At 46.5% G+C, this 71,652-nt stretch overlaps 1 protein-coding gene across 2 annotated transcripts; it reads right to left on the bottom strand.

Annotated features, from left to right (window-relative positions):
• Positions 1-45,749: 45,749 nt before the first annotated feature.
• LOC127060982 (uncharacterized) lies at positions 45,750-64,673 on the bottom strand. Of its 2 annotated transcripts, none has more exons than XR_007780336.1 (2): positions 58,432-64,673; positions 45,750-49,263 (listed from the first exon to the last, which is right to left on the bottom strand). XR_007780336.1 is itself a non-coding variant. In XM_050986446.1 (2 exons), exons 1-2 carry the CDS (start codon positions 51,440-51,442, stop codon positions 48,719-48,721), a joined length of 795 nt encoding a protein of 264 aa, XP_050842403.1. In that variant the 5' UTR covers positions 51,443-51,474; the 3' UTR covers positions 45,750-48,718. The 2 variants fall into 2 exon arrangements, 1 of the variants encoding a protein (XP_050842403.1); XM_050986446.1 differs by lacking the exon at positions 58,432-64,673 and adding an exon at positions 51,193-51,474.
• Between the last annotated feature and the right edge of the window lie 6,979 nt (positions 64,674-71,652).

Raw genomic sequence — 71,652 nt, 5'->3', positions numbered from 1 at the left:
TTGTAGTCCAGCTATCAACATTAGCACAAACAAGGCACCCCTCAACAGCTCGTTTTGCTAAAACAAAAAGACCCAAAGCAGCAAGCATCATGAGGCATGCTTCTGCCAGTCCTCAAGAGCCCAAATGACTCCCTTCATGGAGTTGTTTTAATATTTGTAGGGCCAAAGCTTTTGGTATCCACTGTTTCCTATTCCTTGTAAAGCACTTATCCCCTCTTTCTTCTACTCCACTATTCTTAATGATCTCCAATTCCTCTGGTGGAAAAGACAGTTTCTCTGGCAACCATTGAGCCACTGGAAGCAAAGTGCAGATCTTAGAGACTTCTGGTAAAAATGCTGCTTTCTAAGCCTCTTCATCTGCCAGTTGATTACCAGTTGTCTCCTCTGAGTACCCTGCCTGGTGTCCCTCAATGTGTATTATTGCCACTTCTTTTGCTAAATTCACTGTCAGAATAAATCAGGCGAGACTACATTTTCGTCATGTGGGAAACAGCCGAATCTTTATTCACATAACTTATTTTATACAGTTTTCACAGACCTCGTGTGCAACATGTATTGGCTGGTAGTTTTCTTACTACATTTATTGGTCAGAAGGTGATTTGTGTGTACATGCTAAGGTTCAGGTTGTTTACATTTTTCCTTTTGGGGGTTCTCATCGAACAGATCTAATGTTTATGCAGGTGCACATATTTTTCATCCAAGAAAAGGTTATGTTAACAAACTGTTCATACCAAGATTGTTTTTTCATGGGAACTTGCAAAGTACTAGCTGCACTTAGAAGAAATGACAGGCTAGCCATAGATTTAACAGAGCAGGCCTGATTTTATGAGGCCTTTCTTTTATAATTTTCCTACCTGTCTGCAACAATTCACCACCTCCAACAGGCGAGTATTTAAGTTTTCATAAGCCAATGATTTTCCTCTACAGGTTAACAAACCTTTTTCCTCCCACAGTTTTCCAAATGCATGTACCACCCCATATGCATACTTTGAATCTGTAAATATATTTACCACCTTTCCTTGACACAATTCAAAGGCTCTTATTAAGGGACACAATTCTGCAGTCTGTGCTGACCATGTGGATGGTAGCTTCCCCCGTTCTTTCAATCCCCTTCCTTTTACAATAGCAATAGGGGCTCATTGATGGATTATGATACCCCATCTGAGGAGGGGGCTGACAGCTAGTCTGTGAGGCAGAAAGAGCTGGTTGGAGAAGAAGTTGATAAGAGTCGCGTTTACCCCTGAAAGGAATTCTATCAAGGTTGTCGACATGGAAACTGAGAAGAAGAAAAGATAAACGAGGGGGGCCTGCAGTTGGACATTAGCTAAAAACAATGGTGTAGACCGCTTCGTGCCAATGAGCACTGTGTTGATTTGTTGCGACCAATGAATAAGTATAAACTTTCTGAAAAAGTATAAAGGACAGCATGATGTTAAAATAAACATATAGAAGCCTTCTGAAATACATGGTGTTCTTCTGTGTGTTTTGACCATCTCAACAGCGACACCCCTCAGCTGCCTCTCACATGAATGTTCCATGGATGTGGTCTGTGGGGTTGGAAGTGTCTCTTGGTTTACAAGACAGGTGTCTGCTAGGGAAGGCAGAAAAAACCTCCTGTGGAATGGAGAATGTAAACCCCTTCCCTTTGAATTATTAGAATTGTGAAATTAAGGGGCTCTCAGGAAAAATATGGGAATAGGAATAACAGCTCTTTACTAGTATGCATAATAAAGCAAACAAACAACAATTATTGCATTAACAACAAACAGAACCACAAACCCAGTAACAGCCTTTAAGCAGTGGCACATTCTGCTTTGGTGTAGTTATGGTCACAGCCAGCAGGGGCGCTGGCAGGCTTCCGGTGGACAGGTGTTGAAGTGTGTTTTATGTTTTATAATGGTTTTGTCTTTGTATCCCCTTATTTTCCCCAAATGGTTTACCCCAGATTGTATCCCCTCCCTCTGCCTGTGTAATCCCTTTCCTTTGCTGAGATCATCCCCAAATCCCCACCCTGGCTCTCTGTCAGTCACTCGGCATCCCATCCCCTCCATCTAGAATTTTCAGTCCAGGACGTCGAGTGATTAGCCAGAGGCTAGGAGTCAACCCCCTAAGTGTTACCCCATACACTGTCCTAAATGTCCATCCCCCAGGATACATACCCTAATTTTTTTTATTGGTTAGTAAAATGTTATCTACTTTAGGTTTCCACCTCCCTTTTAATGTAACCTTGGCACGTCTCCCGGGGCTCTCAGCAGAAGGCCCCCTGAGGTTGTAGGGGCTCCCGGGAGCTCCTGAAATAAACCTTGGATTAACCTCTGCTAAGAGTCGGCCCCTTAATCTTCCGGCCGTTGTTCTAGCGTCTCCTCTGCTGCAGGCGATCAGCCTATCTGCCTTCCGTACTCCCAGGGCACGGGACAGTGCCTCCTCCCCCCCACTCCCCCCCCCGCCGCCCCGCTGTTCACTGTCTCGGGGCTGGCCGGGGTTCCCTCAGTGGCATTCAGAGGGACTCAGTGGCATGCAGAGAGACCAGAACAGACAGGGCTGGTGCGGTGATCCCCATGTGTCTTCAGGGGGCACTCTGGCGCGGGCTCGGGGAGCAGGTGGCAATGGCAGCTTTTGTCCAAAGACGGGAAGGGATGGAAGACAGGCTTTGGTTTACGAACCCCTGGGGCAGCCCGCTCCGGTGCCCCTAGCAGTACTCTCAGAAAGCAGCAAGCTGGGCCGGCAGGATGTCTCGGCAGGAAGGTGGTGAAGGGCTCCCAGCAGGGCAGAGAGAGCTGAGCTCAGGATTTCAGGCACCCGAGCAGATGGTGACAGGTCTCTCCTTTGGTGAGGTAGGTGTCAACAAGGTCCCAGTTCAGTGGCTGTTCTCACGAGCAGAGTCTCACCCCACAGCAGACGAAGCAGCTCTGGGCCGGGCTACGGCAGCAGCAGTGGAACTCCCTTCCCCAAGAACAGTGGCTCTGACCATCCTTCTCTGAAACTGAGAGAGAGCTAGCAGCTGAGCCCAGCCCCTTCCCCCAGCCCAAATCCCCCCGGCATCTCTGCCGTCCATCCCTCATCCCCCCATCCTGTCCCGTCCCCCCCATCCCCCCATCCTGTCCCCTCCGCCCCTAGCACCCAGCAATTAGCTCCCATCAGCAACTCAATGGGAAGAAATTCCACAAGTGACAAGGAACAACAGAAAAGAAAACCCAACCCCCAACAAGGTGCCACAGCTGGGCCAGTTTGAGTAAGGGAGGATGGGTGTTCACTGCCTCTGACCAGAGGTTACACCCAAAACCTCCTCCCACCCACCTCATTTCGGGAGGGAGTCTGTGTAAACCTGGCTTTTGTGGGCTGTGGACTCCCCCATCCCAAATTCAGCCAGGGAAGAATCTCTATTGCATTTGGTTTTCTTGTGGATGCATTTCTCTCCCTCAGCCTTGGTTTTTTTTTTCCCTAGGCTGGGATGATTGAACAATAGTGTTATCTAGGTGGCTTAACTTGCAGTCCAAAGTTCCAATCAGGCATCTTCTCTGGTTGTAGCTTCTTTAAACAGTTTTTGTTACAATGGGGAAAACTCTTTTATATCAATGCTTGAGGCATAAACTATTTCAGTCTCACCTGTCTTTCAAACCAAGACAATGCCGAAGATACACATGTAGCATTGTGCATATACAGTTTTTATATGTTTAACAAATTAGTATATCTGACAAAAATCCCCAATTAGAGACATAAGTGGTGAGGCAATTCCCCCCCAGTTCAACCCTCTTTGAATTCACCCTGTAGTATATGATATAGATAATTCATGCTTTGTAAACTGTATAAAAATTATAAAGATCCAACCATGCCTCTGACCCCCATGGCCAGAAGCAGGGCTTTTCATTTCCAAAAGATTTCCCAGACTCGCCCAGATAAAATCATGACCATTAACAAATGAATGAGTCCTTCCTGGGTGATCATCGACCATTTCCCAGGAATGTCCAGAACATTCACGGAACAACACCTGGAAGAGATTACATAGAAGAACCGTCCTGGCTACAACTGAAAAGAGGACTATTTCGGGGAGCCCAGACAGCCATCCAAACCTATGGACTGACTTTTGTACGGGACTGAATCTGTATAGTTCCAGTTATACATATGTAGGAACTTACAGAAATCTTAGGTCATTTCTGCTTCAGGCAGAATAAACTGTATATAAGCTGGCTACCTGGAGCGGTTGGCGTGAAACTCTGGGGAGACGCTGAGGGGGGAAACATGCTGCAGAAGCTCACCTCCCCATATTGCCTTTGTTTGCTGAATACCACATGGCCCGGGCACAGGAACATTTTCCATTTCCTTTTGTCTGGAGACCACGAGGAGCGCCATCTTCAGGAAGTGGTTTTTTTCTTCCTGGTGGTGAATGCCCCTTTTTGGGTAGGGCACCCTCTTTTTGTATGCTTTTTTTGCTATTGATACTGTTGCTACTGTGATTTTACTAAATTGTGATTTAAACTCATAATCTCTTCTTATTGCCCTTCCAGTATCAGAAGGGGTGGGAGAAAGGGAGTGGCTTATTTAGAGTTTTGTTCCCTGCTAGTTGTTAAAACTAGCATACTCAAGAAATGGCAAAAAGGGTTGGAGGCACTTCCCATCAGAGACAGGAGGTGGAATATGCCCTTCCATTGGTAGCATTCAAACCCACACATGAACAGCTACCTCATTACTTCATTACCAATCTAGGGACAAGAGTGGGATCCCAGCCACAGGTCCGTGTCACACTTCAAGAGGAATGGCTGTGGGTATCCTTCCCAAATCATCAGAGCCATCCAGAGAAGTGCCAGAGAGCCCTTTGGCTCCATCCAGTCCCTGGGCAGGGCAGAAGTTGCACTGTCCTCCACAAGCGCTTTTCCAGCCCCTTCTCTAAGGAGTTTTCACAGCACTCAGAAATAGCCTGTGTTGATTTTTCACTGCTATGAGTGATGATCTGCAATTATCTAGTGCCAGGTAGTATTTACAGATGAATTAAGAAAACTATGGTTTAATTAAACCCCTTTACTCATCTCTTGTCTTTTTCCTTCCATAACCTGGATAACAAGTGAATAGAAAATAATTACTCTTTGTCCTTTATTATCGCTTATCTTGAACAGAGCCTTTTGCAAAGGATTCAGAGGGACTTACTGTCTTAATTTAAGACCATTTTACAGGGCAGAGACTCCAAAATGAGTAACCTCCCCTTTAGTTTTAACCACTCCCATTTCACAAATAAGAAGAGACAAATGTGAGGATATATAAGTGAAAAAAATGCAGTTTATTAAAAAGCAAAACAGCAACAAGCACTTGATGCAAAGGTGCTGTTACGATCCGCCCCTACGGACGGGTTTCGTAGAGGTTCTTTTAGATTGATTTCAGGGTGCAAAAAACCGACACGGTACAAGGGGGTTTGCAAATTAATCAACACAATGGACTTTATTGAAACAACCACAGTAAAAATGCGTTGGTGAGAAATTAGGGGGAACAAGGGAAGAATAAGGGAAAAAAAAGGGGGGTTATAGCTACCAAAACGTGAGAATGGCGGAGGTCCTTCGGTGTCCAGCCGAAGAGGTTCACCAGTTCACGTACGGGGAGATCTCAAAGATGCAGTCCATCTGGACTCCAATTATACCCTTTTCGATGAGGGGGAAGGGGATTATTTCAAAACCAAATCTGGTGTATAGAAAGAATGGTATTTGGAAAGGGGGTACACACAGTCCACCTTGTAACGGACGAAGGCCATTGTTTTCGTGGTCCAGTGCCCGTACCTGCAGTCATCCATCTTGCTTTGGTCAGCTCTCCTCCCCCCGTGCACCTCCCCCGGGCTGGGGGCTCCAGTCCTTGGAAAGTGTGAGGGAGGCCTTTTCTCACATGGGGATTTCTCGGGGTCTTCTCTGGTGGAGAGGCTTCTGTCATCTCAGCTTGTCTGTCACGGTGGTTGTAGATGAACGAGAGGGGTCTTCTGTGGGAGACCACCCAAAAGCTCAGGAAAAGTCCAGCCAGGCCAAGAGGTGGACAGTGTACAAGATTTTTGTTGTAAAAAGAACACAGTGCCTCCTTCGTCTCAATGTGCTCGGTGTAGCGTGCAGGGGACTGCACCTGTAGAAACAGCGACTTAGCAACGCTTTCGGGTCATGAAACCCCCTGGCTTGGTGTGTAACTTTCCACTGTGGCTAGGAAAGGGACAAAGGGGTCTTCTGAGCGGTCTCTCAATGACAGTTGTGAGGCAGATGAGGGATACTTCAGACAGACTCTCACAGGTGCCGAATACCATGGATTCCCTAGGAACAAAGAAAAAAAGATGGTGGAAAAGTCCCTCCTCACAAGATGGTGGCCGCCATAGAAGACTATGTGGACCAGAAGACAAAAACAATATGGTGGAGGAGCCCCACTCGACTCAACCTTCCCCTTGGAACAAAACAAACCCAGGGAAGGTAGGAGCTTACTAAGCAGTTCTGGTGGCAGAGGGGAAGTTCTGGTGTTGCCTGCGGAGCTCTGGCCCCGCAGTGTCAGCCTAACCGCTTCCTTTTGGCAGCCGTGACAGTGTCTATGTTTTGTCCATGTTGCCGCTTGCTGCCTTCTCCTGCCACCTGCTGGACTCGGTGTTGGTGCTTCTCAACCCCGTCAGTCCCGGCTTGGCATGGTGGGTGCAGAAAGGTATTGCGAAATTCACTCTGCAGCAGTTTAGGATTGCAAAATGCTTCTTCTCAAGCTGCTAATTGGAGACCTGCCGGAAGCAACATCCTAGAGAGCTCGAAGTGGAACAAGAGAGAGCTCTGTGTGTCTGTTCCCCATCTTTTAAAGGGACGTCAGACCCCTCCCTTCTGTGAACCGGGGGAAAACACTCCAGGTCCGTTTCCTGGGTTGCCGAGTTTTAAAGAGACAGTACAAAATATTGTGGATGACATAGAGAAAATATGTAACATAGTACACATTTTTTGGGTCACCTAGGTCACCTAAGACACACACACACACACCCCTTTCAGATGCAGGACTACTGAACAATATTGTCCAATTTAGCTTCACATGTTTTCAAACTTTTTTTAAATGATGATAGCATTCTGACAAAGCTTCTGTGAATACTATAAATGCTAATACTAAATCTAGAAACAAAACAACACACTTTTGGGACAATATTAATATAGGAAGTAATATGAAAGCTGGTCTTTAACTGGAGGCCTCCAGGGCCAAATATGGAAAAATGCCCACTTGACATGGGGCCAGTACAGTTTTATAAGTTTAGCAAATTAGCATAATTGACAAGAATCCCCAATTAGAAGCACAGATAATGAGGTAATTCCCCCTTCTGGACTTTGAAATAAACCAATCACTTGTTTTAAAGTTTTAAAAATTTAATACTAATAAAATTGTTATAAAAATAGTAATACAAATTAGAGCAATAAGGATTTGGACAATCAGAGTTAGGACAATAAAGGACAATAAAAGCAAAGAATACGAACTTTCGGATGCTTTCCTCAAAAAAAGCATGGCTCGCTAACAAAGGATTAACTCTTAAAAGCAATAGCCTGTTGCATATTCATACATCTCATACATGATTCAAAAACTCTTGTCAGACAAAGGGTGTTTTCTGGTTATGGTCAACTTCCCCCCTTCATCTTGTAAATCATGGTCAGACTCCATGGAGTCTGCAAGGAGACTAGTTCTTCATGATAAGGAGGCAATAATTCTTTCTTTTTGGAAGTTTAGTGTCTTGTTGCTGTTATCTCTGTGCAAAGAATTTATTGATTATTCTTGAGCTAGTTAAAAAGTATCTTACATGGCATAGTTTCTATTTTAACAGTATGTTATAACCTAAAACTATATTTAACACACTACTTAAGAGAATTAATACAGCATAACTTTCTAACATAACACATATAATATTCATTTTAATATTTGAAAAAAGCCAATCATAAAATACATATTTTTCACATGGACCAACCTTCTTCTGGAGCCCTACCCCTTTTGCTATTAGCTCTATTTTGTGTATGAGAAAGTGTCTTGGGAGAATGGCTCATCTTTGGTTCCCAGAAAAAGCAAGATTAGGATAGGGTCTTTGGAATGTGTTTTGTCTTTCTGTCTATCAGAATAGGAAAAATGCTGGAGTTAGATAAGAACTATATACCTATACAATAACAGCCTACAGAGCTACAAAAATATATGAAGAATATATAAAAACAAAAATAATTTTGGCATCACTATAACATATGGATTTTTTAGAGACAGGGAATAAAATATTCAGCATTTCTCTATCTTTACTAACAAATCACAGCAAGAAGGAAAAAGCAAGCATTTAATAGACTTATATTCTCAAAACTGAGACAGGAATATATATCCATGAGAAAAATTTCAGAAAACTTCAAAAAGATTCCACTTGGAGCATTAAAAAACTGACATAACCAAATGGGAGTTGCAGTGCAAATTTTATTTTTCTGCTTCTGAAGATGAACTGTTGTTTAAATTTTTATTAAAGGGACTAGACCCCTCTCAAAGGAATGGGCAACTTCTGAAGTAGTGTTACACAGCACACTGGAAAGGCTAGGGCTTGACATTAGACATTGCAATTGACATTGCAGCCGGGGCCATACCTGAGCCACAAGCAGCAATGCGGCCACTGCCATCTCAGCATGGCTAATGGCAAATTTTGCCTGCCTGGCTGCCTCTAGCCATCCACACCATGGGCAGAAAGGCAGGGCTGTGGCTGCAGGTTCTCCTTCCCAGCGCCGCCGCATGGCCATACGGCTGCCACAGCCACGTAGCTGCAGCCATCTTGGCATGGCTAGCAGCAAAATTTGCCTGCTTGGCCAATTTTAGCCAGCCATGCTACTGGCAGAAGGGCAGGGGCAGTGGCAGTGGCTTCTCATTTTCAGTGCCCCGCATGAAGAGAGATGTTGAATGGGGCCACAGTGGCCAGTGCCACCCGCATGGTGGCAGCAGGGGCCACATGGCCAGCGGTGAGGGGCATGGCGACTGATTCCCTGGCTCATAGCCTGGACAAGCTTAACTTCTCAGCACTGCAAAATCCTGCAGAAATCTTTGAACTAGTGGAGTCTGTTTGCAATAGTGCTTACGAGCAGCCATTTTTTTCCCCTCCTAGTTGGAGAAAAAGGAGGAGGTGGGGACATGTGGAGAAAACAACATGGCGACACCAAGGTCAGTCAAAAGAAAGAGGGCAAGGAGGTGCTCCAAGCGTCAGAGTTGAGATCTCTCTGCAAGTTGTGGTGAGGACTATAATACAACAGTCTCACTGTAATTCATGAAGTCCATGAGGGAATGCAGAAATCCACTTGCAGCCTGTGAGAAAAGGTGCTCACGCTGGAGGGGGTGGATGCCAGAGAAAGCTGTGATCCAGTAGGAGACCTGAACAGAGAAAGAGGGCCTTTGTGTCCAGAGATGGAGAAAGAGGGCCCTTGCTTCCAAACTACAGCAGCTTATCCTTAAAAGACTGCACCCAATGGACTAAAATGACCCATGCCATGCAGTTTTGGGAAGACTGTTTTGCCTGTGGGAGGGACTCACATTACAGCAGGTCAGATGGGACGGCTATTTGTGAAATTAGAACCACGCTGGAGAAGTTCACAGAGAACTGTCTCCTGTGAGTAGGACCCCATGGCACAGCAGAAAAAAGACACCTGTCCCTAAGCAAACTGAAGAAAGATTTTCAAGTGAAAAACTAACCCAAACCCTCACGCCCTGTCTTCCTGTGTTATCGGTGGGAAGGAAGGAGGGGCTGGGGAGAAAAAGGTGTTTTAAAAGCTTATTATATTCCTCATTATACTCTGCTGACTCTTTTAATAATAAATTTACTTTATCCCTTTAAGTTTGAGCCTGTTTTGCCCTTAGCGTGTTTTCTCCTAATCCTTAACTCATGAGCCCTTTGGGTTTTTCCCCCCTTTTCTGCTCAACTATAGCAGAGGAAAATGAATGAATGGTTTTTGTGGGTGCCTGGCTTTTGGCCAGTGTCAAACCACATTTCTTTACCACAAAACTAGTCTGTCATCCATTAGTCTTTTTACCTTTGCCATTGTTTTTATTAGCATTTCCCTTTGCCAGAAAAATGTTGCTACCCTCCACCCCTTCTTCAGAAATTAACTGTTCATTTACAGCAAAAAGACTCAGATTTGGCTTGTGGCAATAAATTAGATTTTCTGTGTCATTAATGTCTCCTCACAGAATGCTTCAGCTACCAGGTAACAGCTAAGGCCAGGAGAGGCAACTGTAATGCTCATATAGATTAAGATGTCTTCTTTATTCCCTTATACTTATTCACAACTGTTGGATTTTTCCATAATAATCCCAAATTTGTACATATTTTTCTTTGAACTTTGTCAAAAAAGGCAGCATTAGAGGAAAAGAGAATAAAAGACATAAGCCAATAATAAGTTTCATTAAAAAGTAAGAATAACTTAAAAAGCTGAGACAAGCTGGCAATAAAACTGTGTTCTGGACCATGCTATTTTAAAAGTCCTAAAAGAGCAAAAACTGTTAATTTGACAGCAAATCTTAGTGAATCTCAAAAATAAATAGATACACTAGGTACCAGTACACATTACTACTGTAGCAACTGCCAAAACACCTTGTATAGTTCTATTCTGGGACATTTTTATCAAGCACTTGAAATGAATAGCATTATTTCAACAGGCCGACTTCAATGCTCATATGGCTATATATAGAACAGATTTTGTCAAGCTTAATTTCTATACAAATTCAAGAATACTAAGAATTTTGAGTAAAAAATGGAACACACAAAAAAATCATATTCATGGTGGAAAATAAAAGCCTATTTTAAAAAATATGCTTGGTCAAGAAAGATCCACTGAGATTTGGGCACACAAGCATATTTTTGTAATTTTTGGCCTAAGGAATATATATTCAGATTGAAATATTCTAACTGAATGCACGTGAAACAGAAAGGTCATTGCAAAAATCTGTCTGGACAACTGGAAGCAATTCTATACTCCATCCATCCAGAGGTTAAATCATCTCTTTATGCAGGTGCTTAACAGCAAAGCATGCATGCAAATCTGTACTTAGTATTTAATGCCCACTCTTTATATAGAATACTAACATCTGTGATTTCTTCCAGTAGTCCTTTTCTTGCCATGTACCAGACAATTCAGAAGTCACATGTATTGAGAACAGCGAAAGTGACTTCCAAGTGCTTCCTGTTTCATCTGTATTTCAGCAGCTGGAGGGTGGTCCTACTTTGTGCACAAGTTTTGAATGTTTTAGATTTGATATTCTAAAATAATAAAATAATAATTCCAAAGTTGAAAGTGTTGCAGCAGCATTTTTTTAAAAAATTAATGAATTATCAAAAATTACCAAAACTGCATTACTGACACAAATCTGTCACTGCAATTTCTTTCACTAAGCATTGTCACCAACATGTTCTATGAAAAATCCTTTCCTTAGGATTTTTTCCTCCTGAGTTGCTGAGAGGCCTCAGGAAGAAAGTGTAAACAATTCTTATCTGCTGCTGTGGAATGCAACAGGTGGATCTGTGATTGGTCTCATCTGGTTGTTTCTAATTAATAGCCAATCACAGTCCAGCTGTCCAGACTGTCTCGGTCAGAGACAAACCTTTGTTATTCATTCCTTTTCTATTCTTAGCTAGCCTTCTGACGAAATCCTTTCTTCTATTCTTTTAGTATAGTTTTTAATATAATATATATCATAAAATAATAAATCAGCCTTCTGAACATGGAGTCAACTTTCTCATCTCTTCCCTCATCCTGGGACCCCTGTGAACATTGTCACAAAGCATTACTTGCATTAAAACACATTGGAATAACTCAGTGGCCTCTACCATTTGCTACATGGACTCCTTTCCTGATCTAAGCACTCCTGAATAATGGCAGCACATCTACAAGTCTCTGTTTTTCCAACCACTCATTCCTGAATGTTTCAAAATCTATGAACTGACATTGCATAACTGCTAATTAACCCTGTGTCATGGTTTAGGAATGATATTCCCTAATTAGGGCTCCCACTAAAATTAAAACTAGGAGCCACTCCCCTCCCCAGCTTGGCTTCCTGAGGTTTGGGGTTGGAATAGAGTGACCCTACTCCTGCTGGTCCCAAGCGACCCCTCTCCCACTGCTGCCATTTCTCAGTTCACCTCAAAAAGTAGCTGAAGGATTGCTGCTGCAGCTTTTCCAAAGCCAAGGAAGGGAAAAACTTCTTGCCTGGGCCGACAAAACCAAGCTAGCCAAGCAAAACCAGACTACACCACACCATGGAACACCTGGGAAATTAGGCTTTTAAAAAGCCTGACAAAGACCTCAAAGCTCCCCCTCCCCCTGCCACACCTTAAAGATACAGCAATCATTTATGGGCATAAAGTGGAGGATCATTGAATAGACTATCATCATAAATCACCCCAAGACATCAAAACAATTAAACACTCTCAAATTATCTAGTACCTTAATAATACTGATCAAGGTTTTTAACACTATGTAAACAAACTCAAGTATAATAGTTGTCCGTCCTTTTGAGACCCTTTAGAAAAATGGATTTTGTCAAATGTATTCATCTTCCTTCTTACATCCTATTTTGCAAATTTGCAATAGAATCCATATACCAGCCATTATTGTCAGAACTATGATAATTATGCCAATCAATTTTCTCCCAATCGTAGCAATGATAAATGAAGACACATGAATCCCTCTTGGCAGTTGCAGAGAGAAATCACTTTATTGCAAAAACCAGGCTTTTTATGCCATATTTCAGATGCTAAGTTCTTATCTATTTACATTCTTCTGAAAGACAACAAATATGCATTGGCTGCCTGCCACCGCAGGTATTGCTGTTCACATGTTCTTTTACCCAATCAGTCCTTTGATCATGCAATGTTCATGCGTATCCCCAACCAATCATAACCCAAAACACAAGTTACCACACACTGGTTATACAACTTTTTTCCTAGGTTATGTAACTTCTTTTTTGCTATCCTCTTAGCTGAATCTTTCCCAGAGTGCTTCCCAGTGAGCAAAAGTGAACAGAAGTGATCAGAGGCCTACAAGGCCCTTATTCTATAAGATTTTTCTTATCTCCCATACACAATCACATTTAAATTTGGAGTCTAGCACGTTATCTGATCAAATATATCTTCCCCTTGATATTTTTTGCATTTCATAAAAGATTCTGGTGTTCTTTCAAATTTCTTCCAAATCAGTCTGTGTTCTCAGAATCTGATCTACGTATACACAGCAACTGGTGTTGATACCTGTGCATATACCACCTTTGGGAGCCAAAGACAAATCCAAAGACATTTGATTTTTGTTTACCTTTGAGAGGCTGGTAACTTCTTGCTGCAAAGTGCTAATTGCATAATTTGTCTGGTTTTCTATTTGTCTGATGACTCTGGATATGTTCACTAGAGCCTTTTCCAATTCAGGCACTCCTAACCAAGGTAAGAATCTTCTCATAAACTTGTGGAATCCAGAGTATCTTTCAACTAAGGGATTTAAATTTAATTTGTGTCTTGTTATAAAAGATCGTAGGTGTTCTCAGGGGAATTCAGATTTTTTAATAATATCTATTTCTGGCACTACAGTTCCAATGGTGCATATTCCTTGCCATTTAGAGGGTAGAACTTTTCTGGCTTGATTTCCACAAACCCAATAATATCCCATATTGTCTAGAATAGGCCACCAGTGTGTGTCTAAAATGCCTATTCCTGTTACATCCAAATATGAGCAACTCTTGGGATAATCTCCTACCATTATTCTCTAGTTACACTCAGGTAACTCCATTTTTTGGTGTGAAACGACTCCTGGTCCCTTTAGGCATCTGTGAACACAGGAGGTTTCAATGACTGCTATTTCTACGGTCAGGATTCTTTGATCTATGGAGATTTTTGATATCTTTCGTTCCAGAAGGAGAATCACTCCAGCTGGAGGAAGACCATTGGAAACTATGTTTGCTTTTGGAATTCCCATAGTACAAATACTTTCATCTGAATGACTAGGAAACTGAGAACAAATCCAGCAGTTACTGCAATTTGTTATCAGTGTCACAGCCTGCATTAGCTTTAGGTGTGAATTTCTCTTCCAAGGGTGTCTTGGATTAAGACAATTTAAAGAGATGGGCATTCTAAAATGAGTAACTGCGGAATACCGCAAGTAACCTCCCTTTAATTCCAGCCAATCATTTTCCACCAATAGGAAATGAAATATGAGTAGGTATAAGTAAAAAAATAACTTCAGTAATAAACAGAACAGCAACAGGCAAAAAATAACAGTAAATAACTGCTTGATACAAAATTGCTAAATCTCATGAACCCCACATGAGACATGAACAAAGAGAGACCAGAAATGCTGAAAATAACCTTCCCAAGATGGCACCTGGCAGGGGCCGCTGTGTGGCTTGAAAGACTAAGGGACAAGATGGTATCAGATCCCTCCTGTGGTGGCAAGAGCTTACAGAGCAGTTCCAGCATCAGACAAAGTCTTGCTGGCTTGTCTGGGGTCAGTGCTTTCCTCTTGGCAAGAGACAGCAGGGTGGGCATGGCAAGGCAAAGGTGTTGGGCTGGGGCAACTCAGTGTTTTCTCTCCTCAGCTGGGCGCTGCTGATGAGCTACTGGCAACTCAGACTGGAACTGGGCCACTCCACTACTGTCGGTGCTATGCCTTGACTAATGACAGGCACCTGTGGAATTGGCCCTAAGGTAGCTCAAAACCTCTAACTGCAGCCTCTCTGAGACAAGGGAAAAAATGAAAAAGCCCAATAAGGGAGAAGTCTCTGCTTAAGCAAAAACCAAGCAGACAAGGAAGGAAAAAAGGGCACCAGCCGCTTGCTCCAGCAGACTTTAAGAGTGCCCATGGTAGCACCCACACCAGTTTTTCTCAGCTGCAGGGTCTTAAAGAGATAGTAACAAATTTGGGCACAGATAGATATGGACTACAATATCCTTTTGGGCAACCCACAACAAAGGGTCAGGTTCTATGTGTGTTATATTAGAGTGGCCTTAGGAAAAAAGACATTGCTATCTTTTCTCTCTTTTATAATTGTTAGTTGTAAGGTTTTGTTGCAATGGCTGACTAATCCAGGTGTAAACGGCCATGCTACAGTATTGAAACATTGGCCTGTAAACATAAAAAGGTAAACCATACCATGACTGGCATTTTAGAGTCTCTAATTCTGTTGCAACTTTAGCTACAGCAGATTTATTCATTACTGTGCCAACCAGTAGGGTTCCTCTGTGTCCAGAACTGGCTTTATTTGCTTATAGGAATCCAGGAGTCTCCACCTGTAGCCTTCACAGCCCTGTAAGTAGTCAACAATCCTTTCCACTGCTGCTTGAGCAGTTCCTTGTCTCATATCCGGATACACACCTAGTTTTCTATCTGATGAGGCTATTCTTGAACATCCAAGGTTTTTAAAGGAGCTAAAACAACAGAACTTATGAAATTATAAAGGTGTCTTTTCCATAGTGTTAAGGCAGCAGTTCTGTCTCTGGCCTCCAGTTGCAAACAAAGTGCTCACTACCACCAGACAGTGGCACTGTAGGAGCAGTTTGCGAAGCTTCATTGAGAAACTTGTTTTGTTGAGAGTATAAAACAAACTTGTACAAAGACAAGAGTAGTTTAGATTGTGGGGAATGTCCATCAGGAACTGATCCTGTGTTGGTGGCCATTAGAATCAATAGTAACCCAGGCCATCTGTCCTCAACTGTCAGTCAGAGTCATAGGTACAATCCCTATTTGGGGTAACTTTATCATGGCTGGTTGGCCCACCTTTAAGACTGAAAGGTCCTTGGATTTTTACAGGCTGACACTGTTGAATTTTTTTCTACTTGTTTAAAAGCATGGGTCAGAGTAATAATAATCCCTTTTCCCAGTCAGTGTATCTCTTTTCAGTATCTTTTATAGCCAGAACTGCCATCCATTTATGTGTAGATGCCTGTAGCTTAGCAGTAAGGTTTGCAATATTTTGTAAAGGTGCAGTGAGAGTGGTCCTGTGTTAGCATTGAGCCTTCAGTAATCACTTGGTAAATTCCAGTTCCTGTCTGTTGGTTTTTTTCTAACTAATCAGGAGAATTGTTAGCAGAATGCATCCTATATATAATACCTCTTCTATCTAAATTTTTAATTACTTCTAAACAGATTTTGGCAGTGTAACAGATAATACTTTTTACATTAAAGCCAGTTAAACAAATTTGAAAAAAATTTTAGAACTTAAGTTTAGTTCAGCATCTGTAGGAGTAATCAAAGAGATTTTGACATCCTGTGTCAGTTAAGAATTTTAAAGGCTGTCTCTTGGCTCCTACAGCCAAATAAACATAGGGCCATCCTTATCAGAAAACCACTGATATGCAAGAATGCACTGGGTGAAGAGGCCCATAGTTCACTCAGCACTTAAGGTTTTTTTTCCTGCTGTGTTGCTTTTTCTCTGTAAAAGGTTGGGGTTTTAATCTGACATTTCCCCCCCCCCCCCCGCCCCTCCCCGTGGCAGTAGGGGTTTGGAGATGTTTGGTCTCTCTCTGGCTGTGGCAGTGGGGATTTGAAGATGGTGTGTTTGGTCTCTGTCTGGAGTTGTTTGCCACCTGTCTTCCCATGGCAGTTATGATAATTCCAGATTTTCCCTGTCTATCCTCAAAAATCCTGCCCCTGTAGCTTGTCTGTCATAATTTGTTACACCCCTTTATCCAGAAAATTTGCTATCAGTTATGATATTTCCTTTTTGCCATTGGCATGTGACTTTCCCTCTCCATGTTATGCTTACATTTGTGCCCCCAGACCCCTCCTATCTAGCCATTGATTCGTTAGACAATCTTTTCCCGGGATTCCACCCCCCCTCCATAAAAGCCGCTGTTTTTCTCTGTTTCCTGCTCTTTGCCACTGCCCCCCATTAGAGCCATGTGGCTTCTGTCAGCACCTGAGCCGCCGGCCCCTGCGCCCTGCCGGCACCCTGTCTGCGCGGTCCTGTCTGTGCGGCGCTGCCGTTACCCGCGCGGCGCTGCCCACGTGGCACTGCCACACCTGTGCGGTGTTGCATCACCTGCCTTGCCTCGGCGCTGCTCCCGACGTGGAAAAGAATAACACCCGTGCGGCCCTGTCTATCCCATGCGGAGCCACCTCGGCACCGCTCCTGCATGGGAAAGAAATAAAGCAGCTCAAGGAAGCAAGCAAAGAGTCCTTCCTTTTCCTTTACCCCGATCCTTCGACGTGATTACGCGTTTATTGGCCATTGCTGGCGGTCCTGGACCCCAGCCAGTGGCCAAACCGCGATCCTGCCTGCCAGCGGCAGAGGTGGGGCGTGGCCACTCCTGGCGATCGGGACACAACATCAGATTGGTGCCCCCCGTGGGGGCAGCGAGAGCAAGACCCCATGGAAAGAGCTTTCTCCAGGGTGCGTGGACGCCCCTGCGAAGTTCGTGGACTGTAAACGTTACCAGAGAAACTGCGCACTTTTTGGTTGCTGCGGCTCTCGGCGAGGGGGAAAGTTAACCCCCTCCGTTCCAGACGTGAGAGAAACTTTCCCCTGGATCGGGGACCACCTCTGAAATTTTCATTTCCAGGAATCTTTGGTTTTGTGAGTATTCCAGTGGCCGGGAAGAACCCGACTGGGGTACCCTGAGTGTTGGGTGGGGGCACTCCCGCGGATTGGGGAGGCGTAGCACGCAACGTTAAACACACACACACACACACATCCGCTGGTGATTCTTGGGTGGTTTTCCTTTTGTTTTCATTTTACCTCAGAGAGTGAGTGGAAAAAAACCTAGCAAATAGTCTCAGTCACAATTGTGCAAGACTGTCTGCTAGGGAGAAGGAAGTTTATGACCAAGTTGTGGGTTCCCTAGTGGAAGGGGGTTTCGTTTCGTTTATCTAAGGAAAAGTTAAGAGAGTTAATGCCGCGCTGCTGCGTCGAATGCACTTCACTCCCCTCCGAGCGGGGGGGAAGGCGGCCGGGGCTAGCTCGGAGCACAGCAGCAGCTAGCAGCGGGGGGCACTACCCGGATCTGTCAGGGACGTCTGGGCAGCGCCTTCGGCAGAAGCAACAGTAATGAGAGGAGCGGCAAGGCGGAGAAGCCAGAGAGAAAAGAGGGTCTCAACTCGCCTGGTGCAGTCCAGAGGTTTTAATGTATCATTGTCTCCAGGGAATCCAGGCGGGAAAGGCGGGGACAAAGGGGAACAGCAGTATATAAAGGGGTGTACAAGAACCAATCGGGGGAAACTGAGGAGGGGAATCAACATAAATGACACCGGTGGCAACAAGTGATACTCGAACAAAGGAGGGGCTCGGGGCACCTGCCCAATCACCCCCTGTGGAAGGGAGAAGTTTCTGGAAGCATGGGGGGGTTTCAGGAGATGAACAGGGCTCTGGAGGAGGGGAAAATATAACGAAAGGGGCAGTTGCTAGGGGAACGGGGGTGGAGACAAGGGCTTGGCAGCGAGCCCAGACAGGGAGGACACCATTCAAGGGAAAGGGGGAACCAGGACCGAACCATCGAACTGGGTATAGGGTTGTAACTGGGGGAAGCATCACAAAAGGGGAGAACAATACAAAACGGGAGATAACTCAATTGGGAACTGAACACACACCACAACAAGTTAAGAGATTTGTTAAGTGGATTTTTTTTTATTTTCCAACTACTACCCTTGATGAGGTAAAAACATTAAGATGTTGGGATCAGATCGGAATGAAACTTGGAGAAGATGCAATGATAGATGGTGAATCAAAAAGTAATTTTTATCCTCTCTTTATAAAATTGAAAAATATCACATTAAAAATCAAAAAGAAAGTGAAGGAAAATCCAAATGAATCTTCCCCAGTCCCTCCTGAAACCCCTGCTCCAGTCCCCCTTGTTCCTGACCCCCAGCATCCTGAACCAGGTGAGCTTAGGGGAGCAAACCACCTGCAGCAGGTGCACAGCTGCCCCCACATTGTGGGTCTCCCTAGCTCCCCGCATCTTCCCTGGTTCCCCTCTGGCTCTGGCAGGACTAATCACCCTGTCAGAGCTCCTTCCCTAGACCCTAATACCTCACCCCTTTTACCTGTAGAAAAACCTGTAGGTCGTCTCCCAGGTTCCTCACCTCACCCAGAGTCACAGAATGGAGGATTCCACATGGCTTTGCCATCATTTTGTGGTTCCTCTTCCTATAATCCCTTCCTCCTGTGAAAAATGCGTATTTTATGATTGGATTTTCGCAAATATTAAAATGAATATTATATGTGTTGTGTTAGAAAGTAACGCTGTATTAATTCTCTTCAGTAGTGTGTTAAATATAGTTTTAGGTTATAACAATTGTTAAAATAGAAACTATGCTATGTAGGATACTTTTTATAAAGAAAGGACTTGCAGCGAGATAGCAGCCACAGGACACCTAAATCTTTCAGAGAAAAAGAATTTATTGCTCCCTTATCAGAAGAAACGAACTTCTTCCCGCCTCGAAGGCGCTGTTAGCATTAGGAGGAAGAAGTTGACGATGACCAGGCCGAATCCTGTGTTTGAATGGAATTTATGCATCATGCATGAAGTGTATGAATATGCAACAGGCTGTTGTTTTTAAGGGTTAATCCTTTGTTAACGAGTGTCCTTTTTCAGGCTTGTGTTGCCCAGAAAAATGTACCCGGACGTCCGTAACTCTTTGTTTTTATTGTCTCATATTGTCTTAATTCAAATTGTCTAAATTATTATTACTGTAATTGTATTACTATTTTTATAACTATTTTATTACTATTAAATATTTTAAAATTTAAAAAACAAGTGATTGGTGTTTTTCACAATTGGTAGCAGAGGATGGTTAACACACCTCGCTGGTGGTGCTTTGGGAGAGTCAGAGTGGGGAGGCGCGCCCTGCCCGATTTGGCAGCCTCTCTCTGTTTGCCCTGGAGTGACAGACAGACGCAGGTTACGATCGGTGGACAAAAGGAGGCAATAAAACAAAGAGAAGGGAAAAAGGCTCCCTACAACCGCGGTAATTGAAGAACCCGGGAAGGAAAAGGGATTGGCAAGTATTTCTGGGGGGGCAGTGGGGGAGATGAATGTGTGTGAATGTGTGAAAGAGACGAAGTGAGTGATAAGAGGAGTCAAAGAATCCCCCAGGGTAACTGGGACTGGGTCTCAGGGAGGGGTTGGACCCCTCGGAAGTAGGGAGCAAGGTTTCCTAGCCCAGTCCACTAGGAAACGGGACAGGAGGGGCCCCTAAAAAACCTGCTGGGTTGAGGGATTTGCATTCCAAGAGCATCCAAGAGCAGGGTTGAGCAGAATTCTGCCGGAGTGAGGATATACCCAACAGCATCTGGGGTTGGACAACACAGCTACATTGAGGGATGAAAATTTTGCCCAATAGTATCCGGGGTTGGACAACACAGCTACGTTGAGGGATAAAAAAACTGCCCAAAGAACAACCAGGGTTGGACAACACAGCCAAATAAATGCCTGAGAGCATCTGTAGTTGTGCCACACCGCTGGGTTAAGGGACAGAAAAATGCCCAAGAGCATCTGGGGTTGAACAACACAGCTGGATCGAGGGAAAAATACCCAACAGGTTCTGGAGTTGGACAACACAGCAGGGTTGAGGGAAAAGTTACCCGAGAGCATCTGGGGTTGGACAACACAGCTGGATGGAGGGATATCCAATAGCACTGGGACTGGCCAGAAACACCTAAACTTATAATAGGTGATGTGAAAGTAAAAGGTACCTTACCTTATTGTTGTCTTGTTGTGTGTGAGAGTGAGTCACACACAAAGTCAGAATCGACTTCCCAGGCGGGTGGGAAGGGGGGGGTAGTGGACCCGCAAATCAGGCTGTCTCCCTCGGACAGGTGGGGGTTTTAGCCGAAGAGTTTGTGTGACCTGTGCACCAGGCTGGCTTCCCGGGCGTGTGGGGGAGCCGTAGCTGAAGAGTGTGAGTGACACGCAAACAGCCTCGGAGGTGAACGGGCACCAGAGGCGACCAGAGTCAGGGGCCTTTCAAGAGGCCTGGAGATACTGAGACCTTGAGGCCAACACCAAAGTGAAGGGGGCCACAGAGACCCATGATTTTTTGGTGGTAAGAATCCACTTTGTGTCTTGAGGGTGTGAAGGAATGTGTGAAGGTGAATGAGAAATAAAAGTGAGTGAATGTAGATGAATGAAGGTATGGGTAATGTGGATTGTGCATTTTACCCTCCTTGGAGGGAGGTATATGGTATTGAAAAGTAGTGTGGGAAAAAGGTTTGTTTTAGGCGTAAGTGATTAAAAGAAAAGTGGTATTTAAGCTGTTAATGAAAGTGAGAAACAGAGGCAGGGGATGAATAGATAAGATCTTGAAAATGGAACAGAAAACCAATAAGTTGGCTAGAGGAAAAAGGGGACTAAAAGTATACTAGAAGAGATACCCCAAGATAGGTTTTTGGGAGTTATGTTAGGAAACAGAAATACAACTCCTTGCAAAATACAGGGTATGCAGAAGTTGATGAAAGAAACATGCAAACTATGGAAAAAGGGAAATTAACCAATTAACCCTAAACTAGAAGGCTCAAGACTTGTGAATTATATACTTTAAAAAGAGCACTAGAATATCTAACACAAAAGAAAGGAGTTATATTGATTCAAGGTATGCCTTTAGAGCAGCACATACCTTAAGAAAATTACCTAAGAGAGATAGCTATAGTACATATTAAGGGACACCAAAAGGTAAAGACCCTAGAAATAAGAGGAAATATTTTGGCAGATCAGGAAGCTAAAGATGCAGCAGAAAATGGAGCTGAAAGAGTTTATAATTGGAAATTCCAAAGTTTAGGGAAGCAAAAAAAAAAAAAAATTAAGATAAGTGGTGAACAAGATAAATTGGGGAAATAGAAACATCTTGATAGAAGACAATTAGATAATAAAAAGCTTACTAGGGAACAGTAAAAGACATGTATCAAAAAAGCCCAGTGGGATACTCAGGCTTTGTGTGATTTTTAAGGAACTATGGGTGCATTAGGATTTTTGGAGTAGAAAAACAAGTAACTGAAAATGTACAATTTGCCAGAGGATAAATAAAAAGGTGATGAGAAAAACAACATGAGAAGGTCGTGAGTTAGCTCGTTGACCATTTCAAAGTATCCAAGCAGAAGTTTAGCTTCGATAAGCTCTGGATTTATTTGTAAAAACCGTTTAATCCAGAAGATAATGAATATACCACATGCTGGGGGGGGGAGATTGTAAGAAAATAATATCTTTAAAGAGTAATAAAAGAGAAACTGTGAAAGAAAAAGGCTGGGAATAAAATATTACCTCATCCATTCCCGTTTGTTTCCCCACTCGTTCGCGGCTGCACCACCCCCTAGCCCCTGTGCCAGTTCCGGCACAGTCCGTCTGTCCCAGTCCAGCCGCCCAGCCCGCGGCCGCTCCGGTGGTCCTGCCGTGCGGACCGGGGTCACCGCGCCGACCGCACCGAGGGGGTATCCCGTCTGTCCCATCCCCGGCTGCCCTGCCCGGGCCGGCTACCGCCGCTGCAGCCGGGGTCTCTCGCCGGCTTTGTCTCTGCCGGATCAGCCGCCATTAACCATGTGGGGGCTATCCACGCTCCAGCTCGGTCTTCGCCGGAACACCCCCTCGGACGATCCCGCCTGCAGACCTCGCCTTCGGAGGACCGAGTCTCGGTGCTGTGTCGAGTCCCACCCGTCCTGCCCGAGCTCCGTTCCCTTGGTAACCACAGCTCCGGATGGTCAGGGGAGCTCTCTAAAGGAATCAATCACCTTATGGAAACACTAAAAGTTTAGTTAAAAGAAAGCCCTCTCCTGATTCTTCCTAAAAATACAGGAGAAAGGCTATAGAAGATAAAAATCAAAAAACAATGGGATAAAGGAATTGGTCTATTTCCATTAAGAGAGGTTCCCATAGGAGAAGGCGGACCGGTGTCTGTAAATGCTCCTTTGACTTTGTCAGAGGTCAGAAATTTTAAGAAATAAATAAAAGACATATTTGGAGGATCCCATAGGCATAGCTGAGCAATTAGACCAGGTTTTTGGTCCAAAAATTTATACTTTAGAAGAGGTGCGGCTTATAATGAAAGTAATATTTTTTTTGGGAAGAAAAGCAATAAATCACAACAGCTGGAATAAAAGCTTGGGGGAAAAAAAAAAAAAGATAATCTGCAGGAACCCCCGGAGAAGACAAAATGCTAACTGTACCTCCTGAGTGAGGTCAAAATACTGAGGGGAGTAAACACATGAATAATTATTGTAATTACATAATCAAGGGAATAAATGAGACAGCATATCAAAGGCGAAATGCAAGAAAAGGTTATTAAGAGACAGCTTTTTAGAGAGAAAAGAAGAAACTCCAATAAATAGATGAACTTAAGAGAGATAGGAAAATGGTCCAAAGCAAGTGGAAGATCTGAAAATCTTTAAGAGATGGGCACAGAGGGGGAATAGGGAGGTCATAAGCTCTATTTTTTAGGGGACTGTCCGATCGGCTATGTGTCTCTGTCGGACATGCGTAGGGTGGTTCGCGTGGGACGGTTCGCAGGCAGCCCGCGATGAACAGACGAGTCTGGACTCCTCTATAGTTCAGTCTTCAGGTTGTTTGTTAAAGCTTATCTATAAGGTTTTTGTTCTGCCCAGCCGAGATCTGACCAGCAAGGCAGCCACAAGCACTCTCTGCCCCTTTAGGGTGGTCGCACATTCTTATACTGATAATTGCGTATGTGATATTTACAATTTTTCTCCAATACTCATCACCTTTATTAAACAGTGCACCTTTAGTATGAACCAATCTAAAATGCACACATCACAGAGAAGATGAATGACAAGAAGAAGGAGAAAAGCCACGAGGTCGGGCCTGAATCCTCCATCTTGCCTCCATTAGACCCCCCTGTACCAAAACCTTAAAACCTATATTCTATTCTATAAAAACACCTGCCCTACACCATTCAAACCTCTGAAACTTCCATACCCTCATGCTTTGATAGCACGACCCTTGAAGGGTCAAAATCAAGCCACCAGGTGCCTTTGGCTACATTCCAGGACTTCTGAGCCCCCCAAGGAGTCTCCCTGGGACTCAGAGCATCCGAGGTGATGCGCTGAGTTCCCACAGACCAATACCATCTGGAGCCTGTGATACCTTTATAAGTGGGTCCCCAAGAATAAGGATTGGAATTTGTAGTAGACACAGGGGCAGAGAGAACCTGCCTGTTAAATATTCCAGAAGTCTATAGTGTGAGCAAACATACAGTGAAAGTAACAGGGGCAAAAGGAGAAAGTTTTACAGTTCTGGTCATTAAAGATCTGGTAATTGAGGGAGGAAACTAAAATTTAGATGGGAGATATTTTTGCCTCCTAATGGGAGGATACAAAAACTGTGAGAAAGCAGCAATTAAGATAGACAAAGTTACCACAGGGGTTTATGAAATCCCCGAACTTATTTGGGCAAGCTTTAGAAACAATACTACAAGATTTCCCTACTCCTCCTGGAATACAAATTATCCAATACGTGGATGATTTTTTTACTATCTAAGGAAGCTGAAGTTGAACTGAGGGAGGCTACTATACAACTTTTATATTTTCTCGGGGAAAAGAGGACTAAGGGTATCAAAAGGGAAACTGTAATTTGTAGAACCGGAGGTAAAATATCTTAGACACTTAATAAATAAAGGTAGCTGGAAACCCAACTATGAGACAATTGCAGGAATTTTATCCTTTCTCCCTCCCTCTTCAAAGAGGGAGATCAGAAAATTACGTAGATAATTGAAATAATATAGATTATGGATTTAGGGTGTGCAAATTATCAAATCAGCAGCCAAATTTATAAAAATATCTTATAAATTTATTAGATCGACAACCAAAAATAGAATATTATAAAACCACCACAGCCAAGACAGCGTCAACCCCGGACTTTGACGCTGGGTGAACCTGGTTCGGACAGACGTAGTGTTACCTCGTTTTGAGGGGTCTCAGGATAAGGGAAGAGACGACAAAGTTGACTCCATGTATCAGAAGGCTTGATTTATTATTATATGATATATAATATATAAAAACTATACTAAAAGAATAGAGAGAAGGATTTCACTACTAAGCTATGCTAAGAATAGAATAGGAATGTCTAAACAAGGTCTTCTCAGCCCGAGACGGGCCGGACAGGAGTTCTGTGATAGGCTCTCAGTTGCAAACAGTTTGACAGGGCCAATCACAGGCATCCCCCCGTTGCATTCCACAGCAGCAGATAAGAATTGTTTACAGTTTGTTCCTGAGGCCTCTCAGCTCTCAGGAGATGAAAGATCCTAAGTAAAGGATTTTTCATAAACCATGTCGGTGACAACGTAGTGTCAGTGTCTCCCCAGAGTTTCACACCAGCTGCTTCAGGTAGCCTGTTTATATACAGTTTATTCTGCCTGAAGCAGAAATGATCTAAGATTTCTGTAAGTTCCTACATATGTATAACAGGGACTATACAGATTCAGACCCGTAAAAAAGTCAGTCCATAGGTATGGATGGCTGTCTGAGCTCCTCAAAATGGTCTTCTTTTCAATTGTAGCCAAGACGTCACCGTTCCTCGATGCAATCTCTTCCAGGTGCCGTTCTGTGAATGTTCTGGACATTCCTGGGAAATGGTCGATGATTGACCGGGAAGGACTCATTCATTCGTTAATAGGCATAATTTTATCTGGGCAAGTCCGGGAAACCTTTTCAATAGAAAGGAAGGCCCTACTTCTGGCCATGGGGGTCAGAGGCATGGTTGGATCTTATAATTTTTATACAGTTACAAAGCATGAATTATTTCTATCATATACTACAATCCCTCCCCATTTATTTTACCCATTTAATTCATGCTTCTAATTTATTAATTTTCTATTTCTGCCTATCACAACTGAGGGTTCGTCACAAACAAAGTACCTCTTATACTATTCGGTATTCCCGTTGTGGGATGCCCTGATACACTATACTACTTCTTTCTTCAGTGTTTTGCCTTTTAAACCTTGCCAATGCTTCTGCAGCTTTGCTGGCATACTTTCTCTCCCCTAGTCACATAATTTTAGATGCATCACCTCCGGAAGCTCCCTCCGAGTCTATGGGAGCTATTGCAATCTGCATTCCCCTGACTACAGAGTGGATCAATCTGATAAAAAATGGAATCGGACAGGGTAGGAATAGGATCCCGGCTACTGAACAGAGTACAAAAAATATTACTTTGTTCCACCATGCTCCATTGAATAACTTGTCCCACCAGGAGGACTGCAAAATAGAATTCCATTTTTAGACGGGGACATGGGCCACCTTTTTTATTTCGGCCGCCAAACCTCTTATGGTTTCCCCATAATCATCAATCTCAATGCAACATTCCGATTCATTAAATTTCCCACACACTCCCCCTTCTTCAGCCAACAAATAGTCAAGTGCTATTCGATTCTGGTACACAAAGGCCCTCACCTGTGTGTGCTGCTGACTTAGTAAATCCAGGGCTTCGGAGGTGTGATTTGATATAATTTCCATAACTGCTTCCAATCTGATCAGCCTGTTCAGTAGGTAAATCGGGGTCCTATATCCATAGCTTCCATCCTGTGCCCACGTGGCCGGCCCATAATAATCGATTATTCTTGCCGCTGGCCACTCCTCTTCCCCCCAAGCTTGCTTCCCGCTTATCACTGGTATCATCTTCTTTAGATTCCTCCTCTCCCTTTTCAAGGTCTCGTATAATGGAGCCCCTAACAGATTACTTTCCGTTCTCGGGAGAGTAAAGAAAACTGGTTTGATCATACCTAAAGTGCAAGACCCTTTCCACCTTGGGGGTAATTCACTGTATGCCTTTTTTCCACAGATCCAATAAATCCCATCTGGGGCTTTCCATTTAATGTTTACTTTCCCTGGGTCTCCCCACAATTCTCTCACACTTTCCAAGGATTGGAAATGGTTGGCTCCTGGACTTTGGACCCAGCATAACCCTATTCTTTCATCCCATTCACAATTTGTATCATTTTTCAGGCTCCAATACCCCAAAGGAGGGACAGGGTGCCATGCCTTGCTTTTTGAATCTGAGTTCACCATCAGAGTAGATACACACGGAGTGTATCCCACCATTTCGGTGTATTCTCTTCCCTCCCGACTGACACAGATTGTGCTAGTCACCCTTTGGTCCAAAACACACCCCTCAAGCCTCTGTATCAATTTTGAGACCCTCGGGCTATCCCATTACAGAAGTTGTTCTGGACCCAAACCTTCCCCTTTCCATGGCCATTTCTCCGCAAATTTCAGCCCCCCACAAATCCAACAATTTGACAAACCCAATTCTGTTGCAATTTCTTGAATTAGAACAATGAATAAGTTCCTGTCTGGGGAAGGTAATTCCCCATCAGCATATTGTTTTTCCAATACCTCGTACTGTTCACTCAATGTTTTTAACCTCTCCTGCTCAATTCTCTGTTTCCTCGATTCTGACTCCCTTCATTTCATTTCCTGAATTTTTTTTTTTCATTTTTCATTCAGGATCCTCATTATCTTTGTCGTTCACAAAAAAAACACCCTATCATATTGCAGGCACACCCTGTCATCATTTGCCCGTACCAGATCCAATATGAGCGGGTCCTTGTTCCAGGTAATTTTATTGTCAAATTTCATATTCTTTGTCACCCAGTACATTTTCCCATTCATTGTGCATATCCCCAGCCTTGTGCTATCATAGCACAAAGGGTTCACCTGGTGATATGCAATAAAGATTGACTCTGTCTTTCCCCCGACCCACATAGTTAGATTACATTGGTCACAAATAGGGATTGACATCTGTTCCGTGTCTCCTTTTTCCCTCTGGAACCTGTGACCGTTTGACTGCCCGTTCCTTAGCCCCACCTCGGGATTGATGCACCAAGTCCCGATTTCCAATTCACATAATTTCACCCGAGTGCCATTTTTCCAACAGTACCTTCTAGTTCCGTTCAGGCATTCCTCTGGGGCTTGGTATGTCGAGGATCCCCCGTCCCCGGTGACTGGGACCACCTGAGTGCACTTTCCACACTCATCCAGGGAGCTTTTGTTTCCGTTGTTCCTGGGGATCTCAGTGCTCAGACTCTGTGTCCCACACATGACTAGGCTCAGGCCAATGAGGATTCCCACTAGGCGTACTCCTCTGCCTTTGCCTCCGCCCCCTGGGGTGCCACCAGCGGCGAGGAAGACCATCTTCGCGGCAGCAGGAGTACTCTTCAGGGAAGACGCCCTCGGACCTAGCCGCATACCTCCTCTTAAAGGTGCCCCACCAAGACACCCTGATTGCATCAGAACTGCACGGGACCCTGATGGATTTCCGGCACTCCACATCCAGGATTTCTGCTAGGGACTTAAGCTTCCCACGCACCCCGTTTTGAAAAATACGAAACCACTCCTGAGAATCTAATTCAATGATACCCAGACTTGTGGCTAAGGTCAGGATACGGTCAGTCAATTTGAGTTCCTCCTCCAAACACTGAGTGCACAGTCCTTTCGGCCTCTGCCCCCTTCTGCAATGGATCACAAAAACCCCTTGACAATATTCACACTTAAAGTGCACGAATGGATAGCATACACAATCTGACAGTATACAACTTATCCGCTTGTTGCTGAGCATTTACGAGGACGTTGGAGTCAGATCTTCAAGTCGCTGGGGGAAGAAGTGACCCTCCAACAGGGTGCCTCTTCCTGTTGTTGGACTTTCTTCACCCTAGACACGTGTGTCCAGCCCTTCTCCGCTGTCCAAATGGCCGTGTCTGTTGTCAGGAGCACAAGAAAAGGACTTTCCCAGTGAGGAGAGAGCGGTGCCTCTTTCCACACTTTTACAAACGCCTTGTCCCCTGGCTGAATTTTGTGAATAGTGAACCCCAGAGGAGCACTCTGCGTCACTATTCCCTGCTTTCGAAGTTCCTGTAAGTTTCTGTTGATCACAACCAGGTATGGTTGGATCTGACCATCCTCAAATCTGGGGTGTCCCACTGGCATTCCATGCTTGTATGGCATCCCATACAGCATTTCAAACGGTGAGAGCCCCATCTTTGAATGAGGCATGGTTCGGATATTAAGCAATGCCAAGGGCAGACACTTCAACCAGGACATCTTTGTCTCCAAAATCAATTTTGATAACTGTGCCCTCAAAGTTTGATTCATTCTTTCCACTTGTCCTGAACTCTGGGGGTGCCACGGAGTGTGGTACTCCCATCGAATGCCCAAAGCATCAGCCATTTGCTTAATAACCTTTGATGTAAAATGTGTTCCCTGATCCAAATCAATGTAATTCACTACCCCATATGGGGGTACAATCTCCTCCAGTAATTTTCTGGCCACCGTCTGGGCTGTTGCTTGAGAGCTGGGGAAGGCTTCTACCCAATGAGTCAATTTGTCCACAATTACCAGTACAAATTTGAACCTTCCCACTTTTGGCAATTCTGTAAAATCAACTTGAATTCTTTGAAATGGTTGGTACGCAATGGGGCGACTCCCCAGGGCAGCCTGCCTGGCTCTTGATTTGTTTACCTTTTGACAAATCAAACACCCTTGTACCTCTTGTCTTGCCAATTCATAAATTCTCTTGCACCCGAAAACTTTTAGAAATTGCTCTGCCAGGGCCTGTGCCCCCCAGTGCGTTTTCTGGTGCAATTTTTGTAAAATCCTTCTGGTAAATCCTCTGGAAACTAATTCCCTTCCATCCGGTAATCTCCACTTACCTTCTTTCAATTCACCTCCTATCCTTTCAGAACGTTCAATTTCTTTTTGGGAGAGCTGAGGGGAATCGTCAGGGGTTTTGTCCCTTTCGATCTCTGGGGTACTTACCACCATCAGTGCCGCAGTTTTGGCCTCCTGATCCACTGTGGTATTGTTCACAAGGGTCCCAGGATGAGGGAAGAGACGAGAAAGTTGACTCCATGTATCAGAAAGCTTGATTTATTATTTTATGATAGATAATATATTAAAACTATACTAAAAGAATAGAGGAAAGGATTTCATCAGAAGGCTAAGCTAAGAATAGAAAAGGAATGAATAACAAAGGTTTGTCTCTGACCGAGACAGTCTGGGCAGGTGAACTGTGATTGGCCCTGAATTGGAAACAACCAGATGAGACCAAACACAGATCCACCTGGTGCATTCCACAGCAGCAGATAAGAATTGTTTACAGTTTGTTCTTGAGGCCTCTCAGCTTCTCAGGAGGGAAAAATCCTAAGGAAAGAATTTTTCATAAAACATGTCCGTGACAATCCGCCAAATTGTTCCCTCTGGTTTGGAACTGAATTCCTGTCTAATGCCCTTTCACATGGACCACAGCAATTTCTTCTGGCCCTCTCAGTGCTTCCAGAATTTTTCGGATCAATTCCCCATGCATTAGTTCTTTTCCCCTCATATTGATCAGCCCCCTTTCTTCCCAAATCTTTCCAAATGTATGAACCACCCTGAAGGCATACCTGGAATCAGTGAAAATTGTTCCCTTTTTCCCTTTCAGTTTTTTCAATGCTCTCAATCTGCATACAACTTGCATGCTTGTGCAGACCAACTTGCATTCAGGGGACCTGCTTCTATGACTTTCCCTGTCATCCCGTCCACGACCGCGTATCCTGATTTTCTTTTCCCTTCGATCACTCTGCTTGACCCATCTACAAACCACTTTTCCCCTTCATCTAATTCTTCTTTTTCTAAATCTTCCCTGATCTTGGTTTGCAGCTCAACTGTCTCCAGGCAGTCATGAACTAATTTCTCTGCCGCCTCTCCAAACAGAAACTGTGCAGGGTTCTGCGCAATCGTTGTTCTCTATTCAAAGTCCTGTGAGTGAATCAAAATGGCCTCATATTTTAGCAAACTTGCATCTGTGAGCCACTTGTCCGCTTTCTGCTGTAGTATGCTCCGCACGTTGTGCGGTGCAAATACTACAAGAGGTGCCCCGAAAGTCCTCTTTCTTGCATCTTCTACTAGTAAAACCACAGCTACAATTGCCTGCAAACACGTGGGCCAGCCCCTGCTGACCAGGTCCAAAAGCTGGGAAAAATACCCTACAGGCTTCCTGATCCCCGCCCAGTCTTGCGTCGGCACCCCGTGTGCTGTGTGGTTGCTAGTGTCCACAAACAACTGAAAAGGTTTCCTGACATCAGGGACGCTCAACACCGGCGCTGCCGTGAGTGCCTCCGTGACTCCCTTAAACTCTTCCTCATCCTTTTGTGTCCATTTGATCCTATCTATGGTGAGTTTCTCTTAGAGAAATTTCACCTTTTCACTATAACTTTCAATCCATTGTCGACAATACCCCAACAATCCCAAAAGCTGCTGGACCTCCCTTTTCGTCTGCGGGGGTGGTAAGGCAATAATCCCGGCCACCCTCTCCGGATCCAATTTCTTTTTTCCCTTTGTTAACCAGTGTCCCAGATATCTGACCTCTGGCTCTGTGAACTGCAATTTCGTTTTTGAAGCTTTCAATCCCTTTTCTCCCAAAAAGTTCAAAATCCCAATTGTGCTTGTCCTTACCCCCTCCTCCCCTTTTCCTGCAACCAACAAGTCATCTACGTACTGCAGAAGTGTGGAGAGCTAGGGATCTGCGTGCGGAAGATCTCGGGCTGTACGGGTAGACAGGAAGCCCCCCTCCCCACCTTGCAGTCTGACCTTTGCTCCGTACCTGGCCACACCCAGCCGGACATGAGCAAAGGAAGTCACACAGACTGCCCAAGCCATAAATACCCCTGAGACCCCTCAATAAACGCCATTTGCTGTCCACCATATTGGTGTATGTAGCATTGGACTGAGTGGCCCTGGGCTTAGGGTCACCGTGACGGACCTCCTGAACCAGGTCACCACACCGTAACGGCGACATCTGGTGCCGAAACCCGGGGGTTTGCAGCGCCCAGAGTTCTGGGATCACCTGGACAGGGGACCGGTAGCTGCACAGCTGGCCTACTGCAGCGGGGGGGACGCCCCCGGACCAGCGAGGGACATAGAAGCAATCGCAAAGGTCATAACTCAGATGCATGCTCAATGGGGAATTAAATGTGAGCTCAGGAATTTTAATCTTGCTATCACAAGGCTCCTAGAGCTGGGGACGATTGAACGTCCCATAGAAATATTACATCCAGAAGCGTGGGAAAGATGCACCCCCGCTTTAGCAGAGGATACTAAATCCTCAGGCAGTGGCAAAACCCTCAAAGCGTGGGGGAAAGTAGAGGAGGCCCTACGCAGGGCATTAGAAGAACAGGAGATGTGGAAAGCCGCGCGTACATGTTTATTAGCTACACCACAGCTGGGGATAGGAGCGGCAACGCAAACCGTCTCTGAGAACGATTTGATTGAAGGTGGGAATACACGGGGGCCGGGCACGTTCCACCCCTCCCCGAGCCCGAGCCCAAACCCCCCGGAGCCCCCAGGGGACCCCCCGACCCTCCCGAAGAGCCCGCCGGATCCTGGCCCCCCCACGGAGCCTTTCGAACGATCGGTGGTTTCCCTGTCCGTCCCTTTCCCACTGGTCAGTGACCTAGCGCCGGAGGCGCAGCGGCGCGCACGGTCCTTTTGGGGGGAGCTGGTGGAGGAAGCCCGGGACGCCGAAAAAACGGCTGGCACGGACACACGGGTGGTGACACCACCGCCGCTGCCGTACACAGCAAAACATGGCGCCGGCGACCCAGGAGATGGGCGGGGCGCACGAGTCCACGGTGGGAAAAACTCAGAGGCTCAAGTAGTTGCTGATGCGCATGCGCGGGGGAGTGGCAAAGAGAGCACATTCGATCGGGGGCCGCGCTCAATACTGCTACCATGTAAGGGAGAAATCCCTCCCAGCGGGAGGCAGGGCAAGCCCAGAGCGCGGGAGCGCCACCACCTCCGAAGGGAGGAGCGGGGTCGAAGCCGCACAAAAGGGCATGGAGCGCCGGAAATGTATCGGCAGTCAACTTCCAGCTCTGAGTCAAGCGACAGCTGCTCAGACAGCTCAGAAGAGCCGACCAAGTCCGGCTGGGACTCGGAAGCCGAGAGAGCAGAATTAATGCCGTTTCAAACGAAACCGAATAAAGCTTTAAGCAATATCGGGAAACAATCGCAACACAAACTCACCGATTGGGGAAAAATAAAAATAGCTTGTGCGGATTGGGCACCCGCAGCCACGATACATGCCTTCCCGGTGAGGGTCACCGGAGCGCAGGGGAATCAACAAAGGTCATATACCCCAGCAAATCCCAAAGATGTACAAACGATTGTCAAAGCGATTTCAGAAAAAGGGATCAATTCAGCTGTAGTTTCCACTCTTGTGGATGGCCTTTTTAGCAATGATGATCTGCTTCCCTTTGATATGCCCTAGCCCTGCTGGATGTTAGGGTGACAAATTTATTCTAAGGGCCACTGTAGCATACCCACCATTGCCCATCAAGCTGACTTGGAAATCAGCCGACCCAGTGTGGGTCGAACAGTGGCCCTTGTCAACGCCTTGAATGACTGCCCTCATTGAGTTAGTTAGCCATGAATTACATGAGAATCATATAGAACCCTCCACGAGTCCATGGAATACTCCGATTTTCGTAATACCTAAGCGGTCTGGTGAAGGCTTTCGTCTCCTGCACGACCTGCAGGAAGTGAAGAAGAGAATCCAGCCTATGGGCCCCATGCAAACTTCGCTGCCCATGAACTCGATGATACTGAGAGGACAACCCTGTGCAGTGCTCGACATCAAAGACTGCTTCTTTTCTGTTCCCCTGCACGAAGACGACAAGGAGCGTTTTGCCTTCTCCATCGTCTTCCCAAACAGCCAGCAGCCTAACCTATGCTTCCAATAGAGGATGCTTCCACAAGGAATGCTCAACTTCCCTACCATCTGCCAGATCACCGTGGACCAAGCGCTAGCACCTGTCCGGCAGAGCAATCCTACGGTAACCATCGTGCAGTACATGGACGACATCCTGATCGCTGCACCATCCACAAGACAAGTGGACCAGCTGGTGTCAATCATCTCCGAGACCTTCAGGACAAATGGCTTTGAGGTAGCAAGTGCAAGACCGTGAGTGAACATCGCCTTGGTGCATGGCATCCCATACAACAGCACCGGACAAGCCATCGTCGAAAGAGCAAACCAGACTCTGAAAACTAAGCTGGATGTGCTAGCAAAGGCAGAAGGCTTCTCCAATGCCATTCCCCCGGGTGACCAGGTGCGCATCCTGGCAACTGCGCTGCTAGCGTTAAATCAATTCCCTAGGGGGGATGAAACAAACAGTTCTGCTCAGAGACACTGGGCCACTCGAGCACTAGAGGAAGGCCCACGGGTGGTGATCAAAAATGATCTGGGGGAATGGGAACAGGGTTGGAGATTAGTGCTCACGGGGCGGGGGTATGGGGCCGTTAAAAAAGACGGGGACATTAAATGGTGTCTACTCAAATCCATTAAACCAGACCTTCAAAGGGAAAGTCATGAGAATTGTGAGACTTTGTTTGCAGGACTGGATCATTGGACGTCCCCGAAACTCATACGCCGTACTACTGGGAAAGAGAGAGAGGACATCGAGCAACCTGACATCACCTGAGAAGCTCGCGCCATCAAAATCAAAGCAGCAACGGTATCTCTGTGTAATCTTGTTTCTAGGGTTAGTAGGCCGAGGACAAGCAGACACAAAACATTACCCCCACCAGCCATTCAGGTAGATGCTACGCCATCTCTCAGGTGAGGAAGTCATTAAAGAAATTGTTACAGCCGACACCCCATCTCTCGAGTTCAGGTTAAAAGACATTTTTCCCATGCATACAGGGCACCCCAGATTTCAGGAGACAACAGTATTTGGGATGTACTGGTGCCCTGCTTCCAACCCAGGAAAAAGTTATTGTAATTACCCAGGGTATGGATATTGTGGTTATTGGGGGTGTGAAACTATTGTGATAAGCAATAGATGGACACCTCAACAGCCTGATAAGTTCCTGCAAATTAAGTACACTCCACACGGCTGTATCGAACCAAAATATCACAAGGATGGGTATGCGCTTATGCCCGGAGGCTTGAAACAGCACACCTGCACAGGCTATATAATGACAATCCTGCAGCCGACCCATGATGCCTGGGCCACAGGCAAAGTGTGAACAGCGTATGCTCATCTCACTGGCCGCGGCATCTGGGCGAACATACAAATTATCAGACTCCCAGCTTCAATATCCCAATCAGTTGGACCCAATCCGTTTCTAGTAATGAGTAGACCCAGGGAAGGGATCGCAGCTAACGGTAGTTCTAGCTGCAAAATGCAGAGGTCGAAACTAGCCTCCCCATCCGATCTCTTAACTGAACCAACCCTCTCCAAACCATTCTTAAGCGTGTTAAATGCTACCTTCATATCGTTAAACCAGTCCAACCCAAACTTCACAGAATCATGCTGGTTATGCTATGATGCACAACCCCCTTTTTACGAGGGCGTTGCCTTCGATCTCCCGTTCATCTTCTCAAAGTCAAACAATCCACGCCAATGCAGATGGGACATCCCCTGGAGAGGCATTACCCTAATCAGGTTAGGGCCAAGGCAAATGCTTTGGCAATGCAACCTTGGCAAAACAGATGGGCAACGTCTGCAAGGAATTTGTCAAACTTAAGGGAGGGAAGTTCCAGTGGGTGATCCCAGCTGCATTGGGAATGTGGGTGTGTCACCGATCTGGGGTAAGCCCATGTGTACTCCTTGACGAATTCGATCATTCTACTGACTTTTGTGTCCAAGTTCTAATTGTCCCCAGAGTCCTGTATCGCCAGGAAGAAGAGGTGTACCACTTGTTCGAGGAACACAACCGGCTCTACAGACGAGAAGTGATAACAGGCGTCACCATCGCAATGCTCCTCGGTTTAGGAGCTACCGGCGCTGCCACAGGCATCTCAGCCCTTGCAACACAACATCAAGGACTGCCACAACTGCAGATGACAGTTGACGAGGACTTGCAAAGGATCGAGAAATCCATCTATTCCCTGGAAAAATCCCTTTCCTCACTCTCAGAGGTTGTCCTCCAAAATAGGAGAGGACTGGACCTCTTGTTCATGCAGCAAGGGGGCCTGTGTGCTGCCTTGAAAGAGGAATGCTGCTTTTATGCAGACCACACCAGAGTTGTCAGAGACTCCATGGCCAAACTGAGAAACCGGCTAAACCTAGGAAAAATGGACAGAGAAGCTCAACAGGGCTGGTTCAAGTCGTGGTTCAACCAGTCTCCATGGCTCACCACCCTGATTTCTACCCTAATAGGCCCAGTCACTATAATCTTACTAACCCTAATCTTCGGGCCTTGCGTACTAAACAAACTGGTGCTATTTGTTAAAAGGCATTTGGAAACGGCTAACATTTTGTTTCTCCAGTGCCGACAATTACTTTAAGGCATGACGGTTACTAACACACTTACAATTTTACACTAATTCTACTAACCCATGAAATTTTGTAACCTTTACATTTTATAACTTTATAAGATTTTTACTAATCATGAGGAGGGGGGGAAATGTGGAGAGCTAGGGATCTGCGTGCGGAAGATCTCGGGCTGTACGGGTAGACAGGAAGCCCCCTCCTCACCCTGCAGTCTGACCTTTGCTCCGTACCTGGCCTCACCCAGCCGGACATGAGCAAAGGAAGTGACACAGACTGCCCAAGCCATAAATACCCCTGAGACCCCTCAATAAGCGCCATTTGCTGTCCACCATATAGGTGTATGTATCATTGGACCGAGTGGCCCTGGGCTTTGGGTCACCCTGCCGGACGTCCTGAACCAGGTCACCACACCGTAACGGCAACAAGAAGTTTTGTCCCTTCTGTGGGTACAAACTGACTCAAAACCTGCTCAAGTGCCTGTCCAAATAAGTTTGGAAAATCCACAAAGCCCTGAGGCAACAAAGTCCACCTGAACTGCTGCTTTTTATTAGTCTCTGGATCTTCCCATTGAAATGCGAAATAATCGCGACTGCCCTCATCCAGGGGACATGTCCAGAAAGCATCCTTTAAATCAATCACGCTGTACCATGTATCTTCACGGGGGAGATTGTTTAACAAAGTGTAAGGATTCGACACAGTGGGAAACAGAGTCTTAGTTCTCTGATTCACAGCCCGTAAATCTTGCACCAGCCTAAAGCTGCCGTCTGGTTTTCTCACTGCCAAAATTGGGGTATTATGCCTTGACATGCAAGGTTCTAGTGTGCCTTTCTTTATTAATTCATCAATCACTGGTTTCAAGCCCCTCCTCCCTTCCATGGAGAGGGGATCCTGTTTGACCCATATAGGTTCTTCAGGTCTTTCAACTTCCACCTGAATTGGTTCTATGTCCAACCTCCCGGCTTCTCCCGGGACACACCACACCCTCGGGTCCATTTTTTCCTCATCAGGAGCAGTGAGGCTATAAAGCTTCACTTTGAACTGAGCTCTCTCCACCGATAGCCCAACCCCTAGAGCGACCATCATGTCCTGCCCCAGCAAGTTAAAGTCTGCGTCCTTTGCTAATAAAATATTACCAATGTGTCTTCTGTTTCCTGTGTTTATTTCAACGGTTTTTTATGATTGGGACCTCAAAAGGATCCCCTTTTGCCTCTGTTACCATCATGGAGTCATTGCTCAAAGAGCACCCCTTCGGTATTTGTAACACCATTGTCCACTCCGCTCCTGAGTCCACCATAAACTGTAGTTCTTCTTTGTAGGGTCCCACTTTTAATTTTATCAAGGGCTCCCTAGATGTTCCGGGACCCAGACTGAAAAGCCCCTGACACCCCTAATCTTCCTGAAACATTGCCTGATCCTTGGCTCTGTTTGGGCAATTCTGTTTAATGTGCCCCTTTTGTTTGCAGTAATAGCACTCAAACTCCCGCTTTTGCTCAACCAAGCCCTTGTCCTGAGACGGACCTGTTTACTTTGTCAGCGCCTTTTTCGCCGTATCCTTTCCCCATTCCTGTTTCCGAGCCTCTCTCACCGCTGCCACCAGGACTTTAGCTTGTATTTTCTGTTTTTCCTCGTCCCAGCGCATGTAAACTTTCTGAGCTTCCCACAATTCCTGCAGTCCCTGTTCCTGCCAGCCATCTATTTTCTCCAACTTCTTTTGAATATCTTCCCAAGATTTTGCTACAAACTGTGTCTTTAACAACACCATCCCCACTGGGGAATCAGGGTCCGTCCCTGCATACATCCTCAGACCTTTCCGGAGTCTTTCTAACCACTCCGTAAGTGTTTCATCCTTCCCCTGATATTCTCTGAGCACCTTGCTTATGTTCTGCCCTTTCGGTACTGCCTCCCTGGTACCTTGAATCACCATATTTCTTAGATTTATCATCCTGTGCCTCCCCTCTTCCGTCTGGGTTTCCCAAGATGGCTTTTGGTTCAGCCACCGTTCCTTCCCGGACCCCCCGTTTGGGTTCCAACTTTCCCAATCCCTGATCGCAGCTGACCGGATCATGTCTCTCTCCTCGTTATTAAATAACGACCTGAGGATCGCTTGGAGATCCTCATAAGTGTATATGCTTGTTCCCAAAAATTCATCCAACCTCTCCGCTACTCCTAGTGGGTCATCCATCAGCTTTCCCATCTCCTTTTTGAACGCCCTTACATCACTGGTGTCAATCGGGGTGTGGACATATCCAATCACCCCTGGGGCTGTCGGTACCTCCCGTAAGGGATAGATACCAAGTTTTTCCTCCTCATCCCCACTTTCCCCCATGGTCGACCTCCTCGTTCTTCTCCTAGTTCGGCGCGCCAGGGGAGAGTCGTCCCTGGGGACACCTGCCCCCTTCTCCTCGACCTTCAGGGATACTTGTGGCTGCTGCTGCTCTGCAGCCGCGTGGCCATGTGGGGAAGCGGTTGCAGCCGCTTGTTCTGGTGGCAGCGGTGGTGCAGTCACCTGGAGCTTGTGGCACCCACACCTCGGGAGGCATCCCTAACGCCGCTTGTGCCAGCGCAGGATCTGGCTGCTGTGGAGCCACAAGGTAAGGGGGTGGAAGATTTTCCAATGGTTCCCACTCCCTCCCTGCTTTTAGCTGCGTGCCGGCAGGCTTGCACTGGGTACCAACCCAAGAAAGCATGCCTCCAGATGTCCGCGTACTTGATTTCTTCAGGATCCCGCTGACTGCGACCATTCATGTGGTCAAATAAAGACTCGCAGGTCCAATTTTCAAACGTGCCGAATATCGGCCAGACCACATACCATCTGATCTCCCTCCCCATTTCTCCATACTAAAATGGATCATCTTTTCCTTAGATTTCCCCACTCTCCACAGACTCTCATCCCAGTGTTCCAGCATCCACCCCAGAGGACTATCTCGGGGTATTTCTGGCAACACTCTTTGGGGGACCTGAGGGATTTTCTCTTGAGTTCTCTTTTGCTGCTTGCTCTTTCGCAACCCCATTTTCTCAAGGAAAGTTAGGATTTTCCTTAGCTTCTCTTGCTTTCCTGGGACTTTCATCTCGAGTCCCGATTTTTTCTCCAACGTCAGGTTTTCCGGCTTGCGAAAAGTCGCCAGCCTGACCAAGTCAGACAGTTAACTGCCCTGTCGACTTTTGGATAGTCTTTCTTACCTGTTTCCTCCAGTTTCAGAAGGTGTATGAATTCCTGGAACTTTCCAGGCTCGCTTCTCCCCTTCCAATCCCAAATGTGACCGGTTTTCCCCCTAGAATCTCCCCAAGCCCTGGGTCTCATGTGTTTCGAACCAGAACCTCTCGCTTCCCCCTTGACTGGCCGCTTCCCTCACGGGATAGTGGAACTGCAGTTGTGGGGTCCGCACTCGCTCCGTGACAATGTCACGTCTCACACATGCGTCCGATCACACTCCACCCAACTAAGCAATACTTACGGTTCTTTTCTTCCGTGGATCTCTTCGTGCATGTTGATTTTTACGGATGAAAAAAACCTCGGGTCTTGGAGATCTCTCTAGATCTTTCCGAACTGAGAATGGGCCCTTATCTCCCTTGGCTGTGGCTCCGTTACCACGCGGCTCCAATCATCAACCGCAGCTCTAGTCTGCGGCTTTTTGTGGATCTGATTGGTTCCGAAATCCGATTCCTGTCCAGGCCGGTAAAACCAGCGGGGCACACCCCGGGCGGGAAAAGGGGTTCCCGGACCCCAGTATCAGATCACATAGGTCCGTCACCAATTTGTTGTAAATAATCAAATCAGCAGCCAAATTCATTAAAAAATCTTATAAATTTATTAGATCGACAACCAAAAATAAAATATTATAAAACCGCCACAGCCAAGACAGTGTCAACCCCGGACTTTGACGCGGGGTGAACCTGGTTCGGACAGGCGTAGTGTCAGCGTCTTCCCAGTGTTTCACACCAACTGCTTCAGGTAGCCAGTTTAAGTACAGTTTATTCTGCCTGAAGCAGAAATGGCATAAGATTTCTGTAGGTCCCTACATATGTATAATGGGGACTATACAGATTCAGACCCGTACAAAAGTTAGTCCATAGGTTTGGATGGCTGTCTGAGCTCCTCGAAATGGTCTTCTTTTCCATTGTAGCCAGGAGGTCACCGTTCCTCAATGTAATCTCTTCCAGGTGCAGTTCCTTGAATGTTCTGGACATTCCTGGGAAACGGCTGCTTATTGCCCAAGAAGGACTCATTCATTCATTAATAGGCATAATTTTATCTGGGCGAATCTGGGAAATCTTTGAATAGAAAGAAGGCCCTGCTTCTGGCCATGGGGGTCAGAGGCATGGTTGGATCTTATAATTTATATACAGTTACAAAGCATGAATTATCTCTATCATATACGACACCAAGTTTTGGGCTTGTCAAGGTTGGGAGGATTCTGACCGCTCCCTACGAGCGGCGGGGTCTCAGGGGCTGTGGCAGGGACTGATTCATGTAGGTGACCCAGCGGCAGTGCTGGGGGCAGATTACACAGGTTTGCTGGCCAGGAGCAGGCTGGCTCAGTGGCAGAACTGCCAGGGTGGCTCCCAGACGGTCAGGGTCCAGAGTCCAGGATGGCAGTGTCGGCCCCAGTAAGTGGGTTGAGAGAGAGATAAGGAAAGAGAAGGAAAGAGAAGGAAAGAGAAGAAGAGAGAGAGGGGGCAAAAGAGACTAAAGGCATGCCCCCAGGGGCCCCATGCCCAAGGCTGCTCTCCCCTGCTCCGGCCCTGCAGCGAAGTGGCAGCAGCGGGGGAAGGGCGAAGAACAGCATTGACAGCAAGGCTGTGAAAAGAGGGGGAGGTCACTAGCACTAAAAGATAAAATCAAAGCAGAGATTGCTGACTCTCCAAACCTCACAAAGTGGTTTGTTTTTTTTAAGTAAGAAGGTTTTTCTTTTGTTTGCTGTTGAAAAGAAGTTTTTTTCCCTGAAGAATAGGTTTGTAAGGTAAAACAATTAAATATTGCCCAAAAGGTAAAAGCAATGGCTGTGATACATCTCATGTTAAAATTGGTCTGGCCTTTCTTATTTACCTAACTGTAACTCACAGAAAGAAGAATTTGCCTCTGCAGCTATTAGCACAACTGGATATAAAAAGAGGCTACTGTGGAGAAAACTTTTAGCTAAGAAAAAGTTTGGAAGAAAAGCGAATGGTAAAAGTTAATGCAGTATTGTCTTTCTTTTATTACTATGCTATTAAGAACTCCTTTCCAGGTACTACTGAAGCAACAATCTGAATCACAGAAAGAGGGTGAATTCATGCCAGCAGAATCAAAGGACTTGTGAAGGAACCTGAGGAATGGACTATCACATTTAAACCGGCTGATACCGAACTGACTTCCCAATAGGGACTGAGTGGTAATAGCTTGGGAAAACCCAAATGATCCAAGAAATGTACAAAGAACAACACCTAATTAAGAAATGAGGCCACGCTTATATCACTGGTTTCCAGTACTGCCTGAATAAAACACCTCGTTGGGGAGGAATACTTCAGACAGAGGGGTCAAGACTGTTTTTGTCTTCTGACCTTAGCCCGTGAATTGTACAGAGAAGAAGGGGAATTACTATTTCCATCAGTATCATACTGTAAACTTTATTTGATTCATTGCAATACTGGACATGCTAGCTGGGTTATAAGTAAATGCTTGAATTGTGGGAATAATTAGTATTGCAATTCACAAAAGTTATGCTCTTGTTGCAAGAAGTGTTAAAGTAATAACTTTGTTTTGTGGATGGGAATTATTAGTGCCTGTTGAATGGGAGATACCTGAGGAACGGTGGGAAACCACAGTTAAGGGATGTCAAAAACAATTTGCCTGGAAATTAGTTAAGAGAAAGTGACAAGGAAATAGAGGGCAAGACCAGATTGGCCTCTGTATTTCGCCACCAAGAAGATCAAATACACCTGCTGTGGGTTGCAACCTCACAAGCATAGGAGGTGGGAGTGTAAGCCGTACTGGACCTCTGTTATTCCTGTTTCTGGCACTCATTTGTTTTCTTTTCTCTTTCGGGATAACAGCAAGATCGTGTCACAAATGTTACAGAAAGCATCACATAGAAAGAAACCTAAGTTCCTCTTTTATTAAACACACCTATGTCAACAGCCACTGTTATAACCCATCCAAATGAAGAACCTGTAGGCAAAACGGAGAAAATTATTGGATTACCAGAAACTTAGGAAAAAGTGGTAATAGATTTGGAATTGAATGTCCAAAAGGAGAGAGATGTATTTGTTTTACATTTAATCTTAAAGATACGGTTCAAGGCTTTGGACTATTTATTGGCTGAAGAAGCCAATGTTTGTGGAAAGTTTAATATATCAGATTGTTGAAAATTGATGACCACAGAAAAGTCATTCTAGAAACAACCAAAAGAAATCAAAGAAGAAAAAAAATATACATATAACAACCTAGGTACCAGTCCAAAAATTAGAAAACAATGCTAAAACCTAGCTGGTGGGGAATGTGTTAGAAGAAATTAATATTTTTCAACTGTTTTGATATTTCTTCCTTGTGTCATCCTCTGTTTTATTTTGCCAGCATAGTCCAGAAGATACAAGTAGACAAGAAATATTGCTCAAGCCAAATGATTTACAAAGAATAAGAGTGGGGATTGTGAAAAATGCGTATTTTATGATTGGCTTTTTGCAAATATTAAAATGAATATTATATGTGTTGTGTTAGAAAGTGATGCTGTATTAATTCTCTTAAGTAGTGTGTTAAATAGTTTTAGGTTATAAAAAATGTTAAAATATAAACTATGCTATGTAAGATACTTTTTTAAAGAAAGGACTTGCAGCGAGATAGCAGCCACAGGACACCTAAATCTTTCAGAGAAAAAGAATTTATTGCCCTCTTATCAGAAGAAACGAACTTCATCCCGCCGCTATTAGGATTAGGAGGAAGAAGTTGACGATGACCAGACAGAATCCTTTACTTGAATGGAATTTATGCATCATGTATGAAGTGTATGAATATGCAACAGGCTGTTGTTTTTAAGGGTTAGTCCTTTGTTAACAGGTGTCCTTTTTTGGGCTTCTGTTGCCCAGAAAAATGTACCCGGACATCTGTAACTCTTTGTTTTTATTGTCTCATATTGTCTTAATTCAAATTGTCTAAATTATTATTACTCTAATTGTATTACTATTTTTATAACTATTTTATTACTATTAAACCTTTAAAATTTAAAAAAATAAGTGGTGTTTTTCACAATCATGATCTCAACATATCATTAGCATACTCATATTTGCATAAAGCTGTGTCATGGTTTTACAGCAGTTTGTTGCTTCCGCGCATACCTCAGTTCCTTCTGTGGTGGTCGTCAGTCTTCTGGTGGTCTTTTGATGAAGGCTTCTTTAGTCTTCCTCATGTTTGAACTTTTTACCTCTATCTTCAGTGCATGCCTGGTGCTTCTTGTTTTTCAGTCAAACTTGTTTATAGCTAAATTTTCAGTTTGAAAGTTCTATCAAAACTTGCTGTCTTGCTCTTGATGGTGTAGTATATGATGTAGATAATTCATGCTTTGGAAATTGCATAAAAGTTTTAAAGATCCAACCATGCCTCTGACCCCGCATGGCCAGAAGCAGGGCTTTTAATTTTCTAAAGATTTCCCAGACTCGCCCATATAAAATCATGACTATAAACGAGTGAATGAGTCTTTCCTGGAGGATCAGCGACCATTTCCCAAGAATGTCCAGAACATTTACCGAATAACACCTGGGAGAGATCACATCGAAAAGCAGGCGACGTCCTGGCTACTGTCGCCGACATGTTTTATGAAAAATCCTTTACTTAGGATTTCCCCTCCTGAGAGCTGAGAGGCCTCAGGAACAAACTGTAAACAATTCTTATCTGCCGCTGTGGAATGCAACAGAGGAAATGTGTGATTGGCCCCGTCAGACTGTTTCCAATTAAGAGCCTATCACAGAACACCTGTCCGGCTGGTCTCGGTCTGAGAAGACTTGTTTTGAGATTCTTTTCTATTCTTAGCATAGCTTTGTAGTGAAATCCTTCTCTCTATTCTTTTAGTATAGTTTTTATATCTTATATATCATATAATAATAAATCAAGCCTTCTGATACATGGAGTCGACTTTCTCGTCTCTTCCCTCATCTTGGAACCCCTGAGAACGGGGTAACAGCTACAGCTGAAAGGAAGACCATTTTGAGGAGCCCAGACAGCCATCCAAACCTATGGACTGACTTTTGTACAGGATTGAATCTGTATAGTTCCCATTATACATATGTAGAAACGTACAGAAATCTTAGGTCATTTCGGCTCCAGGCAAAATAAACTGTATATAAGCTGGATACCTGGAGCACTTGGTGTGACACTCTGGGGAGACGCTGACACTACATAGGTCTGACCCAAGTTCACCCACTGTCAAAGTCCGGGCTTGACGCTGTCTTGGCTGTGGCGGTTTTATAATATTTTATTGTTTTTGTTTGTCGATCTAATAAATTTATAAAATATTTTTTATAAATTTGGCTGCAGAAGTGATCATTTATAACAAAGGCATTTGTTATCTCACTTGCCCTGATATCTCGCTTTCTTTGCTATCTTGCTTGCTTTACCTGCACATCTTGTTACAATGTTACTCGTGGTTAACTTTTTGTTACATATCACAGGATTCACAACCCTAAGAATTCCCCTGCAACGGCCTTAGTGGTAAGTGTTATGAGTAAAAAAAAAAGAGTTACTCGTTTTTTTTAAGAAAATTGTTGCAGAGTTTAAAGTTAAGCTGGGAACTGATTGCTGGCCAAGAGTTCTTTTGTTGGTTAAATGTTGTAATCACCGGTTGAGTATCGTCGTTAACCCTCTATTGTGGAGAATTCTTTTTTTTCAGTACCACCCTTGCCTGCTGCCAAGAGGATGACAACCACTCTGGACGGTTGGGAGAGAGGGGGAATTTGCATCTCAGGAGACATGCGAATTTATCTCAAAACCCAGACTGCATTGGGACAAGACCCCCACCAAATCCTGGAAAATACCCCAAAAGAGATGAGCCAAAGCAGAATTGAGAGGTCAGGGTGGTGTTTGGACAGCAGGAGTGAGGTCTGAAGCCGGAAGAGACACTGAGAACCTCGGTGACTCCTCGCCCCGGTTAAAAACAAAGTCAGTCGGACCTAGGACTCCTGAACTGGCAAACCAAATTGAACCGCCATTGACCTCGCGAGGATGGGACTCCCGGCTCTGCCCCCTCGGGGACAGAGCTGCACATTTCTCCTCTTCCGAGTCACTCCAGGAGCGGCGGCAGGAACCCGCGGACCTCTCCACCCCCCCTATTCTGTGCTGATCACTTTTAATAAAGGCTTTAAAAAGGAGAAAGATCTCCTGTCCTCTTTATTTCAGTAAGGAACCATGGTCCCAGGACCCCACAGTAGGTAACATAAAGGTAGATCTTTTCCTTGTATAGTGTGTCTTGTGTATCTGTGTCTGTAGCGCAGTAATGACTCCACAACCAAAGGTTGTAAAGTAGATACGTATTTTATTCAGCGCTGGACGCAGGGGGAGAGCATCTTCCCAAATCCTGCGTGCCCCAACATTCACAAATCCTCTATTTATTCACAAAAATAATGCATATTCTATAACGCCTATACATATTCAGTATCTATCCCCGCCCGTTCTCTGCATGGTATGGAAATTAGTTGTGACTGCACAGTTTATCCTTTTTATTGAGTCAGTGGTCTTTAAATGAGTCTGGGGGCCTGAAAAGAGGAAGGCTCAAAGTCTTCATAGCTGTTGAACTTTCGAACTCAAGTGTTTTCGCATGTGCAGTCTCTCTTTGCTTCTAATTTTCTGGCAAGCTCAGCAGTTTTTATCAGGGGCCCCTCTTATTTGCGAGCTCAGCAGAATTTTAATAGGTAACAGATATCCTTTGGAGGGTCCCCTATCTCAGTCCCATACGAGTAGAATAATGAATACCATATGTTCACAGATATATTGCCTAAACTATCCTAAATTCCCTATTAACCCTTAAATCCCTTGTTTCATGTGTGTGTTGTGCATCTTTGTAAGGTCAGTAACTGCTAGCAGTTCCAGGATTCTAGCCCAGCGTGGTGTGGAGCGGGACTTGCTTTTGGAGTGGCTTCTCAAAGGTTTTTTTCTTTTGCCACTTTTCCAACCCGCCACAGCTAGGCTGGGGGGAGGATGTGTGTGTGTGTTTGCCACTAGCTGAGGTTGTTTATTGGTGGAGAAAAGCAAATGACCTTCCAGAGGTTTTTTTTTTTTGTGTTTAGCAGGCGTGGATTTTGAATGTTGTGTTCGCCTAGGGACGCCTGGGCATAAACGGGACAGATTTCTCGGAGTGGCCAGGGGAGGCCCGGCTACCGACACTGTGGGAAAGGGGGAGGGGGCCCCACTTCCAGTATTCCATCTGTGGAAAGGGAGGTCCTGGACCTTGGCGGGTTGAAGCGGGCCAGTTCGGGCAGGGGCCCAGCTTCTGCTGTGAGCAAGGAAGGGATTTTGTGCCGTTTTTTCCAGGATCTCGGGGCAAGAGAAGCTCCCAAAGATCTGACTGAAATCATGAGATGGTGCCGCGAGTGGGAAGGCCAAGCCCCGCATGACGAAAGGGGGGAACAGACGCTCAGAGAGCTGCCGCTGAAGTGGCCCTGTCCATTGCCCTGACAATGGCCGAGAAATGGGGCGGGGAAATGGTCCCGGGTCCCAAAGGGGTCTGGGCGTGTGAGACATGCGGGAGGGAGCATCACCCCCCTGGGCGGCGCCGCTTCTGCTACCGTGGTGGGTGGGGGCGGACGCGGGGTTGAACGCCTTGGAGAAACTGATAACACCCTTTGTAAGCAGGAGCACAGTGTCTGTGATGGATGGCTCGACCACGGTTTCCATAGTAACGAGTTTTGTTTTGGAGAAACAGGGAAGCAGTGGCAAGGGGCGGGTACGGGCAAAGTGAAGCACGCGGCACCAGTCGCACTGGGTGTATCCCTGCTGTGCCTCCGTCCCTGGGCCAAGTGGCAGGCAGCGAGCGCTCTTTGCGCTGCCAGGTTCACACCGCACGGGTCAGCAGACAGAGTCTTGTTTTAATGAACACCTTAGAAAGGAAACCTAATCAAGGTACTGTAAGAACTGTAAGTGCCAGAGGGGTAAGAATGATGAGACCTTTCTTTCAACCTTTGAAATATGAATTAGGAAGATACTGGGTGCTTCATCAGTTTCTCTATTTGACAAATTCTCCTAAGAAGGATCTGCTGGAATTTTGCAAAAGGAAGAGAATAACAGATAGTTTAGGATGGTTTACCGAATTAAATTTTTAAGATACCTTCTCCTGCATCCCTGTGAATAGGAAAGGCCAAGGACTCTGCTGTTAAGTTGAAGAATCCTGAAACAGGAAGAAAGAGCCAGCTCACCAAGACAGTCCTGCCTGAGGGTTTAAGGAATAGGCCAACTGTATTCAGAAATCAGCTGGCAAAGGAACTGGAGAACTGGAGAAGGCAGCAGATAAGAATTGCTGCATCCAACAGTTGCATCCAACTCACTGTAAGTTTGTCCTATGAACACCAACTACATGTACCCTATGCCATGTTACTGAAACAGGGTAATGTTATTCTAAAAACATTTGCTGTCAATCCTGGTATGTCTCTGTTCCCGACACTAACTGATAATATATCTGAGTATGACTGTGTTCTGGTTTAGGGTTTATAGACCATGGAAGAGGCCTATTCCAGCAGAGCAGACCTGAAGGATGTGTCACCACAAGATCCAGATTGGGAGCTGCACTCAGACAAGAGCAGCTTTATGCAAGATGGCAAACAGATGACAAGTTATGCAGTGACAACCATGGATAAGATTGCGTTTGGGTGACTGATCATCGCCGGATGATTATAGTGATAGAAAGTGATTTAAAATGACTGGGTTTTGGGACTTTTCTAATTGTCCCAAATGATTTAGTGTATAGATAGCTTTAGCTACCCTCCTCTGTGGGATCTCACCACACATTTGTCTCTTTTGTTTTTCAAGTTCACGTTTTAAAGTGCCATTTGTTCTTTCCACAATGGCTTGTCCTGTTGCTAATTTGGGAATACCAGTGTGGTGTGACACACCCCAGAGCTGTAGGAAATGTTTTGGTTTCTGTGAAATGTAAGCAGGACTAATGTCTGTTTTGATGGTAGCTTGCTCTATTGTTTTGAGAGCATTTTTGCTTTTGGGGTTAAATTTCTGGGGGAAGTTAACTTAGGATCACCTTTTAGGAGGTCAAATAAGGGTGTTAATTGTAAGTTGGTTAATTTTGGATAGGGTTTAATCCAGTTGAGGGTGTCTAGCATTTCCTTTTCAAGGGACCATTGTCGTACCTTTTGACTAATATTTTTTGTAGGATGCAAATTAAAAAAAATAATAAACATTGCAATACAGGTTTAAAGCTCTTGTGCATATATATATATATATATCTCAAAGTTTTTGTGCATATAATTTTTGGGGTTTTGTTTTAAGCTTGAGTACCTGTGGGTTGGAGTACTCATGTTTGCAGCTTTCATTATGGCTCGTAGTGTTAATATGTGCTGGGATGGTGTCTAATAGGAGTGGTGATGGAGCTGGAGCTGGTGGGGTTGCAAGGGCTTCTTCTCCGAGGCTGGTAGTAGGACGGAGATTTGGGTTCCCTCTGTGGGGGTCTTGCGTGTCCATCAGTGACGTGGTTCCTTGGGGCTGTTGGAGCTTTGGCTGCAGATGTGTTGAAGCTGTGGCAGCAGCAGGTGTGGGGCCGGAGCCGGGAGCGGGACTCAGCATCGTAGCGCTGAGACTTCTTGGTTCCAGTGCATTTCCGGAAGTGACATAGTAACAACATCCCGGCATTTGTAGTGACATCATCTGGGGCCCCACCCCCGTGTTGCAGCGGCAGGAAGGCCTGGCCAGAAGAGGCGGGACTGTGAGTGTGGTTTGTGGGCTGAGCCAACCAGCTTGGGGCAGAGGCAGTCCAGGCATTTCCACAGTGACGAGGGGCGTGGTTAGCCCTGGTGGTGGGAGGGTGGTCTCGGGAGCTGCATAGAGCTGCGTCATGGGCATGGGCTGCCCAGCCAAGATGGCAGCACAAGCAACCTGGGACATGAAACAGAGTGGAAATTTAACAGAGTAGAAATCTATTTCAGATTTAGGTGAAATGTACCACTTTGAATTATTAAGTCTGTAGCAGGCTAGCATAAATGAACTTGTTTAGCCTGTTAGCTTTGCTGCGCTCACAAAAACTGCCTCAGTTAAGGAAAAAGGAATGCAATTTCCAAGCTGAAGAGATAGGAAGGGCCCCTTGAACTTTGAAAAGAAGGCAAGAGACGGACAGGATGACCAGCGAGTTTTTTCTGTACAAGGACTAGTTGCAAGCTGTAACGCGAAACCACTAAAATGACTATGTATGAACCTATTGTGAAATTCTATGCATATGTACCAGTTAGGGGGAATAAAAAAGGATCGGGAATTCTCAGGGGAGTGCATGTCCTTTAGGGGGAACGATCCCCACATGCGTCCAGCACTGTAATAAACATACTGGCTTTACAACTTTTACAAGTTGTGGAGTGTCACCGACATGTCTTATGAAAAATCCTTTCCTTAGGATTTTTCCCTCCTGAGAAGCTGAGAGGCCTCAGGAACAAACTGTAAACAATTCTTATCTGCTGCTGTGGAATGCACCAGGTGGATCTGTGTTTGGTCTCATCTGGTTGTTTCCAATTCAGGGCCAATCACAGTTCACCTGCCCAGACTGTCTCGGTCAGAGACAAACCTTTGTTATTCATTCCTTTTCTATTCTTAGCTTAGCCTTCTGATGAAATCCTTTCTTCTGTTCTTTTAGTATAGTTTTAATATATTATCTATCATTAAATAATAAATCAAGCTTTCTGATACATGGAGTCAACTTTCGCGTCTCTTCCCTCATCCTGGGACCCTTGTGAACAATACCACAAATGGTAATCCCCGAGTGAAAAAAGGAGCACAACAGAAAAGGTGAACACCGAGGACAGAACTGACAGATGGTGCCTCGAGTGAAGAAATCACCACAATTGGACCCTGAGTGAAGAAGAATTCTTCATTTGGTAAGCCCAGAGGAGCATTGCTACATTTGGGTAAACCCCGAGTGTGAGGCATTGATGGACACTTAGGTGACCACAAAGTGGCTTCTAGCCAGGAGCTGAAGAACCAAAGATCCTGAAATTGGACAGAGTTCACAGCCGAGGCTGGCCACAGAGAGAACCTTTTGAAAAGTCTCCCAGACAAGATGTCCGGAAGTCTTCACAGCACAGAGCAGCCTGCTGAAGCCCAGAGGACACTGTCACAAGGTACTGTCAACTCTTCCCTTCCTGAAAATGCTTCCCTTCTTGCAAGGCAGATTCGGATGTGGACAAGGGTGCCTACAGAGGTGGAAGTTCCATTCTCTCCCTCAGAGGAGAAACTTATTGGCCTCTGGCAAAAATGGGGTCATGAGGACAGAGTTCCTATGCTGAAGAGACATTTCTATGAGTTTTTCAGGTGGACAAAGCACCATGGCTTTTTCACTGATTTGCTGGATGCCCTTGATTCATACATATAGGAATGCATGGAATTAATTATCCAAGACCTTTTTTACCAGGGACTTGGATTTCCTCGGGTTTATCCGTCATTCAGAACTCTCTTCCCAGTTTTGAAATGGAAAGCGTCTGCATATCAGTGGATTGCGGATTGCCGAGGTATGGCTCCCTTCTCGCTAGAGCTGGCAAGACAGGAACCTGTGCAAAACCACAGCCTGCAGGTTCCCAGCCCCCCCGAATCAGGGCGGGGGGGCGAACCTTTGCCCGCAGCAGAAGAAAAGTTTTTTTCTGCGCCTTTGGAGCATGCTCCAATGGAGCCGCTTCCCCCCCCTCGTTGCTCTCAAGGGGGAAGGTGAGTTGGCTCCGCCACCCGAGCTGGAGCCGCGGACTCCATCCCAGCTCACCCCGCTGGAGGTGCCAGTCCCCGCGGCCCCTCCCGCGGCCCCGCCACAGCCCGGACTGGACCCATCACCTCCAGCAGAGTTTGTCGGCGTTCCCGTGGCAGAAGCACCGCCTCCCATGGCTTCGCCCGAGTTGCTAGGCGACACACTCGACAGCAGCGATGATCGACGGTAGCCCGTCCCGGAGTCGAGACCTGCAGTCCCTGTCCCTTCTCCTTCTGCATCGCAGCCGGCAATTGCGTTCACAGCGGTGCTGGCGGGGGTCGATCCCACGCCGCCCACGCCAGTCCCTCCCGCGTCCGACCCTCCAGCAGAGCCCATGAGGGCTCCAACCGCGGCGGCCTCGCCTTCGCCTGCCATGCCGGTGGAGGAGGCTGAGGTTTAGAACCACCAAGCGGAACCATCATCGGAGCCGCCCGTGGCCCGGCCGCCCCTCACGGCGGCTGCCGCGGCGCCTGCGATCAGCTTGGACTCCCCCCTGAGCTTTTCGGGCTTTCCCGAGGCTGTCCCTGCGGGCAGAGCTGGGACAGAGAAAGGGGATGCCAGCCTGCCCCTCCGTGGGGGGGTTGTGGCTCGACAGCTGATTGCGGGCTCAGCCCATCTGCCTGCTTTCAAACTCAGCGCTTTTCGCGGGCCCATTCGGGTTTGGTTCGGAGGTTCCCCCTGGGGATTGGAATGCCTGACTCCCCCTGCGCGCCCCAGCGGCTTTCGGGAGGTGGGTCCTGAGCCTTCTGCCTCTGGTCCCCAGCCCGCAGGGGGCGTGGTACCGAGGGGCAGAAAGGAAGAATGCCTTTTGCACTTGCGTTGCAGAGGCAGGAGAAACAGTGGAAAGTGAGCATCGTGCACTGGCTGTGGGGAAAAAACATCCCCTGACCTGAGATGAAGTTTCTCGGGAAAGCTTCTCTTCCCCAGCTGCTGGTCTGCACCGGTTCAGAGGGGATGAAGCGTTCAGTCACTCGTGCTGCCCAGGCATTGGTAGCAGGGTGCCGGGTTGTGAGACCACAGAGCCTGCTCTGCGGGCCGGGTCTGGGACGTTTGGCTCGGTTCCCTGGGCCAGGGCCTCCGCCCGGCCAGTGCCTGTTGGGCTTGGGTGCTTTGCTTCCCCCGTCAGGATGTGAGCCACCGTTCTGTGAGCCAGGTCTGGGATCCCTGATCCTTCCACGAGGGCCAGGGCCCCCGCAGGGCCTCAGTGGCTACTCTCTGCTGCTGCTCTTTCAGACAAAAAAAAAAAAAAAAAGAAATTAAATAAAAAGAGTTGAAAGAGCTAGTAGCTCAAAAAGCATTGAAAAGCCAAAATTTTGCAAGCCTTTTTCAGGACCAAAAGGGACTTTCAGCAATGTCAAAGAGGAACACCTTCAGTTTGGACTTTTTCCTGAAACTAAGCTGTTTGGACAAAACTCAGCTGTTTGGACTTGAAGCAATGAACTTTCTTTGCACTGTTTTTGTATTTTCTTCTATCGTAAGATTGTTTTGGTGATGTGATGGAATTTGGTGTTTTGCAGGTGAAGAATTTCCCTGATGGTTCCACACCAGCACTTAATTGATGTTTTGATTGGCATCACTAAGCCCCTCAGATGTTTGTTCTTTCCTCTGCATGGGCCAGCAGATGAAATTGCAAACACTTTTCTTTTTAATTTATTTAAAATAAAAAGGGTGAAATGTCACTGACATGTTTTATGAAAAATCCTTTCCTTAGGATTTTTCCCTCCTGAGAAGCTGAGATGCCTCAGGAACAAACTGTAAACAATTCTTATCTGCTGCTGTGGAATGCACCAGGTGGATCTTTGATTGGTCTCATCTGTTTGTTTCCAATTAAGGGCCAATCACAGTTCACCTGTCCAGACTGTCTCGGTCAGAGACAAGCCTTTGTTATTCATTCCTTTTCTATTCTTAGCTTAGCCTTCTTATGAAATCCTTTCTTCTGTTCTTTTAGTATAGTTTTAATATATTATCTATCATAAAATAATAAATCAAGCTTTCTGACACATGGAGTCAACTTTCTCGTCTCTTCCCTCATCCTGGGACCCTTGTGGACAATACCACAGTGGAGTTAGTTTTTTATTCCGCAAATCATTTTGGCGTGCCAGAACAGACAGACTCTCTCTGTCCTCGCAGGGGCGGAGGGAGGGGTGGACCTCCTAGGCAAGCCCCGGGATTTTTCCTGGAGGAGCTCCACTCTGTCTCAGCTTGCCTCCTGCGGAGACAGATAATGACCTGCTGGTGTGTGGATAAATGGTATGTATATCATAATATCAAAGGGCTCCTGGGGAGAGAGAGATAGGGCTGCTGATAAGTCAGTCAGAGACGTCTGAGTACACAGCCTCGTCCCTGTGCTTGCAGGCAGCCGGCAGCCATTGGCCAAGAGCACAGTCGGCAGCAGAGGTCCCCGGTTGATAGAGCAACTGGAGAGACAGGTTCATTGCTCAGTAGAGCAGCCGCTAGTAACTCTGGGGATGAGTTGAGTGAACCCGAACTTTGAGTGCTTGTGGTGTCCTCACATGTGTTTGTAATCATGTGAGTGCGTGGTGTATAAAAGAGAGCAAGCAAGTGGTGAGTGTACCCGCGGGGGTGGTGGGGGGGGGGGGGCGGGAAGAGTTCTACCCGCATCTGAACCAGCCAGGTGAGGCGTGGGGCGCTGGCTGGGGCAGTTGTGGGGGCAGGCAGTGCCCTGCAGAGAAGTGGAACAAGTGGAGAAATCTGTGTGAGGACATTTATTGTGTTTACTGTGTGCTGTTATTTTGATTGTGTCCAGAGTGTGTGAAGACCAGAGGAAGCTGATGTGGGTAGATGCTGAAGTGTTGTATGCTGTGTTGTGTTGATAAAAGTGGGCACTTTAAGAGATACCCCCTTTCCTGGTGAGTTTGTGTGGTTCTTCTCTCATGCATTGTGGTAATTTGATTCTCGGGATTGTTGTCGTGGTTTGAGAGGAAATGAAGTTTTTTGTGATGGTGTGGTCAAGCCAATTGGTGTTCAGATTTTAATATTGGCACCTGGTTTGTCCACTGAGGGCATGGATACGCCTCTAAGAACACAGGGGGTTAAAAGCTGTGAACTCCCAGGGGAATTTCCTTTATGAGTTCCGGTTTGGGACTGAGCAGACCCTCAACCCTCCCTGCCCAGCTCTGAGCTGGGCAGGGGGGGAGGGGAGCCATGCGGCCAGAGAGAGGTAGGCCAGGCCGGGGCCGAAGGGTGGAGGAGAACATTGCAAGGGCTTCGGGCAGCCATCCCCCATTCCCCCCCCTGGAGAGAGGGAGAGAGAGCCAGAGCCCATGCCTGTGATAGCACGGCCGGCGTGAAGGAGAAGGGGGGGGTGCCCAGCAGGGCAGCCAGGCGTGGGAGTTCATGAATCAAACCGGCAGAGCCTGGGACTTTTAACCCTTCTGGGGAGGATAGAAACCTTGCAAATGCTGATTCCTCCTGAAGTTGATGAGATTGAGAGATGTTGAGAAGAATCCTAGGTGGGAGGAGATGATGGAGTGGCCTTTGGATGGACTTTTCTTGTATAGCCACAGCAGAACCACTTGTGTTCCTGTGACACAGAGACTGCATTCTAGGGGGAGGCGATGGCTCAGAGCCAGGAGAGTGCGGTGATGTGAAAGTGTGTGAACAGAGACGACGGGTGAGGAGGGTGGTGGTCGTGCCCTCCGTCTTCGAAGAAGAAGAAGAAGAAGATGATCTCTGTTCAAGAGACCCCTCGGCCCCAGGGGGTGAAATTTGGGGGGGACAGGTGTCCCAAAAGGAGAGGGACTGTGCTCTTTTTTGGAACTGGACAAAGTATCCTTAAAGGGAAAAACCCTAGAAGCAGCTCTGGTCCATGTGCAGTGGTGAGAGCACTGGACATGGAAGGAAGAGGTCACGATGGCAAATGTTCTCCGGGCGGTGCCACACGTGACACGGAAACACGAGAAGTTTCGACTGTTTCCTGGGGAAGTCTGTGGTGCAAGAGGGACTCCTCTCTTCTCGAGGAACTGAGAATTGATTATCTAAAGGGTGGTAATGGAATTGGAAATTTGGTGGGGGGAGGAGGAAGAAATTTGGAAGGTTTTCATCTTGTGTTCTATGTGTTTTGTGTGTTTTTCTTTGTAGTTTTAGGTTAATAAAGTTTTTTTCCCTTTCAACCTCAAGTTAGAGCCTGCTCTGTTCTGTCTCTGATCACATCTCACAGTAGATACCAGGGAAAGAGGTAGTCTCATGGGGGCACTGGCATTGTGCCAGGCTCAAACAATGATAGTTGTGTTTGTGGAAATTTTAGGATTTTGTTTGCAACAAGTGTAGCATTTTACGCAGAAAAAAATACATTATGGGGATTTATGTTTAACTGTGGTAAAATGAATTAAAGAAATTCCCGGAATAATTCCCCTTCAGCAGCAACTTAAGCCCTGACTCTCGTATAATTAGAAAAGAGAGTTTCAAGTAGTTTTAGAAACCCAGTAGAAATAATTAAAGTTGAGTGTGCTCAACCTATTTTATACCCCAAGACTCTGAATTAAGACAAAGAGTTGGGATGGAGTAGAAAGATGGGGACTAAGAAAATGGAATTTTTAGTAGACACAGAGCAACATACTTAGTGTTAAATAAAGCTTTGATGCCTATAAGAGATGATTATGTTATGGTAAGGGGGCAACTGGCCAATCTGAAAAAGCATATTTTTGCAAACCATCAAAATATTCATAGGTTTTTGTATATGCCTGTCCTAGGGTGACATTATGATGCTTGTATCCCCAGTCGGGTGTTCTGTTCATGCTGGATGTTATACTCTATGCCTTCAAGACTGGCTCTGACAGTCAAGGTGGGGAGAAGAAGAAGCACAGAGTTTCGTTATCAGCTGCACTCTCCCCCACAGTCTGCTGGAACACAGAACTCCACTGTTGTTGTCTGGGCATGGACGGGGCAGAACACAGCGCTCCTTTTGCTTTTTAGTTAGTTTAGCTAGCTGAGGCAGTCTGAGTTTTCCCTGGACTGTTTTTCATTCCCTTTTCTTGGAACTGTTCAAACCAACCTGCTCCAGACCAGGACCCAGGGAAACACGGAAAGCTCACACTTTGTAGCCTGCCAGGACCTACTCTGGGCAGCAGCCTTTACCAGTGCCGGAGGGACTGATAACAGAGCAACCACTCCCAGGAGAGACTTTCTGAATTTGTCATCTCTTCAGAGCAGTGAATGAGTTTTGTCATCCGCTATTGTTCATTTCTTGTGCTGGGGAGTGCTTTGCCTGTTAAATAAACAGGTTTTCTTCCACTTCCCTCTGAGGAAATACTTCCTGAACTGGCTGGGGGGAGGGGCCATGTGGGCTTGTGTTCTGGGGGACCCTTTTGGAGGTTTTCTCCCAAATTTGCCCTAAACCAGGACAGGCCCCAAGTGGGCTGCTGCCTCCTAAAATTCCACACAGCACAGGATGTCTCCCAGACCAAAGATGAAACCACCTACAACTCGGGCTGCCCTGGTGGTGCCAAGAGCCTCCTACAAAGTGATATCTGGAAACTGGCATGGTGAGTTTTGTTTCTGAAGGAAAAGGGATGGCGTTCGTGCCCAGGGGCCTGTGGCCCCGAGGGTGCGCCGCCTCCTAAAATGCTGAATGGTGCAGGATTTCTCCCAGACCAAAGCTGCAACAACCTACAACTCAGACTGCCCTGGCAGTGCCAAGCCCATCTGGTAAACTGATATCAGGAAACTCGGGTTGTGAGGTTCGTTTTTCCATGGAAAAGGGCTGGTGTTCATGTCCAGTGACCTGTGGCCCAGATTGGTCTGCCGCTTCCTAAAATTAACGGTGCATGAGTTCTCTCAGACCAAAGCTGCCACCACCAACAACTCAGGTTGCCCTGGCAGTGCCAAGCACAGCTTGCAAACTGAAATAGGAAACTGGGGTGGTGAGGTTTTTTTCCCATGGAAAAGGGCTGGCGTCCATGTCCAGGGGCCTGTCTCCAGCCCAGGGGCCTGTGGCCTCAAGTGGGCTGCCACCTCCTAAAATTCCAAATGGTGCAGGATCTATCACCGAGGCAATCTGCCACCAGGTACAAGTCAGGCTGCCCTGGCAGTGCCAAGCGCTTCCTGCAAACTGACATCAGGAAACTGGAATGGTGAGTTTTATTTCCCAAGGAAAAGGGACGGCCTTCATGACCAAGGGCCTCTGCCCTCAGTGGGACACCACCTCCTAAAATTCTGAATGGTGCAGGATTTCTCCCAGACCAAAGCTACCACCACCTACAACTTGTTCTGCCCTGACAGTGCCAAGCACCTCCTGCAAACTGACAAGGAAACTGGTGTGGTGACCTGTGGCCCCAAGTGGGCTCCCACCTCCTTAAATTCCAAACAGCACAGGATGTCTCCCAGAGGTAACCTGCCATTGTGGATGCAACAGTCTGGTCAGAGAGAGAAAAAGCCAGATAAACTTTCCCAGGAATTTTTCTGGAGAGTTTTGAGAAGGCTGAGAGAAAGAATTAAAACAATCGTGCATCTGGTGTTTTGAACATTTGTTTTCTCATAAGATGTTTACCAAAGGGTGTCTTCTTATGTAGCCAATGGTGATGGGGTGTTGATTCAATAACCATCAGGTCCACCTGTATCGGAATGGTGTATAAAAAGGAATGGGTTTCTAATAAAATCGTATCAGCCTGCTGAAGAGTGTTAGAGCGTATGTGTCGCCTCACTCCCGTTCCTGACTCAACAGTTACATCTGGTGACTTCTTGTGGAATTGCAGGACGGACAGGATGCTTTGGACCCCTTCTGCTGGGAGATACCGCGGTGCCCCACCGGTCCCCTCATGACTGGACACTTTCTGTCCCCCTAGAGAGGTAACAGTGACTTTTCCCCACGTTTTCCTGGAGTAGATCTGTCCTTTTGGGTCCACAGGTTTTGCCCCGAATAGTGTAAGAGCTGGGCGAGGAACGTTTTTTCCCAACATAGCAGACTGCCTTCATGCCAGGGGAGGCTTACAGACTGTTGGGAAGGGTTGCTTTCATTATGGGCAGTCAGCTTTCTAAAGAAGAAAATGTAATTCTTTCTGTGTGGAGAGAGATGATACCTCATATGGGAATTTCTGTGTCAGAAGATTCCCTCTGCACTTTATTAGACTGGGATAAGTCTCATGGCTTATGTTATAGATGGATAATGAGATGATTGGCTCTCACAATTAAGGGATAACTATCATGTGAATATTAAGAAAAGCTTTAGTGATATATAGTTATGTTATTGTAGTTTAGATGTCCTCTCTTCTCTCCATAGTTCCCTTCCCCCCCCTCTATTGTGACCATCAGACAGCTGGGGTTGTCTAGGACAGGTAAAAAAGAAGGTGTGCACATGTGTCCCTTACCTGTAGCAGCTGGGAATGGAAAAGCTTGTTGCTTAGGAGGTGCGGCATGGTAACACCCGATCTCCAATCAAGTTACAAGAAAGCAGTCTCCACCGATAAATGGCAAAGAAGAGCTGACTGACAGACTTTGGGAGGGGCCAGGGCTGGCTGGTGCAACCCCCCAGGGGTATAAAAGACTGAGCATCCATCTTGAAGATGAACCGGCCACGTGGTATCCACGAAGGCAGTTCCCAGCACTGCGAATTTTTCCTTATGTAGTCCTTTTGTTGTATTTTTGTCCAGGTTTAATAAACCTTTTTAAATTTTCAAAGTGAGCAGTTGTTTTTCACACTTCCCAGTAGATGTGACAACCACATTTAATCTACAGACTTGGGATGCACTAGGTGGTTGTCTGAGGGATGAGGTCATCAAGGGACATATGACTGCACCACGTTTAGTAGCTCCCTTGAGGAGTCCTTTCCAGAGATATATGAGGCCGTACCCCAAGGGAAAGCAAGGCAGAAATGGGGACCTCAGAAAGTGAAGATGCTGTCTCTGTGGGCACTGACACCCCAGGGGCCAGAGAGGTGGGCCAGGCGGCTGCTGTCTCTTCCTCGGCTCCGCGCTGACCTGCAGAAGACATGGGGGTCCCCCGCGGAATCTATCTCTCACCTAGACATTATGTTCCGCAAAAATATCCTTCTCCTGCAGAGTCGCCACTGCCAACTTCGGTAGCTGTGTTCCAATTGGACCTGGTGAAGTGTTCCCCTCCATTCGCGCTGCCTGCGGCTCCCCCAGCACAGCAGGTAGTGGCCAGTGTGCCTCCACCACAGCCAGCACTCTTCCCCCCACCGACAGCTCCTTCCTTTCCACCGCCGCCACTGGTGGGGGCGGTCACAATCCAGGCGGATGGAGCACCAGGAGCCATGATCTCCTCAGCCCCACCGTTCCCATTTCACCCAGCAGAGTCGGTGCAAGGGTTTGCTACACCTCCTTACCCTGCCGCAAGCAGAGCTCCGGGGGTCGTGCCTTCTGTCTCAGCGATACCGGCGCCACCGCGCGCAGCTCCTGCCATCGCCTCCACCCCCCCACCTTTGCAGCGCAGGAGCAAGAAGCACCGGCGGAGGCAATCGCACCAGTTTCGCTGTCGGCAAATGCCGCAACTGGAGCCGCGGTCACCTCCGCCCCTCCGCTTTCATCAGCACAAACGGGGCAACTGCCTCCTCCTCCCCCCGCCATGCAGCATGTGGATCGGCTGACTTGATGTCTTTTGCAGTTTTACCACCACAGCCCGCGCCGCACGCCATGGACGGGCTGCGCCGTGGCTCGTGGCTGCACCTCTCACTCCGCCGACAGCGGCTGCCTTATCCGCACCCAGGTCGTGGCTGCGCCCCCTGCCCCTGCGCCGCCAGCAGCTGGCTTCTCCACCCTGCGGCTTACAACCAGCCTCTCTGCTCCGCAGCTTGGGGACGGTTCCTCGGCTTCGGAGCCTCCGGACAACCCGCCATCTTGTACTGCCCGCAGCCTGACCCACCCGCCCCTGTTCCAGGATGAGGACAGTGACAGCGACAAACACCAACAGCCTGTCCTGCTCTCATTTCCGGGGTGAGAGGAGCGGAGTGCAGGGGGGCTGCACCTCTTCAGTGCCCGGGAGGAGTGTGGAATGGGCTGCACGTCGGGGAAATGGCTGGGAGTTCGGCCGTGTAGGGGGAAGTCAGTGATGGGAAGAGTGGGAGTGAATCGCTCGTCCTGTGGTGGGTGCGGGCTGTCCCAGGGACCCCAAATTCAGGGCAAACTTCCGTATTCCCTGTAAAACCCTTCCTTTCCATTTCCCAACACGGAGCAGTGGCCATGGAGGGAGTGAAGGAAGAGGAGGCAGCGCTGCAGGTTTGGGCCAATTTCCCTCCAGCCCCTCCTGCATTTCTCCCTTCCTTTTCTTGGCGTGAAAAGGCGAGGGAAAAGGACAAACCAGATAAATCTGGCCTTGGCAGGGACACCACGGTGACACCCGCGCCACCGTCCTGCTGCTGGCTTAAAAAAAAAAAAAATGCAATTCTTAGTCGATTGGAAAAAAAACTCTACATACAATCAATCATCTTACAGAGCCACAAAACTCTTCTAAATTATTCTCTCTCATTGCAATCTTCAGGTGAGATGCACCTGCCTGGAGCTAAAGTCTGGATACGGGACCTAATCACTAATAAGTGGGAGGGCCCGTGCAAGCTTATCGCTTGGGGTCACAGGTATGCATGCATTTCCACAGATACTGGGGTACAGTGGATACCTGCAAGGTGTGTTTGCCCTGATTAGCGACACCAAAAACAGAATGCGGCCAACAGGCAACCTTTGAATGATGATCAAGATGCCGACCATCAATCCGATGGTTCCTCTACAAGTGGGGAATGAGCATTCTCTTTTTCTTTGTTTCTGGAAAAGGGTTGTTTACAAGTTAGACTGCCAGTTCTTTGAGCAGACTAACGATGTTTTGTTACTCTATTAGAATTAGTAACTGATATTTTATAATTCATATTTGATTTTTTAAAAGAAGGAACAACAAGGTTTGATTGTAAAGAATTTGATGGTATATGTTGGAAATCTCTCTGCCCATTCTAAGTCAGCATATGATTGAGGTTCTGATTGGCAACCGGCAAATTGCTAAAGGAACCTCTTCCACTGTGTTTGTTCTCCTTCCTGCAAAGGGCCCTGAAGGGGATGACAAATGCCTCCTTCCTCTTTTAAACAAAAAGGGGGACCTGTGGATGCAACAGTCTGGTCACAGAGAGAGAAAGCTGGATAAACTTTCCCCGGAATTGTTCTGGGGAGTTTTGAGAAGGTTGAGAGAAAGAATTAAAACAATCTTGCAGCTGGTGTTTTGAACAGTTTTTTTCTCATAAGATGTTGTAGTGGTTTGGATTTGTTAATTTAAGATTTTTTTAATTTTAAGATTTCTTGGTGAATGAATTGAAGAGTGTGGTAGGTTTTGGTGTTGGTTAAATACTAATGTATTCATTTCTTGTTGTGAGATAGGATTAGGAGAAAGGCAAAGCAGGCTCAAAATTTTAAAAGGGTATTAAGAAAATTTTATTAGAAGTAACTAAAAGAAACTAAAACTTACTAAATTAAACCGAAGGGGGAAAAATTTTACACTAACTTCTACCCTTAGTCTTTCAGCATATTTACAGTAAAACTTTTTCACTATCATTCTACTTAACCTTGTGACCTAATACGTGCTTTGCCATTTATTTCTCCTAATAAATTCCCTATCTCACAATGTTTATTAATTGTCTGCATTATTCACTAAAAGATGTGGAGGTTTCAGTTTGAAACCGGGCAGAAACACCAGTTTTGTGTAGTGGTTTTGATTCATCAATTTAATTTTTTTTTAATCTTAAGATTTCTTGGCCAGTGTATTAAAGAGTGTGGTAGGTTTTGGTGTTGGTTAATTACTAATGTATTCATTTCCTACTGTGAGATAGGATTAGGAGAAAGGCAAAGCAAGCTCAAAATTTTAAAAGGATATAAAAAAAATTATATTAAAAGCAACTAAAAGGAAAAAAAAAGTAGTAAGAATTAAAACAAACCCTTCAGAACACTTCTCTCCCCACAACATTTTTTTCTCACTGATAATGTAAAGAAACAAAGTCTAAAATTCTAGTTAGTTTATTATCTTTAAAATAGTCTTTTTTTCAATTCACTTAGGGAGACAAGTCCCTCTTGTTAAGGTTATGGACACTTCCTTACAAGAGGAAAAAAATAGTTATTTTGTGGTTCCTAATTTTGTTATGAATAACAGCCGCCCAGGGAACTCTGTTGTAGTGAAGTCCTTCCTATTGTTATGTCTTCTTATAGCTTGTTGATGGGTTATGTTTACTTATGGGGTATTGTTTTAAGGATGAGTTGTTTAAAAGTAAAAGTTCTCATTATTTATTTTTAAAATCATCTTTATCCCTGGGAATAGAGATCTTCTATTGGGGGTACTGGATTACTCTTCTCTTTTTTCTGTTTATACTTTTCATGGGATTACAGCTATATTAACATCTGTTTATTTTAGTATGGAGGTTTTTGTTTGCTATTAATTTGAACAATTTAATCTCCCCATAGTTTCATGTGTTATAGGGAAAAAGAGTCTTTTCTTCATAGTTTATAAGAGGATTTCAGTTTCAAAATGAAGGTATTCTTTTCATTTTTCTTATCTGGGATTTAACTTCTTCTTTACTAATTATGATGTTTTTATGTTGTTCTTTTATATCTTTGTATCTTGTTCTTTTTCTTACTTGGGGGATGATTGAAATACTGAAAGGGTTAACATGTTGTTTGGGCCTTTTAAATAGTTACCTGATCTACTGATAACTTGTGGTGGGAGTTGCAGTTGGGTTGTGTCAGGATCAGCCTCATGGTTGGTTTTTAGTTTTCTTTGCATTCAATTCTAGCCACAGGGCTACTCTGCATGGTTGTAGGGGTTTTTGGTCTCAGCCGTGCTGGGGGGAGGGTATTTGATGGTAATATATTAACAGCTGCGGCCAGCCCTGCTCCGGCCTGGGCTCCAGGGCTCCGAAGCCTCCTTTGTTTTCTGGCCTGGTAGCTGCTGGGGACCCAGCCCACAGTAGGATGGGGGCTCATGGGGGGGTTGGTGGGCGGCCCGGGCAAAAGACCCTGGCCCACTGCAGGGCCGCCCAGTCCGGCCTGGCCGAGACAGGGGTCAGGGCTGGGGTCGGGGCCTGTTACTTCTTTGTCGATGGGAAAAGAAAGAGAAAGTTCTTGGGTTTCTTTCGTCTTTAACATGTGTCTTTCACAGAGGAGTGTTCAGTTTCTTAGAGGTTTAACAGACTACTAGTCACACAAAAACCATTTGTCTTACTTCCGTGAACTCCTCTCATGTCAAACTACGACAGATGTTTACCAAAGAATGTCTTCTTAATTAGCCAATGGTGACAGGGTGTTGATTAAATGACCAATCAGGTCCACTGGTATTGGAACGGTGTAAAAATAAGAATTGATTTCTAATGAAACTTATATCAGCCTCCTGAAGAGAGTTGTGTTGCTGTCGTGGTTTGAAAGGAAATGAAGTTTTTTGTGATGGTGTGGGCAAGCCAATCGGTGTTCAGATTTAATATTGGCACCTGGTTTGTCCACTGAGGGCATGGATAAGCCTCTGAGAACACAGGGGTTAAAAGCTGTGATCTCCCAGGGGAACTTCCTCTTTGAGTTCGGCTTGGGACTGAGCAGACCCTCAACCCTCCCTGCCCGGCCTGAGCTGGGCGGGGGGGGGAGGGGAGCCATGCGGCCGGAGGGAGGTAGGCCAGGCCTAGGCCCAAGGGTGGAGGAGAACATTGCAAGGGCTTCGGGCAGCCATCCCCCATTCCCCCCCCTGGAGAGAGGGAGAGAGAGCCAGAGCTCATGCCTGTGATAGCACGGCCGGCGTGAAGGAGAAGGGGGGGGTGCCCAGCAGGGCAGCCAGGCGTGGGAGTTCATGAAGCAAACCGGCAGAGAGCCTGGGACTTTTAACCCTTCTGGGGAAGATGGAAACCTTGCAAATGCTGATTCCTCCTGAAGTTGATGAGATTGAGAAGATGTTGAGAAGAATCCTAGGTGAGAAGAGATGATGGAGTGGCCTTTAGCTAAACTTTTCTTGTATAGCCACAGCAGAACCCCTTGTGTTCCTGTGACACAGAGACTGCATTCTAGGGGGAGGTGATGGCTCAGAGCCAAGAGAGTGCAATGATGTAGAGGTGTGTGAACAGAGACCACGGGTGAGGAGAGTGGTGGTGGTGCCCTCCATCTTCGAAGAAGAAGAAGAGGAAGATGATCTCTGTTCAAGAGACCCCTCGGCCCCAGGGGGTGAAATTTCGGGGGGACAGGTGTCCCAAAAAGAGAGAGACTGTGCTCTTTTTAGAACTAGACAAAGTATCCTTAAAGGGAAAAACCCTAGAAGCAGCTCTGATCCATGTGCAGTGGTGAGAGCACTGGACATGGAAGGAAGAAGTCACGATGGCAAAATGTTCTCCGGGCGGTGCCACATGTGACATGAAAACACGAGAAGTTTCGACTGTTTCCTAGGGAAGTCTGTGGTGCAAGAGGGACTTCTCTCTTCTCGAAGAATTGAGAACTGATTATCTAAAAGGTAGATTTGGTAGTAATAGAATTGGAAATCTAGGTGGGGGGAGGAGGAAGAAATTTAGAAAGTTTTCATCTTGTGTTCTATGTGTTTTGTGTGTTTTCCTTAGTGTTTTCCTTTGTAGTTTTAGGTTAATAAAGTTTTTTTTTCCTTTCAACCTCAAGTTAGAGCCTGCTCTGCTCTGTCTCTGATCACATCTCACAGTGGGTGCCAGGGAAGGAGGTGATCTCGTGAAGGCACTGGCATTGCGCCAAGCTCAAACGATGACAGTTGCCTCACTCCCGTTCCTGACTCAATGGTGATATGCCACCACCTACAACTCGGGCTGCCCTAGCAGCACCAAGCTGCTCCTGCAAATTGACACCAGGAAACTGAAGGGATGAGTTTTGTTTGCTATGCAAAAGGACCACTGTTCCTGTCCAGGGGCCTGTGGCCCCCAGTAGGCTACTTCCTCCTAAAATTCCAAATGGCGCAAGATGTCTCCCAGACACAACCTGCCACCACCTACAACTCAGGCTGCCCTGGCAGTGCCAAGCACCTCCTGCAAACTGACATCAGGAATCTGGAGTAGTGAGTTTTGTTTCCCATGGAAAAGGGCCAGTATTTGTGTCCAGGGGCCTGTGTCCAGCCCAGGGGCCTGTGGCCCGTGAGTGGGCTGCTGCCTTCTAAAATTCCAGACATCACTGGATGCCTCCCAGAGGCAACCTGCCACTTTAGCCGTTGAGTTAGGAACAGCTGAATAAAGGTGACATTGACTCCATGCTCAGAAGGCATAAAGTGAGATTTTTGGAGTGACTGAATGTGCAAGACGTAATACGAATTAACTTGGGTCTGAATTGCACACCACAAAGTTTTCAATAACTGAAACAAAACTGCATTATTGACTTCTTTCAGAAGTGAACAATCCAAATGTTTGGTTATGTCTGCAACATAAGCAGAATCAATGACCAAGTTCAGAGGCACCTGAGAAAATTTCTGGAATGCCATGGCAACAGCCTTTAATTCAACCAATTGGGCTGAGCCTGACTCATGGCCCTCCAGCACTTGCCACCCAGATTCATCCTTCCAAGTAACAATGACTTTCCCTGTTTTTCCTGAGCCATCAGTGAAGACGGTGGGTCCCTGCACCAGTACCTGACTATTTTTTGGCCGCAAAGACAGATTGGTTGATTTTGCCAACTGCAATAACTTATGACTGGGCAGATGATAGGCAATCTGCCCTGAAAGGTTTTGCAGCACACTTTGCAAAGGAACACTGTTAATGAAGCTCCATTCAAAGACTTCTCACTCTATTTGAAGAATAATTTTTGCGGGATCAGCTGCCATTAATTGCAAATACCATTGAAGGCATTTGATTATCAAATGAGCGATCAATTCAAACAATCTGGGTGCTGTCGTTTTCGGTTGATGGGGCAAGAAGACCCATTCCAAAATGTGCAACGGATCAGATAATTTGTCACTCCATTTGCCAATGATACCTTGTCCTGGTTCAGGGCAAATTTGGGCTAGAACCCCCAGAGGGGTTCATCTAGAAAAGCAAATTCAATTGGCCCCTCCCCCAACTGGTTCGGGAGAAAATACCTCCTTAGAGAAAAGTGGGGGAAAACTGTCTATTAAACAATAAAACCTAAACAATATTTGTCACATGTCCTGGCTAGATGATGACAGTGAGGGGGTGACAGTCCCCCTCTTTTGGGGCTCCGCAAAATCCCAGCTACCAGTGGAGGCACAATGCAGAACAGAAGGGACCACAGCCCAGGCCTGGGGGACACTGGGTTACTTTATTTGATGTTAAACTCCCCGAGTCCCGGGGTCCCAGGCCACGAAGTGGGGGCACACAACAGCTTATAAAGGGGGGCAGGTCTCAAGGGAGGATACAATGTTCAACTAATCAGGAGAACTGGGGTGGAACACAAGGCGGGGAATACAATGTCTAAACCAGTGAAGGATTTCAAGGGAGGAAAATCGCTTGGGATAGGAGGAGTTAACAACTGGATGTGGGGGGGAAGGGGTTTGAAACACCTGGCTCAATTGAATAACGAAGACAGGTCTGTGTCACTCTAAAAACAAACAGGGGGAGAAAAAACCCAAAAGGACTACCAAACCACAAATCAAACAATAAACCTGCCAAATAAAAACACACTGCAACAAATATTAAACAATAAAACCTCTTGCTGCTCTGTAGGCAAGACGGGGGGTAGCACGGTCCGGATGGACTGAGACGAGAAATCTGAAGCCAGGTCAAGAGATCTCTGAAGCCAGGTTGTGGAACTTGTGGTTTATTGCAAAGGGCATGGGTACAGGGCCCTGCTGGGAGCTGCCAGCTGCAGCTCGGAGCAGGCCCGAGAGAAGAGAGGGGTAGAGAGGATGAGAGGGTAAGAATGTAAAAGGCAAGAGCTAAGAGCATAGAAAAGTAAGCAAGAGTAAGAGTGCGAAGTTCCCGTTACAATACAATAAATCATCTTCTGTGTTGAATATTCTGATTCTCACTAACCAATCTAGTACAACATACAAATCCTATAGCATTTACATACAGCCTATAAGAATCACTACACTACCATACTGTGCTACATTTTAAACCCTAAAAACTACTCTTCAGACCCCTTCTGCCAAGCTGGCAGGGTCTGCTCGGACCCTTGGACCTGCCTGCTTGCAGAGGGTATTGTTTCATCAAAAGGGGATTACCTTCAGCCGGCCACACCATTGTTTTCCTGTTGTTCAGTAACTAAGGGATCTCAAAGCTTGCTTTCATTTCAATCTCGCTTATAGTTTCTATATTCTCAAAATCTTTTGCCAGGCAATGATATTTGTAAGGCTTTCCTGTTTCATCTTCCCCAACATCTCCCCCGTTCTGATGAACAACTAAAATATTTGACACTGTCTTACTCGTAGTTTTTTGCACACACTGAAGTATACAGGGTACTGCTACTAAAACTACAATTATTACTATTAGCATAATCAAGCCTATTTTACAGAGTTCCTTTAGCCAAGGTGCAAAGCTCCAACTGTCAAACAAACTGTCTAGCCAAGATGGATCATCTACTGTGATTTTGTTAGCTAAATCATTTAGGTTTTGTAGCTGTTTATGAATGGAAACAGAATGGTCAGATAAGTTCATACAACACAATCCTTCAAAATCTTCACAACCATGCCCATGTGCTAGTAAAAGAAAATCAATGGCAGCTCTGTTTTGTAAAGTGGCATGTCTGACCGCTTCTTCATTTGTCAACAAGTCACTGATTGCAGTAGAGGTGGCATTTACTTCTTTGCTGAGCCAACACCCTAACTTGTTTAATTGTGTCAATGCAGTTGAGGAACCCCACTGAGGTAGAAAAATGCTTGCAACAATTGATTTTCCAGAGTTCCAAGGGTGAAAATCACTATCACAGTTGCTTTCATATTGATGTCCCCAGGAGGACCTAATCTTTCTGCTTTTCTTTTTGACTACCTCTTTGACAATGGGAGCAATTATTGTAAGTTGTCCCAAGGCACAAGGGCCACAATCTATTTTTGAGGGTATACCTTGCCAGGCTCTGTCTCCACAGATGAGCCAGATTCCTCTAGGGAATCGAATTGGAAGTTTGTTAAAACGATCTGCATGAGGTTCGTCATATGTAAGAAGCTTAGTTTGATTACACCAAGTCATATTGCTATAAGCTGGGTGATATGGGGTAACGTTTAAATGAGGGCCATCTTCTCCTAGGAAATGAAAGAAGTAACAGGTATCCATAGTTAATGAGCCTAGGATTTCTAGCTCTTGAAGGTCAGATTTATCAACTTTAGAATTATCAATATAAGTTTGGTGTTTCTGGCTGGGAGTTGGAGATACATGATGATCTTCATATGGCCAATATTTCTCAAAAGTAACATTATCAAAACCTTCTGGGAAAGGTACTCCAACTAAACAGGTTGAAAAAGGTTTGTCAGGGCTTGTGTCAGATAGACAGATGGTATCAGAGCCTGTAGACTTGGCTAAAGCAACCCAGACATTCGTCTTTGGTTGATTTACAGGCAAAGCTTCTGCTTGTGCTGCCTGTGCAGCTGCTTGCGCTGTTTGAGCTGTAAGAGCCCTTTCAATTTTTTCTCCTAGAGTTTTTCCAAGTTCATTTGCCTGGATAGTTGCCACTTGCTGTGGACTCCCAATTTTGTTACAGGCATCAATCATTTCAGGCACTGTGGGTTTTTCTTTTCCTAGGGCTTTGATAACTCTTTTACATTCTGCATTGGCATTATTTTCAATAATGTCCCGTATCATTATTGGGCGAGCTATATCTTCACCACATTGCCTTTCTGCTGCTTGGATTACCCGGTCCACAGATGTGGTAAATGGTTCGGACAACTCTTGGCTAATCAGATTATAGGCTTTTTCAAAACTTCCTGCAAGCTGAATTTGCAAAAAGGCTCTGCCAGCCATCTTTTTAATGTCATCTAATGCTGTTTTGGGTAAATTCACTTGATTATCATTCTGATCATCAGGAGGGTCACCAGTCAGCTTAAACATGACAAGGGTACGAAGGTCTGCATCAGTACTTTGTCTATAAGTGGCTAGTACCCCTGTAAGCAGTCTTTTCCATTTGAGTTCCCATAGCATATATTGTGAGTCTGTGAGAATTATACTAGCGAGATTTTTACAGTCATTTGGTGTGAGTGTATGTCCTTCCAGGGTACTTTTCAGCAGTTGCTTAAAAGATGGGGAGCAGATACCACTATCCCTTATTGCTTTTCGCAATTCTTTTATCTCATGAGGTGGGATAGCCACCCATGTTCTAGGACCACCAGCTTGCTGGCTGAATAGCACAGGCATAGCTAAAGGATTTAGACTTTCTTCTTTGCAAATCTGGTGTCTGACTTCATGCCAGTCAGTTGAAAATTATCGAAAGATTTTTGTGAGTTTTCTAATTTTTGGATTAATGCTAGCAGATTTTCAGGGTTTAGTGTCTCATTTTGGGTTGAGAAATCTGTCCCAAACACTGGGGGGACTTTGGAGCTATTAGGGAACAGTTCTTTTTCGAAATTCTTTTGTGTTGGGATCAGAGGGTTGACATTTCCAGGGGCAAAATAATTTTCTGTCTCTCCTAGATTTATTAAAGCAGCTGTCATATTCCACCCTCCCCCTCCTCGTTGCACGGTTTTTGTGCATGGATGTGGCTGTGCGGACGAATTGTGATACAAGTTAGTCCCACTCGGTGCTGGGAGAGTGGAAGGAGAAAACGCAGTTGGGTGTTCGAGGAGATGCGGTCGTGATGCGGTACTGCTTTGGTCGGCTGCGGGATGCGGCGGCGGAGGCAGGGAAGCAGGCGGCGGAGGCATATCAGGCATAGGTTGTGCAGGGTTGCGCGCTGCGGTGGGGTCTCTCAGTGATGTGGCTGTGCCCGCGTCCTCAAGGTCCGGCAGAGGGAGCGACGCGGAAGGATACAAGCAAGGCGCTGCCGTGTGTAGATCCGGCGGCGGCGGGGCTGTGGAGATAGAACTGTTGCGTGCGGCTGATCCCGGAAGCAGCGCTGTGGTTGGATGAGGCGGCGCGGAGTAATATTGGTGGTGCGGTTGTTGTAGCAACTGCGCATGCGTGAGTTGCGTCACTAGGTCAGCGTGGGGAGTCATGATGGCGGTGATGGCCGGGCCGGCGAGTGCGGGAGGTGGGAGAGCGGCGGAAACGGGAGACGGGGCTGCGGCTGCGGTCGTGGAAGGGAACGATGGGACGTCAGTGTTTGTAGTAGGCGGCGGAGCCGCGCCATGCAGCAGCTCGGAAGCGGGAGGCTGCAGTGGGGAAGGCAGGACTTGGCCCGGGGCCGCGGTGGCGAGCGGCAGCGGCAGGAGCGGGAAGGCGACCACGGGCGGAGGCGGGGCAGCCTCGTCAGCAGGCGATGATCCCGGGATGGCGGGAGGCAGGAGGAGCGGCGTGGAGGCGGCGGGAATCTGCTGCGGGGGGGGGCCATGGCGAGCGGTGGGCTAGTCGGTGGCTGGACCGCGGCGTGCATCCGCTGGGAGCTCGTAAGCTGGGCTGGGGTGGCTGCCGCCCTGGCGGGCAGGGGCGGCGCTGACGGGAGGCTGGGCTGGAGCGGCGGCAGGCACGGGAGCGGCGGCAGCCACCCGTTTAGCCGCCGCGGCGCCGGCACGGGATGGCTTGCGGGGCTGGGGCGCCCCGGTCCCAGCGCAAGCGGCGCTGCGCTGGGACTGGGGGATTGCGCCGAAACGCCGGCAGGGACGGGGTCAGCCATAGGCGTCTGCCCTGCCGCGGGGCCCGTGGGCAGCTCGGGGTGTGCTGCATGCGCTTGAACGCCAGGATAGGGGGGCAGGGTTCCCACGGTAACGTGCAGAAGGGGCGCTGGGGACACCAGCGCGGCCGCGGCGGAGGCGGACGGGACTTGGGACCACCACCGGCGCTGGGTCGGCGGGGGCGAGGGGGACTTGGGGGGCGGGAGGAGCGGCTGCACTCGCGGGTAGCTGGGGGGAAGCGGCGGGCCCAGCGGGGGCAGGGAGGGGTAGGGCCGTGGTGACGCTGGTGGGCGGGCTCGTAGAGACGGGACTAGGGGGCGGGGCCGCGAGGATGGCGAAACCGGGGGCGGGGACCGCGGTAGCTGGGACCAACGGGATGGCAAAGGCAGGGATGGCGGGAGCGGTGGGAAGGTCCGGTGGGGTGGCTGGGGCCGGCGGGACGGGTGTCGGAACCGCGAGGGCGGGGGGCGGGGCGGCAGGGGTGAGCAAGACTCCGGGTACCGGAGCCGTGGGGTCCGACGGAGAGGCGGGGGTCGTGTCCTGTTCTAGACTCGCGGCGGCAAGGGGCGGACTTGCAGCGGGAGCAGAGCTCGGCGGGGCGACGGCTGCGGGCATCCCCCGTGCAGCAAACAGCTCAACCAGCGCCCTGCAAGCTGGGACCAGCTCTGCGGCAGCCATATCCCGGCGAGAAATACTATTAAAGAGCTTAATTCCAACTGTGTCCCAAAAGTCTCTGGTAAAGACGGCTGAACGGTCAGCATTTGGGAAATTAATTGAAGTCCATTCTAAGAGGGTTTTTACCTCCTGTTTTGGTAATTGACTTGGCATAGAACTTAATAAATGCTTTAGTTGCTTATAGAGATCTCTGTCGTGGGCAGAGTGAGTTTGTCCCATTATTAGACCTGTGTGTT

This window comes from Serinus canaria, chromosome W (assembly GCF_022539315.1).
Source record: "Serinus canaria isolate serCan28SL12 chromosome W, serCan2020, whole genome shotgun sequence".
Classification (NCBI taxonomy): Eukaryota; Metazoa; Chordata; class Aves; order Passeriformes; family Fringillidae; genus Serinus; species Serinus canaria.
Note: the sequence above shows the minus strand (reverse complement) of the source record. Positions and strands in the feature narration are given on the sequence as shown.

Excerpts from the sequence above, each read along its gene's own strand:
- LOC127060982 (XM_050986446.1), bottom strand. The coding sequence starts at position 51,442 with ATGGGCTCTGCTGGAGGGTCGGACGCGGGAGGGACTGGCGTGGGCGGC. Across the intron at positions 49,264-51,192 it reads GCCGACAAACTCTGCTGGAG|GTTGCTTGTGCTGCCATCTT; the intron begins GTGATGGGTCCA and ends TTCATGTCCCAG.